Source organism: Brachycentrus maculatus, unplaced genomic scaffold, assembly GCF_059751285.1.
Source record: "Brachycentrus maculatus isolate JH-2025_06_01 unplaced genomic scaffold, ASM5975128v1 h1tg000078l, whole genome shotgun sequence".
NCBI lineage: Eukaryota > Metazoa > Arthropoda > Insecta > Trichoptera > Brachycentridae > Brachycentrus > Brachycentrus maculatus.
The window spans coordinates 959233-1025000 of NW_028280832.1; the positions used below are offsets into that span (position 1 = coordinate 959233).

Below are 65768 nucleotides of genomic sequence, written 5' to 3' on the forward strand. Positions count from 1 at the left end.
ATCTTGTGTAACGCAAAGAAATCAAAACACGCAAGCAGTGCTCGGGTTAGCGCGATACGACACATGCGTCATCCGCGAACACTGCTCGGTGACAAGCATTAAAAGGATAAAGGTTACCTTCTTCTTCGTGTGCCTTTTTAGGTCTCTCCAACGTTGGCGATCGCTATGGCAAAGGCTTCGCGGTCCAGCGCCATCCGGAACAACTCTTTTCTTTCCATTTTAAAGGTTATAGAAAGATTCAATTAAGTTACCTTGTGTCTGAAACCATGTCCGGGTAGCTGTGACAATTTGTTGGCCATCGCGCTGACTGTAAGGATGAGAGTCTCAGTCAGTTTTGCGGGAAGGTTTGTGTTCTCCGAAAGCTTTAAAATGTCGTAAATGACTTCCTCCTGAAAAAAATCAAACATGAACCATTTAGGTAAAACAATTAGTCATATCGCTCACTCCTTTCAAGACCGTCATAAATCAAAAATCGTCAATTTTCAGGTGTGCATGTTTTCGGAATGCCCAGAAAATATACTGTATCCCAGCATAAGCGGCATATTTTTAACTTAATATTTACCCGCTACAGGGCAGAAAGTGTTGTTTTTGCATTTTGAAGAAAAGGTATTGTTTAATTATTTTTTTAAATATAATTAATATTTTTCAAATGGAGAAAAAACCTTCAGGTTTCACCTAAAAAGATCTGTTGCACAGTTGAAATTTCAATAAATGGCTTGATATTTATTTTTAATACATTGTATTATATTTTTAAATTTTAAAAACGTTCTCCTGAAAAATCGAGTTTTTTATTTATGATGTTCTTGAAAGGAGTGAGCGATATATGTAAACAATTGAGTCCTGATTCCAACCCGAATGCATAGAATCGGCAAAAATCGGCTCAAAGAATCGCGGAACAAAAGTGAAACTGGGCAGGTCATGTGGCACCTATGTCTGAGGATAGATGGACGAAAAAAATGCTAGACTGGAGGCCTAGAAGCATGGGTAGGCCCCAAACAAGATGGTCCGGTGATATTAGGAATGTGGCGGGCCTGCACTGGAAGAGAATCGCCTCCAACAGAGAACTGTGGAAGTCCAAGAGGGAGGCCTTTATCAATACTAGACACAATAAGAAGGCTGAAGTAAGTAAGTAATGTATGGAAGTGAAGCATGGAGTTGGCAAAAGAAGGATGAAAGTAGATTGAATGCAGCGGCAAAATGATGTATGATAGATGTTCGAATGGTGATATAAGGAAAGAATGCAAGACAGGATGAGGATTTTCTTTCATATTAATTATATTAACAGTGTGTTGAGATGGTTTGGGCATGAAGATTGTTTGAGAAGAAAGATTGGTGTGGTATTCTATTCTTTCTGCCTAAACCTTGCGGGGTGAGGTATGAGGTGAGTGAAGTTGGAAATGCAGAAGAAGACCGAGGAAAACTTGAAAGTGATCAGTTCGGGAATTGGAATAACCGTTGGATATATATGAGGAGATGCAGGAATGTGGAAGAGGTGAAGATTATGTGAAAAAAAAAATACACAGATCCGTGCTGTGCTCTATTCTCTCTGCCTACCCCTGCGAGGAAGCGGCTAGATGGTTAGTTAGTTTGTTAGATTTAAAATATTAGTTTTCCTTTTTTTAACGAAAAAAAAAACAATACATAGCATGTCTTATTTAAGGTTGGATATGTACAAATTTCATAATAATAATAATAAAACCCTTATCCGCACCCCAATGGTGCATAGGGCACTGCGTAATACAAACGCAGTGTTATCTTGATCGTTTACACATGAAGGAAAGGTGATCAGCCCTCCGCATTAGGTACCAGTCCAGGGTAATATTGAAAAAAATAGTACAGTGAAAAAATCACTTATATTTATTTTACCCCCCCCTGGGAATCGAACTCGGGACCTCCAGAACGGTAGCCGAGAGTGCTGACCATTACACTACAGAGATGGACAAATTTAAGATAGGTATACCTGTGGATTAGATCCTATAGATAACGCCCAGAGGTAACGCTCAGTATTGTCCACATCATATTCACTGTCGAAATGGAAGAACTTCTTGGCTGCTTGGTGGGCAGCTACAGTCTGCGTGAAGCCAACCAGGTCGCACAGTGGCTGCCTGGAATATGTCATTACAACAAAAAATACAAAATCAAAGGTAAATATAAAAATAATAAATGTAAGTCCATACTACTACAGTGGAACACCTAAAAATCCTGGGAAATCCTAACAAATTTTAAAAACTAATATTTGTAGGAAAATATATTTTTTTAAATGCAATGACTGAAGAACAACATTTATTATAATATAAAATAAGTATATATAACCTAATTTCGTTTAATTTTGTCTGCCTCCGTGGTGTAATGGTTAGCGTATTTAGTTACCGTGTTGGAGGTCCCGGGTTCGATTCCCAGGGGGGTTGAAAATAAATGTTAGTGATTTTATACTCTAATGTTTGTTTAATATTACCCTGGACTGGTCCCTGAAGCGCAGGAGGGATCACCTTGCCTTCGTGTAAGTAACAATCAAGATAACACTATGTCAAAAAGATGCAGTGCCCTATGCACCATTGGGTGCCGATAAGGATTAGAAGAAGAAAAAATTTTGTTTAAAAATTAATGAAAAGTATAAAGTACTGTACCTGTATTGCTACTCGAGTACTGTAATATTAGATTGAAATGTAAAAAGTTGAATATTAGGTGGCATAGGGCGGCACATACAACTGCTGTAGTGTAAAGTACTATGAATATATATATACTTTATTATAAATTTCTCAGCTAATCCAAACTTTTCCAAATCCGGCCACAGACTCAATTAGTTCGGATTTTCGGGGTTCCATTGTAATATTTATTCATTTATTTATTTATTAAACGGCTGAAGCCTTTAAGATAATACAAATATATATTACAGTAACTAATATAAAAATAAAAAATACACTAATGAATACACTAATAGAGAAACAAAAAGTCTTATAACAAAAATAGGCTTATAACATAAAATCATAATAAAATAGCAAGTAGTAAGCACTTGTAAATACACATCTCCTTCAAACACTATCGGCGAGCAGCAAGAGAGAGTGAAACATAACGTTTAAATTTATCCATTATAACATGGAGAAGAAATGCTGAGAAAGTACAGATTTCAAGGTGGATAACAATATTTTAAATAAATCTATACTTTCAAAAGCATTGGCTAACATGTGAAGCCGCGGAATCGGAGAGAACATGGCATAGTTTCCATTATGTACAAATACTGCAAATACAGATTTTTGCCTAGTACCTCTTTGACGCACGCTAAGCTTTATTTGATTTAGGAGATCAGGGCTGTCCAAAAAATTGTTAAGAATTTTATATAAGCAGTTTTATTGCAGAACATAAACCTTCCTCTAACCCTTAACCCCACCCGATGGTGCATAGGGCACCATTGGTTAGTTTTTAGTCAAATTGTAGGGAAAAAAATACTTACAATATTTCTTTGTTTTTTATCCCCTTCAAAGCATTATAGATCTCATCAGTTCTTGCTTGCCTGGCAACATTCAGCATTTTTATGAAGATTGTGGCCGACTTTATGGTCCCTAGAGAGGGAGACTTCAAGACGTCTCTGTTATCCTTTATTAGCTTACTCAACTAAAACACAGATACAATATTTTGAGTGTTCACAAATCTGGATTACCTCCAATTAGGAGTTATTTTATATTATTTTTTGACATCTCAACATAGGTGAAGATGAATATGAAAGTCTGGTTCTGGCCTGGCAAGAATACAACAGATATTATCAGGAAATAAAATAAGATTAAAAGTGCTAATATAAACTACAAATATTTGATTATAACAGAAAATTAAAAAACAAAAAGATGGAAATGAAAAAAGTTTGCAAATACTTACTTTATCGCTCACTTTTTTTAACAACATCATATTTCAAAAATCGTCAATTTTCAGTTATGCGTGTTTTTGGAATGCCCAAAAAATGTATTATATCCCAGCAAAAACGGCATATTTTTAACTTAATATTTACCCGCTACAGGGCAGAAATGTTGTTTTTGCATTTTAAAGAAAAGGTATTGTTTAGTTATTTTTTTAAATATACTAAATATTTATCAAATGGAGAAAAAAACCTTCAGGTTTTACCTAAAAAGATCTGTTGCAGAGTAAAAAGTTCAATAAGTGGCTTGATATTTATTTTTAATACATTGAAAGTTCTTGAAAGGAGTGAGCGATGTGTGTAAAGTGATCACTTCAACCAGCCTATGACAGTCGTAAGCCCCGTAAATGCCCAGACTTCCATATCCATATTATTTTCCATCTATGTTGAGATGTCAATAAATATAACTGATTTTTCACTACAGTTTTTATCATATAATTCACATATTACTTTATGTATGAGTTCGCAGCGGCATCTATGCTCGATTTGAACCAAAAACATGCAACTGTAGAGAGTAACCATGATTTTTCTAATTTTTTTAGTATAGATCTTATATTTAGTGTAGATCAGATTTAGATCTGTTAGAAATAATGAATTATTACCGTGGGGCAGTCATCTTGACACTGTGGATTTTCTCTGACAGTTTGTAATCCTTGCTCCTTTAAATTTTCTCCCTTTTCCACTAACTCTGCTATCACCGCCTTCACTGTTTCCCCTTTCATAGTCAAAGCTTCCCCTTGTTTACTATCATAAATTACGACCTTCTGGATGACATTAGCCATGTTTCCAGCTTCCTGCTTCGCAACTAACTTCATGGTGTGTGTTTCGCTGGACAGAATGGTCTCCAGAATCGTGTTGTCATTATTCATGGAGTATTTTGTTATCCTGGAGCTCTGAGTTGACACGGATAATATTCTTTCCGGGTGGTTGTTCTTGGGGTTTGAAGGGATAACACAATCGCTCTGCAAAAAGAAAAAGTAAAATGAATTTAATTTAAATTTTGTTGGTCAGATTGAAAGGAATTCGGTTTATTAATTTACGAATCGAAGAAATAGCGGCATAAAAGACATACTTCTTTTTCATCCTAATTTATTTATTTATAAGTCTATTTAATTACCTCCAGAAATGTTTGTTCTGAAATAAATAGGATATAAAATGCACAAAAAAATCTTGAATCTTGAATTATGAAGAGAAAAAGTGTTTAAAAAATGTTTTTTACTGATACATTGTGGCATATTTTATAAACTTACTAACTAACCATCAGACCGCTTCTCCGCAGAGGTAGGCAGAGAGAATAGAACGGCACAGTACTCTGTCTTTGCAAACATTCTTTGCCTCTTCCACATTCATGCATCCCCTCATACATAATAAATAATAATAAAAACCCTTTCCGCACCCCAATGGTGCATAGGGCACTGCGTCATATAAACGCAGTGTTATCTTCATCGTTTACACATGAAGGAAAGGTGATCAACCCTCCGCTTCAGGTGTCCAGGGTAATATTGAATAAATATTACAGTGAAAAAATCACTCATATTTATTTTACCCCCCCCTGGGAATCGAACCCGGGTCCTCCAGAACGGTAGCCGAGCATGCTGACCATTACACTACGGAGGCGGACATACATAGCCGCCGATTATTTCGACTCCTCACCCAACCAAATAACTAAGTTTTCCTCAATCTTCATCAAATTCTTTTGAATCCCGGTCCTCTGATATGCGATGATTTTATCCCCTTAGCTAAAATAGTAATTTGCCTAAACCGTGAAATCAATGAAAGCCAATTTTAATATTATGATTTAAAAATTTTATAACACCTCTAGCGTCAATTAGGGAAACTAACCACCCTTTGTATGTCCAGAGACACAGAATAAGATGAAAAGCTTTCACAATTGACTGAATAACACATTTTACAGTGTCATCATTGATTCTTTTATATGGTGTTTTAATCATATCTAATTGATTCAACTCTAACAAGCGAAGAAATTATTTTCGGTATATTTTTTTTTCACATAGATGCCAAAGCTACCAGAGTGTAAAACTCCTTTGGTTTTTTTCTCATTTGTTAAAAAGCAATATTTTGAGGAGATTTTAGTCAAGATGAGGTGTGCGGTGTGTGGAGAGCAAAAGCTGTCAAAAATGTATCTTCTCTTCAATACAGTTAAAATAAAACTGCCATTGTTGAAAAAAACCGAGTCACAAAATTGTTTAATGTATAAGGTTATAAGTTTAATGTTTGAAAATGTAAGAGATGCCTGAGTATATGAAGAATGAAAAGAGTCTGAAAGAAATTAAAAATAAAAGTTTTGTTTACTGTAAGTAGATGTAAATATTGTATATATATGATGTAAAATTAAGTGTAAATAATAGTTTATATTAGTGTAATATAAGCTAACTAAAGAAATAAATAAAATTTAAAAAAAAAATTAAAAAAATTTTTGAATATATGTATGTCTCATTGTCAATATTTTTATATATGTCGCCCACTCCTTTCAACAACGTCATAAATCAAAAAACTTGATTTTTCAGGAGATCGTTTTCAAAGTTTAAAAATATAATAAAACGTATTAAAAATAAACATCAAGCCACTTATTGAACTTTTTACTGTGAACACATCTTTTTAGGTAAAACCTGAATGTTTTTTCTACATCTGAAAAATATTAAGTGTATTTAAACAAAAAATTAAACAATACATTTTCTTCAAAATGCAAAAACAACACTTTCTGCCCTGTAGCGGGTAAATATTAAGTTTAAAATATGCCGCTTTCGCTGGGATATAGTACATTTTCAGGGCATTCCGAAGACATGCACAACTGAAAATTGACGATTTTTGATATATGACGTTGTTGAAAGGAGTGAACGATATATCATATTTCTCTCTCTTTTGTATATCACTCCTAACATAAGGCTTAAAACGAGTGACTCATTCTATCTATAATTATTGTAATAACTTTATATTTATTGTAACAAGGATAAATATATTCTAGGGTTGATATACTCGGTCGTTATCACTGTTAATTGATTGTTTTCTAATTATTTTATTGACCTTTGAGTTCTTATCTAATCAGTCATTGGTTCTTCTCTTTCTATTTGTAATAGTTACATTAGAGAAAAAGGGATAAGAATAAATAGAGAGATAACAATATATACCTAAGGTCAAAACTGGCCACAGCAAGCAATTTTTCTATGGAACAGTTTTTAAAATGCGAGAAACTGGCTAGAACACCCCTGAGGGGTGGAAGAAGCCATAAAATAATAACATAATAAATAAACACACAAAAAATTACCACTTTTTATACCTTTGACTTAGTGAATGTGGTCGGCGAAGTAGAGGTGTATTGAACATTGCAATAACCGGACACATCAGTTTCATTTTTTTCTAAATCCAACACCTGAAACTGTAAAAAAAATACAAAAATAATTAGCGAAGAAAATATCCTTTTTCCGTTTGTTAAATAAAATACAGCCAAAGATAAAGTTTTGTGAAAGTAAAAAGCAAAATACTAATATAAATTCCATATAAAAATCATAGTTTACCTCTTATTACTTGTTTAAAGTAGCGGTAGTTATCTGATTTATAAAGATAAATTAATAACAATTAAATTTTTCTATCGATCTTGCATATAAAAAATATCCATATAGTTACCTGACTACTTTATTTTCTTTTGGGCCAGGGTATATATTTAATTTATAACTGAACTGGTTAGGTACTAGATTTATTTTATTAAAAGTACCTACCTGAAACAAGCTGACTATTCCTTTTTTGAAATTTACAAAGCTCAGAGATTCCTTCTGATTGAAGTAAACTTTTTCAATTTCCCCCCTTTTCCACAGGGCATAAAATGGTGTGTTATCGATTGTATCCAAATTGGAAGCATGCTCCACAAATCCTTCTGGTGATGGAGCTTTCCTGGACATTATGTGCAGTTTTGGTGAAACAAGCTGGAATCAAAGGAAACATTTGAGGAAATTATTCAAATATACGTTAACAGTTATATTTTGTCATTGGAAATCGGCAATATTACCGTAATCTGTTTTACAATGTCAATATCAAATCCAAAGTCCGTTTACAAAATAAAATATACAAGAATTGGTCACTAGAGACGAGATTCTTAATGGAATTATAGTTATTAAATGTCATTATGAATTTTTAATAAGTAAAAACTTGTTTACAGATGTGCAAAGACTTTGAAATATTAATATTACCCGCGAACTGGAATCTTATACGATCATAGTGTGTTTGAACCCGGCACCAAATGTAAACAAACTGACTAACCTTGAACTTGAGTAGTTTTTCTCCATTCTTGCCTTCCCAGATAGCCCCGATGTGAATATCACCACTCAAGAGGTATCCGACAGTCTTGTTAGAGTAGCTAACGTCGTTCAACAAAACTTTACTTTCCAGAGCGTACACTTTGGACTTCTCTCCCAACTTGAATCCTGTATGACCCTGACCTTGACCCCCGAGAGCTGCGGATGAAAGTAGAACGAATCCATGACTGCAGATCCCCGTTAAAATGTAGAGAAACACCACAAGATCACGAGCGGAAAACTTCTGAGAAGTTGCCATTTCATCGCAAGACCCTCTCCGTCTGACAGTGACCACAGAATAACGATATTAAAATCGTCGGAGCAGAGCGGTCATCGCTCGGTTTTCGCCTTTTGGCTTTCTGACACTCGGGTCATATACGAAAACGAAACACAAATGCAAAAATCACAACATCACAAAACACACAATCACCAAGCCGTGATTTCGCGATCGAATCACGAATCCTCATTGGCTGTCGCATATTGAATGACAGGTTTCCCGCGCGTGTGAATATGTTTACATGCTTCTGTAAAAAACGTCCAGTAAGACACCTCATCGAAAAATTGTACTTTACTTAAAAGTACTTACTTGGGCGTATACATTTTTATCTTTCTTTTGATATGTTGTATCATATTATCTACCAAATAGTGTAGTTAAAGTAAACCTACAGCCATGGAAGTATCCAGTAGGACACCGCATAAAAAAGTTTGCCAATCTTCAAAGTATTGTAATCATTTTATATATATTTGTATCTACATTTTGATGTATGTCTATTATATTACCTATCAAGAAAGTAATTATTAGTTCTGAGCGGATGAAGTTAGCGCTCGGCGCGGTTATAAAGTTTAAATAACTGTTTCGCTCTCGTTTTATTCGAATTAAGTCGTACAAGAAAATTCAATCTCGCTTAATACAGGTAATGATCGAGATGAGTTAGAAATGGATGCGTAATCACTGGAACAGTCGCCGTTATTTTTCTATCGGATTCGCGGCTCAGCTATAGTTTCACTTTTAAATTTCGTTAAAATTCAATACACAGAAGTACATTGTGCATTTTATAACTGACAGTAGAGTAAAAGGGTTATTTAAAAAAAGATTTCAAAACCAATAATGGATCTTTGTCAGACGGGAGGAATATCTAATTTAACATACTCAACCTATAAAGGATTGTATTAGACTCGTTTTGTGTTTATAACATCCGATATAATCAATATTTTCATTCATCATTTTCTTGTGGAAAATTCGCCTTCGTAAATACGTTGTTTTCGTAAGTTGGTAATGAATGACGTCACAGAAAAGATGGATTTATTTTAATATTGGTAACATTGCTAAATTATCGGCGGCTCTATTTGTTGAGGTCTATAGTCCCCCCTCCTACCCCCCCCCCTACCCTCATATTTGTATAACACAAATGGTAAACAAACACAAAAAAACACAAAAATTGTAAACAAAATGGTTCACAACGGCGTGCTAGTACCGACACTAATGTATGGAAGCGAAACATGGAACTGGCAAAGGAAGGATGAAAGCAGAGTGAACGCTGTTGAAATGCGCTCCCTCAGACGAATGTGTGGAAAATCATTGTATGACAGAATTAAAAACGACGATATAAGAAAGGAATGTAAGGCTGAACGAGGAATAATTGAAAAGATTAGGAAGAGTTCTTTGCGGTGGTATGGACATGTGGAGCGAATGGATAACGAGAGAATGACTAAGAAAATATATGTGGCGAATGTGAGAGGGAAAACAGAACGTGGACGACCGAAAAAGACTTGGTACGATCAGATCAATCAGAACCTAAAATCTGGCGGTGTCAAAAGTCTGCGTAATCGGAGGGCATGTATGACTAGATGTATGGATGTGAAGGAGGCGAGGAGTGTATGTCAGGACAGAAGAGTGTGGCGTTCCATCCATCGAAACGGCGTGATGGTAGTAGTAGTAGTAAACAAACAATCTACACTACTACTATTACAGTTCTATACACCATAGACAATAAATTATATGAGGTCATTAAACGTTCGATGACGGAAGTTTGATGATGTATGTGAACGCACGTTTTTTTCAAATATCTAAAGTTTAAACCTTAATATCTCCCTTAGTTCTCTACAGATTTCAATACGAATATTATCGACAGTCTTGTGATTTTTCATTTTAATTTATTAGCCAATAAACCAACATCGTGACAAAAATCTATTATTGCCCGATATGAACATTTAACAAAATACTTAAACTACCTTTTTCCTTTGCCTTCCTTATTATCATCCATTTGTAATTTGTTTTTTTAATGTCAATTTAATCCACCTTCTGATTGCAGATAACTATATATGGTATCAAACGTTTTGACCAATATCACTAGTCTGTTTTTAGTTGGTTGGAAGATATTGCTTTTTATCAATAAGCCTGCCGATGTACTTATTTATTTTGTGTACATAAAATTTAAATAAACAAATAAAATACGAACGCCTATAACATAATTTTATTAAATATTTCTCCTCAGGGGGTTCGTACATCTTCGCAGTACCTTTCACAAGCTTGTACGAGTAAGGGTATACAATCTCGAGTGCCCTCGTCCTTACTGTCTTCTCCTTTTATTTCAATTACATCGGTAATGTCCTTCACCTTAAGCTCGTTCACTTACGTCGACTTGAGCTCATATACTTATTATACTTAGATATTATTGATAGGTACCTTCATACGTACCTACTTACTAATATCTACTGTCTTTTTTTTTTGCAAAAAAAATCTCTTCTTTTTTCATTCCCTTATATCAGTATGTCCTTCACATTAACCTCGTTCACTTACAACATTATTCTAATACTCATATATATCTAATGTAAATAGATCTCTCAGACCTAAACATATTCTTTTTAAAAGGTACACATACTTATATACTTATATACTAGGCAGCCCGCCTTAACTCAAATTACGGCTGTTTGGCGTAACACGGCTCAAAGCATTCTTATAACTGGCCTCTATCGTATAAAATCACAGATTTTGCTCTATCTCTTTCCTTTACCGAGATACTCATTATCCAAATAGTCGCAAAATTTTATTAATTTTATATATGTATTGGGCAAAGAGTATCATTTTAAGCCCGTTTATTTCAAAACTACTGTTTTTAACTTGCAAAAATTTGCCTTTGCACATCAGTATATTTTAAATACCTATCTAGGTATTAATCTTAATACTAGGTATTAATATCTTAATATATTAATATCTATTAAGTAGGTACCTAGTACCTACATACGTAGGTACCTACTTACTAAATATCTGCTTTAAAATTTAAATTCAAAAGTCGAATAAGAATCCTGTTTGAAGACAGTTTTAAACCGTCCAATCAAAAGGTAAAGTGTGAATCCTACTCCGAAAAGGAATTCCGTGTCTGGGGTCCCGTTATTTTTCGTGGGAGTTATTGTATTGTGAGAGGTACCTACATACCTAACTTATCACATATCGCTCACTCCTTTTAACAACGTCATAAATAAAAAAACATGAGATCGTTTTTAAAGTTTAAAAATATAATGAAATGTATTTTTAAAAAAATATCAAGCCACTTATTGCACTTTTTACTGTGAACAGATCTTTTTAGGTAAAACCTGAATGCTTTTTCTCCATTTGAAAAATATTTAGAAAAAAAATTATGCAATACGTTTTCTTCAAAATGCAAAAACAACACTTTCTGCCCTGTAGCGGGTAAATATTTAGTTAAAAATATGCCGCTTTTGCTGGGATATAGTACATTTTCTGGGCATTCCGCGCAACTGAAAATCGACGATTATTGATATTTGACGTTGTTGAAAGGAGTGAGCGATATGTACGTGAGGTAGACCATAGTACCGAATAATATCGTACACATTACACGAATGACATTATTATTATCGACTGTCTTTATACATTAATGAAAAACGAAGAACCTAACGTACTGTCAGCGCTAATATTTGATTTGATATTACAAAAAAAATAATGCCTTTTGGCGCGGAAAGAATAATAAGGAAAATCTCTTCATTAAATAAATTATTTCATCGCAAAATAGCGGTATATTTCGGAGGTTTATTAAAAAAAATTCATTAAAATACAATTAATTAAGGATCTATGTAATATGAAACTCCTAGGCACGACGATTTGATTTGACCTCGATTTTTGGGGGGTTAAAATTTAAAAAAGGGATTTTTCGCTTCAAAATTTATTGAATATCACCCTGGATTAGTACCCGAAGCGGGGGCTGATCACCTTTCCTTCATGCGTTAACCATCAAGATAACACTACGTTTATATGACGCAGTGCCCTATGCACCATTGGGTGCGGATAAGGGTGTTTAATTATCTTGATTACGGTTTAGGCGCCAATTTAGGGCAGCTATAATCAGTGGTGGGCTGCAGGGGGCTCGGAGGGGCTAGCGCGAGCCCCTCCGTACTTCTCTCTTCTTAGTGTATGCTCCAGATAGGACACTCGCGTGTAACGATATATGTCTAAAACGTGACGCGACCTTGAAATTAGAACTCTCAATTCTCGTACAATAATCGTTTATCGAATAGCCGCCGAAGAGGTTTCACTTCAATAAATAAACAAACAAATAAATACATATATTGTTTTGCAGTGTGTTATAACTTTGATTTGATTAGATACTAGGACACAAAATGCCGAACCCTCTTCTAGCGGAACGGAAGATCTGTCGACGACAGTCAACAGTCCGCCTTCTCCTGAGGAGTTTTACGTGGTTTCCTCCCAGCAATGAGCAAATGCTGACAAGTTCCTGATTGGACCACACTAGATTATCCCTCCTGGTCCCAACACAGATTTAAATCAAACATGTTTATTTAGTTAGAAGACACAAAAATCCACTTAATGATCTATAAACCTTGTACATAATAAGCAAAGTAAATAATAAATGCAATTCCCATGTAAAAAAATAATGAAAACTATTTATTTTCTATGAGGCTCGTATGCACTGTTATTGGCTCTAAATAGCAGTATGCATGTTATTTGTAATTAAATAAAATAGAGGTTAATTGTTTGATAAAATAATAGATGAGTACCCATAAACACAGAAAAAAAATCACCACACACAAAAGACAAGGTTTTATTCACGAAGCATACATAATAATATATAATGGTTACATGGTTACAATTTTAAAAGCAGGTCCAAATCATTGTTCACAAATCTGGGTTCGTCCACTCAGGAGTTATTTTTATATTGATATCTCAACAAAGATGAAGAAGAATATAAAAGTTTGGGTATTTTGACAGGGTTTACGAAATATCATATGCTGGTTTAAATGATCACTTTATACATGTGTAATAATCATCATCTACCCATGATTGACAACCACACTATTTGAATTTCGGAAGTTGTATTTGTGTCGCCTAGTTTCAAAATCCGCCAGATCCAATTTTATAAGATATTAAAATAAATGCTATTTCGGAATGCCAATTGTGGGTTTTATTTAAATACTTGAAAACCCTGCTATAAAATACTTAAAAACAGCATTGAATTTCAAATTCCGAAATATTCATGAAACTTGCCCTCTGACCCAAATCAGCCAATCAGAGAGCGCGGATAGGTAAAAAATTAAGAAGACGTCATTATCGGTTTGTGCCTCGTGTTTTTTTTTTTAAAGAAAAAAATTCCAATAAATTGGGAAAATGCTTTATTTCACAATATTTTATCTAATGATAGACAAATCATTGAAACATAAATGTTACACGGAGAATTTTGCATTTTTTGTAAAATCGACTTACATGGATCTGGCGGATTTTGAAAGTAGGCGACACATTTATCCTTTAAATGACGCCTTCTTTCATATGCGAGTTCTTGGCATCATCTATGGTTGAGATGAGTAAGGTGTTTTTTTTTTTAATTAAGCAGAGACCTTCTAAATACTCAGACTTTCATATTCCTTTTTATCCACGTTGAGATATGAATATCAAGAGGCAAGTAGTTAGTTGGTTGATTGGTTATTTTGGTGTAGAACTCTGGGATTGTGATGTATGTATGTATATGATTACGTCTTTCTTACCGGGAGCTATGACACCCATATGACCTACAAGAAACCAAAAGTGCATTACCGTTATGAAATACCATTATCGAGATTACAAAAAACGCATAAGGATCGTCACAGACTCGACACAACATAATATAATATTAGGTGTATGCATATAAAACCGCAGTTTGCCGATAGATGGCACTAGCTTTTGTATGGGCACGTATAGACTTGAAGTTGGCAATGCATTGTTTATTGCTCTTTTATATATCTTTTATTTATTGTTTCGGCATTCACTTTGTAGTAAGACATGATGAAATTTAAAAGAAAAATCTTTTTTTACCACTTGAGTTATATTTATTTTATTTTAACAACTAGTTAACACCTTCAGGTCTACATATAAACTTAATGTTTACAATTAGACCTGAAGATGGAAGGAATAGCTTCTGAAACTAGTCGTTAAAATTAAATAAATACAACTCGAGTGGTAAAAAAGGCGTTTTTTTAAATTTCTCTTAAATATCAGCTGTCAAACGCATATATATAATTTCAAGTTTGGCGCCAAAAAAGAGTATTCGCGGGAAATTTTACTTTTCGCTTTTTCCTACCCTACCCCGCGTATTCACCAGACATAGCCTTTTCTGATTACCTACCACTTTTTCCTGATCGACTAATCGACTAATTTTTAAGCGAATAATTGAACGATAAAAATGTCTATGTATAACACAATTTTGTCAGATTTATACAGCGTACTCGTTAAAATACATTTAATTTTTTTTGTTGATTAACGAAAAACATTTTCGCTAGAATTCACTAGCATATGTAAAAAAATATATAAAAAATACTATTATACCATTAATTATACAAAACATTAAACCTTGAGTGTAAGTCCCTCTCCAAGCACAAGAGCTCAGTCTCCTTTTCGGAGAGGCACAGCGAATCGAAAACTATAAGTATGCCATATGTATAAATGTTTAGAAATTGTATTATGTTGTACTTAAAAATGTAACTATATTAAATAAATAAATAAAAATAAATTAATCAATATGTTTTTGCTGTAAAAAAAATGCAAAGCACTAACTTGTTCTTTCTACCTAACGACAATCTGATCTCGAGAGGCGCAATTCATGAGTGCTAAAATATTTTAATATCTTTTATATTCAAACAATTTTTTAAAATACATGAATACACATTAATGTATATTTTAATAAAATTACATAAATAAAAATATAAAAACCCTTATCCGCACCCCAATGGTGCATAGGGCACTGCTTCATATAAACGCAGTGTTATCTTGATCGTTTACATATGAAGGAAAGGTGATCAGCCCTCCGCTTCAGGTACCAGTCCAGGGTAATATAGAATAAATATTATAGTGCAAAAATCACTTATATTTATTTGACCCCCCCTGGGAATCGAACCCGGGACCTCCAGAATGGTAGCCGAGCGTGCTGACCATTACACTACGGAGGCGGACATAAAATTTCTTAATTAAATTCACCCAGCATTCGATAATCAATTTATAAATAATGCATATTTTTCACATCACACGCTAATTCTTGCTAGTACCCGTGAACTCCTCTTAATGCAACACGGACTGTCGGAACAGCACTTTGGATCCTTCAAAGAAATTCAAAATAGGATAGTCCAAGGGATTTCCTCAAAAAACCAGGATTTCTTTCAACACGTATCCTATGTTTTGCCAAAAAATGGATGAAAGCAGTAATTAGCGACGGAAATAATTTCGATTATTTCCGTTTGATATTGAAAAAAGTGGTTAAATTCACCAAAAAAGGCGGTTTCGTATGCATACATCTAATATCCGCTCATTTGGTGCAAAAATGACGTTTAAATATGTCAAAATGTGCGTAAGTACTATTTACATTGGAAGAAACATGGACAGAATTGATTTTGTGGTGAAACGCTGCGACATGGCGCGAGTGTCATTGTAGAATTGAGTAAAAAGGCGCCATTTCTGTTGCTACAACGTCTGAATGGCATCTCCTGTAATATTCCTAAAAGTGTAATTACGCCATTGTTGTACCAAATAAGCGATATGTATATCGACACATGAATGCAGAACTATCATCACAAAACCCATGCAAGTCAATTTCGTTATATTAGTACAATATTATAAAATCCAATAACGCATTCGAAAATGTTACATAAAATCCTGGTAAAGATGTATTTTTTAACCCTCTCTCGTACATTTAAAAAATAAGTTTAATAAATCTCTAGTGTGCAATTTATATTGTTAATTAATTAGTACGCAGTTTTTTAGGTATTATTTTTTAAGCAATTTCAGAAAGGCCTCATATGAGGTTTATTTGTATTTGAGGGAGCATAATATGGAATTATAACATTTTTATGACAACGTTCACAAATTATATGCAAGATAGATAAAATAAAATTTATTTATTTATTCCAATATGACAAAATAATGCAATGAATATGAATAATGTCGACCTTAAAACTGACTAATATTTATTTGATATTATCCTAGACTGGTAACTGACACGCAGAACTGATCACCTTTCCTTCGTGTAATTGACGATCATGATAATAAATCGATACGATGCAGTGCCCTATGCACCATTCCATTAAAAGAAGAAGAGATTAGAGAAACATATAACACAAAAATAATTAAATTTATGGTGTCCTTCATAATGTATGATTCAATTATCATTAAACACCGCGTCCATTCGATGCAGTGCCCTGTGCACCATTAGGGTGCGGACAGGGGTCAAAGAAGATAACAGGTCAGACTCTGTAGACGGGCAATAACAGTGAACAAAGTACCTATTTACTGCGCGAACTGAGTATATGCTGAGAAAAGAAAACAAATTATCTCAAAATGTCAGAGGCTAACACAGATTATATTATATTGTATATCAAACTTTGCATTTTCTAACTTGACAACACGACGAATGGTTCATTGAATCTACTATGTATAGCTTTAAACGTAGATAGATAATTAATAAAACAATTCAACTTTACAGTGATGGCCCGGCTAACGAATCTAAATCGTTGCACGAAGCGATTCGTTAACCGAATTTAAAAGCTTTGTCGCTGGTGATCTTTTTTTTGTTTACTTAGCAAAAGTTTACTTGCATTGGGCCTCGCTTTAGACAAAGTGTCGGGTTGTGGTCCCGTAGTTAGTGTCGCGGACTCTTGAGTCAGAGTTTCTTGAGTCACTCTGCCACTATTTTTAATAATGAGTCGCTTAGGCTAACAGAAATAGTATGAAAGTTAAGTATTTTGGTAAATCATAAAAACGCAAATATTTCTTTTTCTATTATTTTTTGACATCTCATCAAAGATGAAGAAGAATATGGAAGTCTGGGTATTTACGGGGCTGACGACCGTCATAGGCTGGTTTAAGTGATCACTTTACACACGTGTAACATTCACCAATTCTACCCATTATTGACAACCACACTACTCAAATTCTTGGAAGTTCTTTATTCTTCTCTTGAAGTATTTGGACACACTCAAAATGTTGTACATTTCTTTTTCTTTTACAAAAAAAAAACATAAAACATGATTTATAAACTACATTTTATAACTTTATATATTTCATAAACTTAAGATTTTATAAACATATAACATGATTTATTTGTCTTATTTATTGTTTCGGCATTCACTTTGTTGTAAGACATGATGAAATTTAAATTAAAACAACTGTTTTTTTTTACAAACCAATAGTTTATATTTAGACCCGATCATGGAAGCATGTGCAGCTTTCGAAACTAGTCGTTAAAATAAAAATAAATATAATTCAAGTGATAAAAAACAAGTGTTTTAATTAAAATTTATTTGTCTAATCCACTTCGTTAGCCGAGTAAATACAACGATTTTTTTGCAAAATCATTCGTTAGCCGGAGGATTATGAATTTTGCCACAAGTTGAAATTAAAATATGAATAGATTTCGAAATAAAAATATAAATTTACCGTAGGTAATTTATTATTGTTAAACTACGTACATTTTAAAATATCTTACAATATATCATTGATTGTTTTATGTATATCTAAGAGTGCATAGGGCATTGAATTATTTAGTGTAAATTTGATATAGGTGATCAGTAGAGCGCATAATATGGTAGCTTATAATAACAATACTATATGCAAACATACGTTAAAAATAATGAAAATTTTTTAAATTCTTTGATTTTGTGGATATCTTATATATAATAGATAATTTATAACCTTTCAATTTACACTAAAAAATTAACACTATACTAAATTAGCGTTAATTTGATAAAGGTGATCAGTAGAGGGCATCATATCGCTCACTCCTTTCAAGAACGTCATAAATCAAATACTTGATTTTTCAGGAGAACGTTTTTAAAGTTCAAACATAAAATACAATGTATTAAAAATAAATATCAAGCCACTTATTTAACTTTTTACTATGCAACAGATCTTTTTAGGTAAAACCTGAATATTTTTTCTCCATTTGAAAAATATTTAGTATATTTAAAAAAAATAAATAAACAATACCTTTTCTTCAAAATGCAAAAATAACACTTTCTGCCCTGTAGCGGGTAAATATTAAGTTAAAAATATGCCGGTTTTGCTGGGATATAGTACATTTTCTGGGCATTACGAAAACATGCACATCTCAAAATTGACGATTTTTGATTTATGACGTTCTTGAAAGGAGTGAGCGATATGGCAGTACAATAATAAAACTATATGCAAACATACGTAAAAATAATGAGCATTTTTAATAAATGTTGATTTAGTTAAAATCTTATACATAATAGATGATTTCTAACCTTTTAACTTACACTACAAACTAGCACTATACTAAATTAGCGTTAATTTGATAAAGGTGATCACTAAAGCGCATCATATGCCAGTTTATAATAAAAATACTATAAACACATGTTACAAATATATATATCTTTTACATAGTAGATAATTTCTAACATTTTAGTTTACACTACAAAACTAGTACTATACTTAACAAAAGGAATAAAAAAACTATTAATGATGACAAACAAAAATATTAACAAGAAAATTGTATTAAACTTACCGAAAAAACATGAAATACACACGAACACCAGGCAAAAATTCAAATATTCCGCCATTTTCAAAAATATCAAACGTCAAATGTTCGTTATTTCTCTCTAAATTTGTGAACACGCGATGTTCACTGCATTCCAAAACGCGCGTGATGACCCGCTCTGTTGGGTGTTGGAGCCGGACTGGTCGCAGCGCGGTGTCTGGAGTCGCAGTGAAATATTTCAACGTCGGAAATATTGTAAGCCGGGACCAAGCGAGGAGCAGTAAAAATGATAATTGACCGGCGACTGTGGAAGGAGTCCTTTACCATTCATCGAATTAAATACGAGTACCTAACCTACCTACCTTCATTGTGAGAGTCAGGGGCGCGGAACCCAGAATGTGTTTAAAAATTTAAAACTAAAACCAACGCTTTATAACTCGTTTTGTGCTTGTATTATTCAATCACGTTTTTTAAAAAAAATCTCTATTCTAAACCTTGAGGTAAATAAAAAATCCAAGCCTCTAGGGTTTAACACATGAAAAAAATAAGAAAACACTTACTAATCATCCGCCTCAGTGGTGTAATGGTTAGCGTGTTTAGCTACAGTGCTGGAGGTCCCGGGTTCGATTCCAAGGGGGGTGAAAATTTATATTAGTGATTTTACGCTCTAATATTTATTCAATATACCGTGGACTGATCCCTGAAGCGTAAGAGTGCTCACCTTGCCTTTATATTAGTAACGATCAAGATAGCACTGCGTCAATACGATGTAGTGCCATATGCACCATCGGGTGCGGATAAGAGTTAGGAGAAGAAGAAGATTATTGAATCACGTATATGATTTATTTTTATTTTTCTTTATTCCAAATTTTGATGTAAATGAAGAGTGTAAGCCTCTAAGATTTAACACAATGAAAAAATAATGAGAAAACACTTCCTAACTAAGCATCAATCCGCTTCCTCGCAGGGCTAGGCAGAGAGAATAGAACACCATACCACTCTGTCTTTTAGCAATCTTTATAGATCTTGAGTAATCATTTAAATCAATCAATACAGAAATATTTATAGATATTAAGTATAAAAAAGACCCATAAGCGAAAGCTTAACTGATAGTTCACAACAGTGTTTTCGAAGTATTAAAGTATTTTTTGTGGATAATAATAAAAAAAAAAAATATTTCTCTTTTAAGAAAAAAAGGTTCATAACCCCTGTTATCAAATGAAATACGTACTTTCTTGCGTGTGTGGGGTGACGTGGAGCAGTCATACAATGCAAGACTCTGATATGTTAATGTAGATTCATAATTTATGTACACATAATTCAATGGTCAGCAAATCAGTTAGTCAAAGCTCAGAGATAACGAAATAGAGCTACAAAACACATCACTTGCAATTAAATAAGTTAATTACGCAAGTATCTACCTACAAAGTATCATCAGTGTAAAAATGTGGCGATAATATATTGAGATTTTCAAAAAAGAAGATAATCAATTCTGATCAGGAAATAACATTTTGCTCATTCCTTTCAACAACGTCATATATCAACAATTTTAAGTTGTGCAAGTTTTTGGAATGCCCAGAAAATGTACTATATCCCAGCAAAAGCGGCATATTTTTAACTTAATATTTACCCGCTACAGGGCAGAAAGTGTTTAAAATTCCAAAGTAGAGTTTTAAATGGTATTACACAAAGTTAACGATAAATGATAAGGGGTGTCATATTACCATACCACAAAGTTGATAATGCTTTTAAAATACAAAATAGATTTTTATACGAGTTTATAAAAATTACTTTGCCCTTTAGAAGAAAACATACAAAACAGAGACGAACAACAAGGATTCAGAAGGAACCGCTCTACCATTGATGCAATATTTGTAACGAGACAATTAAAGGAAAAGTCTATAGAATACAACAAACCGGCTTACATGTGTTTTGTTGACCTAACTAAAGCTTTTGATAGAGTTCTCCTGGAAGACGTTTTAGACATTCTGAAAGAGAATAATACACCGAATCCAATAATTAAAGCAATTAGGAACCTAAATACTGAGAATGAAATGCGCATAAGAGTAGGAAATCCCAGCCGCAGTCCGCATCAGGCAAGGAGACAGTCTTAGCCCTTTCCTATTCAATATTATCATGGATAGGATAATTGAAGATGTCAAAGAACTGGGGCTGGGCTACACCATAGGGGATAAAAATATTGACATGGTATGCTATGCAGATGACGCTGTTCTTATTGCCAATTCCGAAGACGATCTCCAGAGGCTGCTTTATAGATTCCACCTTTCATCTAAATAATATAACACGAAAATCTCCATTAACAAAACAAAGAGCATGGTCACTTCGAGACACCCAATACGATGCAAACTTGCAATCAATAATGAAAGCATAGAGCAAGTTATGCAATTCAAGTATTTGGGTGTCGAAGTGTCCAGCAGCAATAACCTCTACAATGAAGTAAGAGAGCAAGCAAATAAGGCCTCTGCTGTAGCTGGATGCTTAAAAAATTTTGTATGGAGAAACAAATACATGCTGAAAGAGAGTAAGGTGAGGATCTATAAAACCTGCGTAAGACCGATCCTGACATACGGCACGGAAACAAGAGCCGACACCGCGAGAACAAAAAGCCTTCTTAGGACATCGGAAATGAAGACTCTACGACCCATTGCAGGCCTAACACTTCGCGATAGAGTAAGAAACTCAGATATAAGAAAAATCTGCGATGTTGAAGATGTTGTGCGATGGGGAAGAGAAAGAAGACGTTTCTGGAGAGATCATGTGAGAAGACCGAGTTCGGATCGAGTGGTGAGGGTGGCAGCGGACAGCAACTTAAGCGGGATCAGGCCCCCAGGAAGACCACCTAAACGATGGAAGGATAGCTCGTCTTCCACCTCCCAGGACAGGACCTAGTCCTAAAAGAAGAAGAAGAAGAAAAAGAAGACTTTGCCCTTTCGGTAGTGTTAATAAACATCATATACCTACCATAAAATAAAATCGAATAAAACAAACAACTTTTGATAGATTCGTAAATTTATTTTTTAACGAAAGAAAACATAGTCTTTTAAAAATATTTCAGTAAAAATAATAATCTAAATAAAACAAGTGAGCATTTCAATCAACTTAAACATAACTAATGTAATTGGTATATATTTTAATCTAAAAAAATTAAAGAAAAAAATAATTATACAAGACTTAACAGACCAAAATAATAACATAATACAATATTGAATTATTTTAATTAAAATATAAAACATGGTTATATTCTTAACACATTTCGGATGGGTATTTTTTAAGCCTGCAGACCGCTGGCGACGGGATTTGATAATCATGTACATATAGTTAAGACCTTAACAAAGATATTGGTATTATTTTTTGACATCTCATCAAAGATGAAGAAGAATATGGAAGTCTGGGCATTTACGGGGCTGACGACCGTCATCGGCTGGTTTGAGTGATCACTTTACACACGTGTAACATTCACCAATTCTACCCATTATTGACAACCACACTACTCAAATTCTCGGAAGTTCTATATATATGTATATGAACCAATTCAGAAACCTTGTTCTTAAATCACTAGAACTTCACTAGAGACATCTGTTGGTGAGATGTAAAGAAGCTTTTTATTAAGCAGAAACTCTTATATTAGTATGTGAGGTCCGAATCACTTAAACCAGCCGATGACGGTCGTCAGCCCCGTAAATGCCCAGACTTCCATATTCTTCTTCATCTTTGATGAGATGTCAAAAAATAATATGAAAATAACTCCTGTAATTGGAGATAATCCAGATTTTGTGAACAAGTATTTGGACACACTCAAAATGTTGTAAGATATTGGTATATAATATTCATATAAAAACATTGGATAATTTCTTATTTCTGACCTTGAAATGAGGCCGGCGCAGAAGGTAAAAATACCCTTCCCGCTCTTAAGCACCAATCGACCGAACGGGTGGAAATACCTTTCCCGTCCGAAGTGTGTTAATACTATATTTTACAGACTATAAGATGCACCGTAATTTTTAAGCAATATATTTTTTTTACTAAAATGTGCCACAGAATTTTGGGACTAGTGGAATCCTTGTCATAAAACATTGATTACACAATGGATCATTATCAGACGGGAGGAATGTCTAATTTAACATACTCAACCTATAAAAGATTGTATTAGACTCGTTTTGTGTTTATAACAGCCGATATAATCAATATTTTCACTAATCATTTTCTTGTGGAAAATTCGCCTTCGTAAATACGTTGTTTTCGTAAGTTGGTAATGAATGACGTCACAGAAACGATGGACTTATTTTAATATTGGTAACATTGCTAAATTATTGGCGGCTCTATTTGTTGATGTCTATGGACAACCCTCCCACCCCCCCCTCCCCTCATATTTGTATAGCACAAATGGTAGTGCAGTGGTAAACAAACAATCCTCACTACTACTATTACAGCGTTAGACAATAAATCATATGACGTCATAAAACGTACGATGACGGAAATTTGATAAGGTATGCGAATGCACGTTTTTCGTTTTAATCTGATATCGAAAGTTTAAACCTTAATATCTCCCTTAGTTCTATACAGATTTACTAGCCATAAACCAACATCGTGACAAAAATCTATTGCAGTGTGTTTTTGTACTACAAAAGCACATGTGGTGTTATGTGGACTACATTTTATACTGTACAATTCCCATCACTATAATGTTGCCAGATAGGGTTAGGTTTCCCGGGGTATCTAATATATGATAATTTTTAAGACTTGCGAGAATTTTGAATCAAACTTTGGACATTAATTTCGAGTATAAGACGCACCTGAGTTATGGCAGCAATTTTTAAAGAAAAAAGTGAGTCTTGTAGTCTGTACAATATGGTAAATCATAATTACTAACATAATGTAGCAAAAATATATCTATCTGCTCTCTTAATTGAAATATTTGAGTATTTTTATGACAATAAAAGAAATGATACGAGAGGGATTATAAAAGTAATACAGTAAAACCTCGATATAACGGACTAATCGGTGGGAGAGGTGTCCGTTTCTACCGATTGTCTTCGGACACTTTTCGTGAAGTGACGTTGATGTTTAATTTCAATGCGCTTGCTTTCGGTAATACTGCTTTGAAAAAGGAATCAAGTTTTGTTTGCACTTTAAAGGTTTATCATTAAATTATTTTTTTTTTGGTTTTTTATGTGGGAGGTTATGCATCACTCTCCATATTCAACAGACCTTGCTTCGTCTGATTATCTATTTCGATATTTGGAGCACTTCTTGCAAGATGAATAATTTAAAACTATGGTTGATGTTAAAAATGTGGAAAACTAAAAATTTTTAATTGAAAACCACTAGATTATTATAAAATTTATTGAAAATTTAGAAAATAGATGAGATGTTAAAAAAATATGATAACAAATACATTTTGTAATTTTAGCAATTACTTTTTTTTAATAAATTTTAATGCAACACATCCATACAATAATGGTTGATTCACTATTAATATATTCTCCATTCATATTTATATATTCTCTATTTCAATTAACCTTGTGATGAAAAATATATTGAATAAAAAATATTTGATAAAATATCTTCCGTAGTATTAATTTAATATCACAATATTAGGCACAAACTTATCTAATAGTTTACATAACTCCGTAACAAATAAAATAAGTCTTTGCGTAAAATTGAAAATCAAACAAAATGCGCTTACAATTTGCAATCGTACAAAGTCGAAAATGAGGTATTTGCCTTATTTGAAATCATTAATAAAATTAATGATAAGGGGAGTGTAAGCAAAATTAATACTCGCAGTTACGTAGTTACTATGCCGCTAAGAGAATTTATTAGATAAGTAAAATTACCATTTAACCCGTTCATGGGAGAGTTTCTGCGGACAAAACTATACCTGTGGGAAAACTCTTTACTTCTTAAATGTATTGTGATGTGTTTCCATGCATTCCGCATCATTTTCAAACACAGTACTCACTTAATTTCTCTGCGTGTGGCTCCGACTTCTTCACCCATATGGGTTATGTCTTATGGGATTAGAGTCTTGGCTCCAGTTTTGTTAGTCAGTCGCCTCATGGATATCCCGAAGGTCACCACCGAAACCTTTGAGCCGGGACTAATGCGCAAAGCCAACTAGCCGTAACTCAAGTTGCGGCTTTTTGGCATAACACGGCTCAAAGTATTCTTATAACTAGCCTCTATCATATACAATCACAGATTTTGCACTATCTCTTTCCTTTACCGAGATATTCATTATCCAAATAGCCGCAAAATTTTATTAATTTGATACATGCGTTGGCAAAAAGAATCATTAAACTGTTTATCTCAAAAATACTGTTTTTAACTTGTGGCTATTTGCCTTTGCACATTAGGGCAGCCCTGCACCATGTGCCTTATGGTCTGCTCAGCTCCACACTCACAATCAGGGTTGTTCCTTTTCCCCCATCTCCGGGGTAAGAAGTTCAACAACCCTGCTCCGTTCTTACTCTATTCTGCTGAACACGTGCCCTTCGGGGCAAGTCAAAACCCGGTACTCGAAATGTAGGGTCCACGATTAATTGTTTTCAAACACCGTAAAAATTATGAAAATGATACAAAATGCATGGAAACGTTTCTATGTTTCAAAGGATTTTTACGAAGTAAAATTTAAAATAAAAATAGAAGGAAGGCACGAGAAGAGTCTGTGACCCATAACTGTCAAGGAAACTGTTATAAATGTCGATACCATGTAACATCTTCTTGGGAAACCCTGTATATTATTAACCCATCCGCATATCAGTTTTTTTTTTCAAAATATGTATACAAATACACTAATTGAATGTATCTCCGCAAGTAAAAAAGTTGCCCCATCGGAGCAATAACTTTTAAATAAAAATATGGTACATATAACTCAATAAAACATTATACCTGGGAAGTTAAGCTTTGATTTCCAAATGATTTTAGTTGATGTTTCAATTAAAAGAATAATTCTATCCTTACAGGGACATTTTTGATAAAGTGTAGTCAATAAATTTGTAAAAAAAAATTATACGAAATAATGCATTACAAAAAGCTTTCTTTACTGATTTGTAGGTATCACACTAAAATATCTTTATAATATGAACTACCACGGACGGAGACGTGGTTTCAACCGCGGCTGATATGCGAATGTTAAATATTCTTAGCCGCCAAAATATGGCCGCTGGTATGCTGATGGGTTATCTACATACCAACAATGCGTATATGCATTCTAATGTAATTTTCACATATGCGAGAGTTTTTAGGGTTATATACATATTTTAAAATTAAGTACTAGAGAACTATATAAAGCCAACATATTTTTGCTTAAAATTTATAAACTATTAAAAATAACAACAGTGTTATTTTAAAATTATTTTCACATACGTGCTGATTTCAAAGCCAGCATCATAAACAGTCATAAAAAATAATCTAAAGAAAATACTAGTCAACGTAAGTGTAACCCAGAATGAGAAGAAAAAAAAAAACAGTTTAATACAATATTAAAATAAGATAACTATTTTTAAAATGTAATTAATACAATAACTCTATAACAAAAATATAAAGTTAGGAATGTGAGCGTACATACTATAATGCCTAATTTGTACTTTCAACAATGTGTTATGGCTAGTAGTAAAGGAAGGTATACAAACATTCTTTCTTTTCCATTTAACCGGACTGAGCTTCATAAACATAATAAAATACATATATATATATATATATATATATATATATATATATATATATATATATATATATATAAAATAATAATAAAACCCTTATCCGCACCCCAATGGTGCATAGGGCACTGTGTCATATAAACGCAGTGTTATCTTGATCGTTTACACATGAAGGAAAGGTGATCGGCCCTCCGCTTCAGGTACCAGTCCATGGTAATATTGAATAAATATTACAGTGAAAAAATCACTTGTATTTATTTTACCCCCCTTGGGAATCGAACCCGGGACCTCCAGAACGGTAGCCGAGCGTGCTGACCATTACACTACGGAGGCGGACATATATATATATATATATATATATATACATATATATATATATATATATATATATATATATATATATATATATATATATATATAAAACTAACTAACTAACCAACCATCATGCCGTTTCCCCGCAGGGGTAGGCAGAGAGAATAGAACGCCACACCACTTTGTCTTTGCAAACATTCTTCGCCTCTTCCACATTCATGCATCTCCTCATACATACCCGCTGATTATTTCGACTACTTTCAAGTATTTGGCATACCCAATCGAGCTACGTATATATATATATATATATATATATATATATATATATATATATATATATATATATATATATCCATTAGCGATTCTCATGTAAACTTTGGGAAGCGGATCGGACTTGGGAGGATGCATGGGAGCTGGCCGCTGACAGAAGAGTCTGAGGCAGTTTGTGGACTCCATATACTCCACATAGGGAGCGGATATGTTTAAACAGATTACTACTTCTAAGGTTTGGCAACCATCGTCAAGTTAGAGGTTCAATGTTGCAATATATATGTATATTTACATATAATTTTATTATAACAAATAAAATGATAATATGTCAAGCTTAAAAAAATACATATAAACATATCGCTCACTCTCCTTTCAAGAATATGATAAATCAAAAATCCTCAATTTTCAGCTGTGCATGTTTTCGGAATGCCCAAAAAATGTACTATATCCCAGCAAAAGTGGCATATTTTTAATTTAATATTTTCCCGCTACAGGGCAGAAAGTGTGACTTTTGCATTTTGAAGAAAAGGTATTGTTTAATTATTTTTTTTAAATATCCTAAATATTTTTCAAATGGAGAAAAATTTTATTTTGTGGATTTATGACGTTCTTGAAAGGAGTGAGCGATATATATTACACGTTTTAATAACTCACCAAACACATGTCACAAATCATAGAGAAAATATCACCAGGGTTAAAACCTCATTTTTCTAAGGATTGATAATAAATTGCGAAAAAATGTTAAGTGAGGCTTTTGCAAATTTATTGAAAGATGGAATCGTTCAAATCTAACCGTAGCAAAATGATGATTTAAGGGTGGAGACTGACCGGAGCCATTTCGTTTTAATGTAACACGTTACGATGCAAGCATTTGTATAGTCAGTACAGCGAGCCGAGCGCTCCATCCATAGTTTCGGATGCTCGCTGTAAGCGATGTTACGACGTTACGTTACGACAAAATGCTCCGGTGAGGCTCCGCCTTAACAACGCCTGATTGAATGTTTTCCTTGATTTGAGTCGTGGATTTTTATTGATTTTTATTTTCATTCATATGGAACAAACCTGATTTGGAACACTTAGAATCCTGATACAAAATTTTGTTTTTTTATATGTCTTATATAACAATAAAATCAACCCCTGTCATTCGATCCAGAAAGATATTATATTATTATTATTTATCATATAAAACCCTTATCCGCACCCAAATGGTGCATAGGGCACTGTGTCATATAAACGCAGTGTTATCTTGATCGTTTATACATGAAGGAAAGGTGATCAGCCCTCCGCTTCAGGTACCAGTCCATGGTAATTTTGTATAAATATTGCAGTGAAAAAATCACTAATATTTATTTTACCCCCCTTGGGAATCGAACCCGGGACCTCCAGAACGGTAGCCGAGCGTGCTGACCATTAATTACACTACGGAGGCGGACATAATTTATCATATAATTTATATTCTTTTTTACTTATGTTACAAGCAATCATATAATTTTATTGAATGGATAACCATGATTCTTTTATGGGGAATATTTCAAATTGAAAATATGTGTAGTGCCATTCACCAAATTGATAATATAAACATATTCAGCGTAGAAACATGGTGAAATTATATAACATGATCAGATTGTCTGTTATTTTATCTGTGATGACCAAACCATGCTATTGTTTGGTTTAGAAGTCGTGGCGATTTTAAGAAAGTTATATATATTGCGCTAATCGCTAAAAAACGCCCGCTTCTGGCTTAAGTCTATTGTTTTTAGACCCCCAATTACAATGTGTTGACACACTATCTGCGGGCAGATTCGCGCTCATAATAGAGATAAACAACTCTGAAAAGAAGTGATAACATTTAACCATACTGTATACATCGATATGAGATCAAAAGATGCCGAAAAAGTCATGCGTAAAAATAACTTACACGCAATTTACAATGAGTCAAGTTAAAAGGTAAAATTACCGAAGGGTAACACCACCAGTCGAGTGAAACGGTAAAATAACCCTTCCCGCAGATAGTGTATTAATATGGTGTACAAAATACATATCACCGGTGTACGCGGAAGTTTTTAGCACCGTAAGGGCGTTTGTTCACTACACGGAATTTTGCCGTCCGGCACTTCGATTAGCATATAAAACGGATGATTGGCTTGTGCTTTTGACTTTTTTTCTTCGGATTGGTGTGCTCGATCGGTGCGTGATCACGGTGCGCGTAAATTCGATCACGCTAAACTGTCGTAATCGCTTTTATTTTTCGAAACCGGACTGCCGGACGGTAAATTCCGGGCAGTGCACAAGCTGCTTTAGTGTTTTAATATGTACTGTTATGATATCAAAGCGTCATGATGTTTATCCATTTATTGATAGTTTAAAAGAATGCAGTTTTAATATTTAATGACTCTATGGAAGTATTTTCTATAACATACATATCGTGGGTGTACTGGCAAAAAACCTTATCTCGAAAATATGCAATTTGGACTTAATGATGCAGAATACTGTAAAAATAATAATGTTTTCAACGTTCTATAAATTGGAAAAATATACTTAAAATGTTTTGAAATGTCATAAATATGACGTTTTAAAAGTAAATTCTACTATGAATCTAATAGCGGGTTCAGACTAAACGCTTATAACAGGGATTATTCAAACAGGTTGTAGTCGCTTATATTTTTTAAAACCGGACTGCCGGACGGTAGAATTCCGTGTAGTGCACAAGCCGTCTAAGGGAAGGGTTAGAATGAGCAATAGAAAGGTCAGGCTTGGTTCACAGGAAGAAGAGCTTGTCCCCGAGGGAGGGGTCGTGCTGCTTGCCCACGACCTGCCCCATGAGGTAGGCGAGCTTGTGCGCGTACTGGCACGGCGCGGGCACGCGGACCGTGCCCGGCCAGTTGTAGTACAGGTGGCACATCTTGTACGTGAAGCGCTGCACGTGGTCGGGCTGGATGCCGTTGGTGTCGTACAGCACTATGTAGTGCGTGGGCGTCACCGTGCCCTGACGCACCTTCTGCGACACCAGGAAGAAGTCGTAGCTGGAACGAATAACGGCACCATTATTAGGGATAGATTTTTCTTACATGTAGAGTAAAATTGCTAAAGATTTTATTGCAATGTTGGCAATATTTTATTTCTTCTTCTTCAAACCAATATCGGCACCCGATGGTGCATAGAGCAATGCATCATATAAGCGCAGTGTTATCTTGATCGTATCTTGATTTTTTCTCTAAAATTCTTCCGCAATTTTGGCATAATATGTGAAAAAGCAGTAAAACGGATAAAAAAAACTCAATGTACGTAAGTATAACTATATACTGTTGGTAACCTGGACTGGCACCTGAAGCGGAGGGCTGATCACCTTTCCTTCATCTGTTAACGTTCAAGATAACAGTGCGTTTATATGATGCAGTGCCCTATGTACCATTGGGATGCGGATTAGGGTTTGAATAAGGGTTTCCCCAGTATGCAGATTTTGTATGGAGGATAACGAAACGCCAATCCACATTCTCTACAATTGTGACGCACTCGCTCACAAACGAAGTCACATCCTTGGAGAATATCTACTGGACTCCGAGAAGGTGAAGCTCCAACCACCAAGACAGGTCGTGAGATACATGACTCATGTAGGTCTTGGCAGTGAGCTGTAATGCAGAGGGAGGTCACAATAGACCTAATATGGCCACAGTGACATAAGGGATGGAAAAAAATTAAAAAGGGTTTGAATGAGTGAATGAAATGAATAAATAACACGAGTCGAGGATGAGGAGAGTTGGAGGAGAGCTACTCACAGCGCCCTCCTGGTGACGGTCTGGTCCACCACGGTCCCGGGGTCGGGGTTGTCGAGCTGGTTGCCGGCGACGGAGAAGATCCTCGTGTTGATCCGCTTCTGCACCACGATGAAGGTCATGGGCGGGTGGTAGGTGGGGTCCACCAACGCGAAGCAGGTCTCCAGCTGCGGGACCTCGTACTCCTTGACGAGCGGCAGCTGCCCGTCCCCGACGCCGTCCCTGCACCGAGGACAGTGCGGATGTTCGGTACATGTTATTTGTTGTATCGGCATTCACTTTGCGGTAAGACATGATTGACCCTTACAACATTTTGAGTGTGTCCAAATACTTATCAAATACAAATCTGGATTATCTCCAATTATAGGAGTTATTTAATATAAGAGTTTCTGCTCAATAATAAAGCTTCTTCGTCTCACCAATAGATGTCACTAGTGAAAATTCTATTGATTCTTGTGCAATGTTTCAATTTGTACAATGTTTTGTTTGTATTTGGACACACTCATAAAATGTTGTAAATAAGTTATCTGGTCAAATTATAAGCTTAAATAATAAAAATGAAAATAATATTTTCTGGCGTTTCTCATGTGTGTGATTATAATCCAGGATTCAGATCTCATACTAATAAAAGAGTTTCGGCTCAATATAAAGCTTATTTTCATCTCACCAATAGATGTCTCTAGTGAAGTTCTAGTGATTCAAGAATAATGTTTTAAAATTGGTTCATATATATATAGAACTTCCAAGAATTTGAGTACTGTGGCTGTCAATAATGGGTAGAATTGGCGAATGTTACACGTGTGTAAAGTGATCACTTAAACCAGCCTATGACGGTCGTCAGCCCGTCTTCATCTTTGATGAGATGTCAAAAAAGATTATTTGATTTTAACATTCAATATATAATATATATTCAAACACGTAGATGAGAGTATCTCTAGTTTCAGAAACTAGTAATTTAAAATAAAAATAAAATACTCAACTGGTAAAAAACACAGTGTTTTATTTATAATTTGTTCAAAACATAATGTGCTTTTGCAAAATTAAAAAAAAAAAAACATTAAGCCCAACTTTTTTTTCAAAATAAATATATGTTTTTGAAAAGAAAAGAGTTTTTGAAAGGTAAAAAATTAATAAAAAAATAAAAAAATTCTAGATGCAAGTATTTGTAGCTTCCGAAACTAGTTGTTACAATATAATAATATAATAAATAATAAAACCCTTATCCGCACCCCAATGGTGCATAGGGCACTGTGTCTTAAAAACGCAGTGTTATCATGATCGTTTTACACATGAAGGAAAGGTGATCAGCCCTCCGCTTCAGGTACCAGTCCATGGTAATATTGAATAAATATTACAGGGAAAAAATCACTTATATTTATTTTTACCCCCCTTGGGAATCGAACCCGGGACCTCCAGAACGGTAGCCGAGCGTGCTGACCATTACACTACGGAGGCGGACAATATAATAAAGTGGTAAAAAAACAAATGTTTTGTTTATAATTGAATATTACATAAATAAAAACAATTATTTTAAAATCCCAATTCATACAATAACTGACGCCAATGATTAAAAAATGATGTAATGAGGATACAATACATGGGATAAGCATAGATGCAGAGAATGCTTGCAGTTGATATCTCAAGGCGCAGACAGATCCCAGGATATATGGAGAGACGGAGGAAAAAGGAGTAGATAAACATACCTGTAGATGAAGATTCTGCCGGGGAAGATCCCGTTGACGTTGTAATAGTGCTTGATCGCCTTCACAAAGCTGACCTTGAGCCCGTCGATCAGCTCCTGCCCTTTACTCTGTATGATGACGTGGCTGGTCCAGCGCGTCATCGTGTTATTGAATGAAGCAACAAAGCCTGCGAGAACAAGCAGAACATTAATTAATTTCGGATGGATATTTTTTACGCCTGCGGACCGCTCTAATGTGTAAAGGGCAACTATCCGTAACTCAAGTTGCGACTGTCTGGCGTAACACGGCTCAAAGCGTTCTTCATCTAATAATAATAATAATAATAAAACCCTTGTCGGCACCCAAATGGTGCATAGGGCACTGCGTCATATAAATGCAGAGTTATCTTGATCGTTTACACATGAAGAGAAAGGTGATCAGCCCTCCGCTTCAGGTACCAGTCCAGGGTAATATTGAATAAATATTACAGTGAAAAAAGCACTTATATTTATTTGACCCCCCCCCCTGGGAATCGAACCCGTGACCTCCAGAACGGTAGCCGAGCGTGCTGACCATTACACTACGGAGGGGGACGAGGGTTCTTCATCTACAATCACAAATTTTGTTCCATCTTTTTCCTTTAACGAGGTATTCACTATCTAAATAGCCGCAAAATTGTATTAATTTGATACATTTTTTGACAAAAAGCATCATTTCAAGATGACTATAAACTCATTTATCTCAAAACTACTGTTTTTAACTTGCGGCTATTTGCCTTTGCACATTATTAGCGCTGGCGACGGGATTCGATAATTATAAACACATAGTTAAGACCTTAATAAAGAGATTGGTATATAATATTTATATAAAAATATCGGATAATTCCTTCTTTTCTGGCTTAGAAATGAGGCCGGCGCAGAAGGCAAAAATACCCTTCCTGTCCTTAGTGTGTTGACATATTTCAGGTGATATGTCATATGTAATTATACATACTACGGATGAATACAAAAATTCTGAGCCCGTATCGATTATACTTTATACTGATACTATTATTAAAGTCAAAATGTAGTAAATACATATCACCGGGAAGGAAAGGTTAAGTGCCACGCAGCATTTTTAACCGGTTAACTGCCAAAAGCGTCTTATGACGCATAATTTTCTGAGAACGGAGCGCCGCTCATACAAAAATTACGTCTTAAGACGCGCCGTTTTAAATGGGCTTTTAGTATAGAAAATCAATTATTTAAAATGTACAAATATATTGAACGCATAGTGACATCTATTGAGAATATCTTTGCATACTTAGAATTGAAACAGAATTTGTTTTTACAACTTTAAACGTAAATTAAAGAGAGCTTTGTCATCGGAACAACTAATGCGCTCAGGGTTGTCCAATAATCTCCGAGTTGCCGTCACTGCCGAATCTGATGACGTCGATTCTGATGATTTTGATTTTTTTTAAATCTAAGTGTGTGTGTGTGTGTGTATACTTTTAATACTAAACTAACATAAACAATTAATTTTGACATATAATTTTGTTTTCATATTTTCTATGACAAATTTTGTGACAACCCTGCACCATGAACAATTAATTTTATGATTATGGATAAATGACTAAACGACTGGCGCGCTCTTCATTTATTTGGCAAGTTTTATAAATAAACGTTAATACACTTTAAATAACAATATGTTTAGAACGTTTTATTTTTGTGGTAAAATTGTCGGCGTGCTGGGTGCCGCCATACATGTACTTAACGGCAGTTAACCGTTTAAGGGGTTAAAGTTTCACATCACAAATAAAAATGGTGGTAAAATGTTACCTGCAAAGGACGGCCTTCCGGCTCCGTGGTAAATGTCGATGCCGACTACCATGGCGTTCTTGTAGGGTATATTGACTGCCCACAGCGTCCCGCCAAGTTTGCAATTCATCTGCAGAGCCACCTTCTGCGCAACAGCGCGGAGCTTCATCTTGTTCATCAGAGTATGCGAGTTTATCACCTAGAAATAAATTAATCATATTAAATGGAAAACATTTGTTGCACGTGAACTCCCTGTGCTCACATATCGCTCACACCTTTCAACAACGTCATATACCAAAATTCGTCAATATTCAGTAGTGCATGTTTTCAGAATGCCCAGAAAATGTACTATATCCCAGCAAAAGATGCATATTTTAAACTTAATATTTACCCGCTACAGGGCAGAAAGTGTTGTTTTCGCATTTCAAAAAAAAGTTCAGGTTTTACCTGGGACGGGATGGGGTTCTCCAGGCAGCAGGTCTTCTTGATGGCCGAGTAGCGGTCGTCGCGCGCGGTTGGGCAGATGCACATCACCATCTGTAGCCTCGGGTTGATGACCTCCTTGAGCGCCAAGCTGTACGTCTCGGGTTTGTCGTTCTGCAGGCACACCACCTTCGGGCTGGAGATGCGCATGCCCATGGGCGGCCCACAACGCAGAACAGTGTCCACGAAGGACTGCAACACCGACACACATCCTCGTTATATCTGCATTCTGACATCTCAACATAGGTGAAGAATAATATGGAATTTCATTACTATATTCGGCAGTCACTTTGTGGTAAAATCTATCCATGTTTAATTTAGGTTTTACTCGATAAATACCATTATTTCCTAAAATCAATTGTGACATGTGTTTCGATGCGTTGCGCATTATTTTCATAAGGTGTTTGAATTTTGTCTTGCATTGTATATCTCTTTCTTAGTCTTTTGGGTTATTAGATACAAATGATGAAAATAGACAATATACATGTCGATGTCAGTCATGGCGTGTTAAATATCACTCGGCTTAGGACTCACCGGGTTCGGAAATACGCAGAGATACGAAGTATCACAGATATTCCGATATGCTGGTATACCGATGGGTTAATCATGATGCGAAAGATAGAAGGACTTTGAGAATCTAAGAGAGAGCAGACATCATGGCTGCGCAACATTGCCGGGATAAGAGGTAGAGAAAGTCCAAAAGAAGTATCTGAGGTATCTCTACATGAGAGATTACGGCTATTATCCTCGGCTCTACCTGACCGAGTTTATCCATGCTTGGCTACAATAGTATTTGAGACTAGAAGAAATGTGTATTTAATTACGCATTTTTATTGATTGTTGCGCGGTGTGATCGATAATCCTGAAATTATCCGGAACATTGGTCCGTATGTTCCCGATAGTTACCTAAGACAGCGTCGACGTAGATTGTTTCACATTCCTATACACAGGACCAACCTGCCGATGGTTATGCCTGCAGGAAGAGCTACCGCTATGTTGAACAATATCTCATTGGATATTGATCTGTTCCATGTGTCTGAAGCAGTTTTCCGAAGCGGGATTCTTCTACACCTTTAGCAATAGTATTCTTGCTTATTTTCTATTTTTGTTAATGTATACGATTTAAATTTAAGTTTGTAATGTGTATATTAACTATAAATAAATTAAATTGAATTGAATTGAAATTGAATTGAATTGAATCCTAGTATGGTGATATCGGTGATATCGGTAATAGCGATACATGGTGATATCGGTAATAGCGATATCGCTAAGTAGCAGTCTAACACACCACTATTAGTCAATGTTTTGTCCTTAGAATGAATGAGGCCGACTCACATCCGTGCAGATCTTGTCCTTCTTGACGTGCAGCACGGCCCAGTTGTCCAGGTCCACGGCGAGGATGCTCCGGTTGGAGCAGACGTCGCGTCCCCAGTCGGCTTGGGGCGTCCCGGCTACCTTGCGCCCGTCCGCGAAGATGATCTGCTCCGGCTGGAGCACGCGGGCGTTGAGCTTGACGGTGTCGGGGCAGAGGCTCAGGCCCCAGTTGGCCAGCATCTGCCTAGCGGCCGGGCAGTTGTTCACGTTGTTCACAAACTAAAAACCAACGATTACGTTGTAGGTGCATTTTCCGTGAAAGGGTGGATTTCCGGGAGTATGGACGTAAATGTACGTCGATTTTTATCAAATAATTGACCAGGAAATGGAGTTCAAGTATCCGGGAGTTGACATTAGTAGCACTAGCAACTTCTATGATGAGACTCTAAGGCAGATCTTTAAAGCGGCTGTAATATCGGGATGACTAATAGAAAAAATCTTGAAGAATATTGAATATCGAAAGCAAAGTAAAAATATTTAAGACGTGTGAGACTGATGGTCACATACGGGATAGAGACCAGAGCAGAAACAATATTACCAAGATATTAGATCATTACGAAAACGTTAAATCAAAACATAAACATTAAAGTAAAATCTGGTGGGTAAAACAGAAAAATAATCTGAGGTGTGATTTTAATGTTTAAATACAACTACAGATAGCAGTAAAAGTGCCATTTTAGAAATAAATATCACCGGGCTTTAATTATAAGTGCGCCCACACTCCGTTGAGGAAAGTTTTGTTTGGATGACCATGTATGGTCACACTCCCAGACAGGTTTAAATTTTCGCTAAAAGTTTGCTGATTGTACGTGATGTCTGTGAATATGGTTATCCGGTATTATAACATGGTCAATACCTTTTTGATGGCATAGAATCTCTGGTTGGGAGTGATTCTTGTGTACATGGCCACTTCCTTCATCAGGCTAAAGTTGTTTCTCATATCGTCCGATAGTCCTGTGAGGTTGCACAATTCCGGGATCAGGGCTATCAACAAGACCCGGGGTTGATCCCTCAGGTTGTCTCGGGAGGTTTTCCTTCAAACAAAAAAAAAGAATAGTAAGAAAGCCAAAGCATTTGACTGAATTCTTCTTCTTCTTCTTCTTTTTGTAGATCCTAGGGATCTGTTTGTACCTCCGCCTGTCACTCTTGGGATGTTGACTCCCAGCTGCCTTTCCATCTTTTCGGAGGTCTGCGTCCTTCAGGATTACCTTGAAGGGTGATACGTGGAAGTCTGTCTTCTGACAACATGTTCATTCCAATATCGCCTTCGTTGTCGTCTCCACCTCACGATATTCTCCGTCTTACACATGCTCCGGATGTCGGTGTTTCTTACTCGGTCTCGCAATGTGCTTCCGGTTGTGGATCGGAGAATCTTCAACTCGGAGGTTGGAAGTCGAGATTTTGTTCTGATTTGACTGAATGATAATTAAAAAAAAATTATAGGTATTTTAGTTTAAAAGGGATTACAGTTTTTGAGGGGTTGATGGTCCCAAGAGTGAACAATAAATATAGAACACTTCAATACATAGTTCTGACCATTTTTAATTAATTGCCGGCGGAGGCAAACTAAATATGGACCAAAGGCAAAATAAAGGAATGGATAAATGATCAAGAGTTAATATTGTAAACATTGTAATAAAGTTTCTATTTTTGATTTTTCTTTCTTTTCTGTGTGTATATCATGTTAAAATATATATTTTTTAAATATGCAAGACCCAAGACATCGTAAGGTGGGGAAGACAACGAAGAAGACAATGGTATACCATTCAGATTCCCCCACATTGCACTGCACGGCCAACCCCAAGGTACTCTCAGGCAGACCACTAAAGAGATGGATTGACAGCTGGGAATCAACATTGCAGGAGGTTATAATCCCTCTTAAAAACAGGCCACAAGGCCTACACCAACAAAAAATATTTTTTGGATCATCCTTTGGTAACGTTTTTTCTCTATATGGTAAAGTTTATTCATCCTGATGTAGCATTGAAGGTAGAGGGTTGCAGGAGGATAATCCCTCTTTAAAACAGGTCAAAAGGAGTGCACTAAGCAGAAGAAGAAGTTTAAAATACCTGTGGATCAACAGCGGCTGGTTTGGATCGGTGATTTCGATCCCATAGTTGTTCTTGTAGTAATCCATGTAGGTGATTTCTCCCGACTTTGAAGAGAAGCTGGACATAGGTGACTGCGTAAAATCCACATCATCGACACTGAAGCAAAGTGAGATATACATCAAAGAGTTATTCGAAACATTGCAGGGAATAATCCTTCTCTGCTGGTGCCCTGTCAGGTAAACCAACGTTGGTGATCACTCCAGCTCAAAGGTTTCGAGGTTGAGAGACGCCCGTACGCAGCGGTATTTCACCGTTTTTAAAATGATTACTTTTATCATGTATTTAGTTAAGAAACGATTTATTTTCCTAAACAAAAACGTTCAATGGGATTCATTGTGCCTTTTGGTACTCTATAATACACTTGTGTCACATTATTCTTGAAATATATCGTAATATAAACAAATAAGATCGTAACATAAATAAATCAAAGCACGCATCGTGTGTCACTCTTACCCACTGGCGATGCGTAGCGTCGAGAGTGAGACAGATATAGGGCATGATAATGGCGCGGACTAATTACCGACCGCAAGAAAAATCAGGGATCTGTTCTTTTATTTATCCTTGTGATGTTACAAATTATTAGTCAGATATTTCAACAGATGTCATAAGGCCAAGGATTGACGTATTATTTTATCCAAAGTTCCACACCATGAAAAAATCCCTCCAAGTTGAACTGAGGTTCGAAACTTGGAGCAATGTAAAATCACAAACGGTTATGTCAGCCGCGTATGGGGCATGTTTTATTAAAACACATACGGTTATGCGAGCCGCGTGGATCCGGTTAATATTTATTAGTAAACAATTTCCACTATTGAAGGTGCAGCATCGTTGGGAAAAGAACAGGACAAAATAATGAACTTTAACTCCGACAAAGTTCAACCATTGATAAGATTTTTCCATGAAGGGCTAAAGCAAGATGAAGGTGTCCACACTTTGGTGAGTACTCACATGTAGCACGTGTTGTTGTAGGTGGTCATGACGGCCTGCCCGATGAGCGTCCTCCTGAGGTCGATCTCCAGGCTGCTGGGATGCAGGGAGTGCATGTCCCGGAGGAGCTGCAGGACGCTCTCCCTGCGCAGCACCCGGTGCGACGCGTCGATGCACAGCATCACGCCGCCCTCATACTCGTCCACAGCTGTTACATAACTGAAAAATTAGCCATAAACAATCCCGAGAGTCAACAACGTTTTGAGTGTGGCCAAATACTTATTCACAAATCTGGACTATCTCATTTCATATCTCTCTTACATTTGTAAACTCCCTACTGTATTTTGAGGAATATAAGTCTTATTTATAATTCGACAATGAGGGAATCATGCCCTATTATCGCGGCGATGCCATTCAACTGGGCAGACAAAGCGAACCAATTACTATAAACTCCAGAGATAGGCCCGGGTTGTAATATCCACCAGAGGAGATAGACCTCACAAGGCAAGTCTTAAAATTGTAAACCAAATTAAATATTTGATTGCTCATTACCAACGAATCATTTTCAGACGGGACGAATATCTGATTTAACATACTCAACCTATAAAGGATTGCATTAGACTCATTTTGTGTTCACAGCAGCCGATATAATTAATATTTTCATTCATCGTTTTCTTTTGGAAAATTTGCCTTGGAAAAAACGTTATTTTCGTAAGTTGGCGATGAATGACGTCACAGAAACGATCGAGTTATTTTAATGTTGGTGTCATCGCTAAATTATTGGCGGCTGTATTTGTTGATGTCTATGGTCCACCCTCCCACTCCCCCCTCCCCTCATATTTGTATAACACAAATGGTAGTGTAGTGGCAAACAAACAATCCACACTACTACTTTTACAGCTCTATAAACCATAGACAATAAACCATATGACGCCATTAAATGTTAGATGATGGAAATTTGATGACGTATGCGAATGCACGTTTTTCATTTTATTCGAATATCTAAAGTTTAAACCTTCATATCTGGCTTAGTTCTCTACAGAATTCAATAAGAATGTCATCGATAGTCTTGGGATTTTTCATAGTAATTTATAAGTCAATAACCACACATCGTGATATTTATCCATTATCGGAGTTATTTTTCAAATATTTTTATTTATTTATTTATTTTTAATAAAAAAAGAGAAATATTAGTGTTTTTATTATTTACACAAATATTTCAATTTCATACTATTTCTGTGAGCCTGAGCGGCTCATTATTAGTAATAGGTATCAAATTGTGGTAGAGTGGGTTCGAACCGAGAACTCTGACTTGACAGTCCGCGACACTAACCACGGGAACACAACCCGACATTCAACATAGATGAAGAAGAATACGGAAGTCTGGGCATTTACGGAGCTTACTATATATTAATAAATAAGTTGAGTTACATACCCCGGCCATATTTCCAGCTTGTACTGCGGTATTTTTGTTGGGTTTGTCGGATCATAATAGTTCCGCTTGAAGTCCACCATTTTTAGTTCGGCCATTATTCTTTTGAAAAGAATATTATACAACTGTTTCATTTCTCGAAATTTTCTGGCTTTCACGAAAGTCACCTAAAATTAAAGAAATACTCTGTAATAACCATGGACAAGAAATGTATGATCGAGTTTACCTTTTTAGTCATTGTTACTAACCCATCCGCATATCAGTATAACATGTATATAAAGACACTAATTGAATGTATCCCTGCAAGTAAGAAAGTTGCCCCGCCCGGAGGGGAGGTGATATGGGTTGTCAAACAAGGGGGCGCTCTAATATTTTGCACCTGATAAAACGAGACCAAACATAGAAATAATCTTTAATGCAGAAAAAGGTACCATCGAATGTTTAGTGCGCGGTCCAACAGCCGATCAATAACACCGCGCGCGTGGCTGCGGAGTCAACGGCGTTTAAATTCAACCCAGTTATAAAAATAAACTATCTCATAAAATTAAAACTTTTACTGTTTTACCAAGAAATATGGTACATGTAACTATTATGCACGTATTTTATCGTGTATCTAGATCAGAAATGTGATAAATTAACATGAAAACTTGAAAAAATAACTCAATAAAACATTACTCCTGGGATGTTAAGTTTTGATTTCTCACTGACTATAGTTGATATTTCAATCAAAAGGATAATTCTATCCTTACAGGGACATCTTTGGTCAAGTGTCGTCAATAAATTTGTAATAAAATTATAAGAAATAATGCATTACAAATAGCGTTCTTTACTGATTTGTAGATATCACACGAAAATAACTTTATAATATGAACTACCACGAATGGGGGCGTGGCTTAAACAGCGGCTGATTTGCAAATGTAAAAATATACCTACCGCCAACGGTTGGCGGCTGATAGGCCGATGGGTTAACCCTCCCTTCCCGGTGTTGTGTACCTTGTACACGTTGCTTCTAATAACCATCAATATCTCTACAAATATAATAAATACAAGGCTAAGATTTTATGTATTCCTCTATAACATATTTACGCATTGATTTAAAAAATAATATTAATAATAATCAGAATTCATCAGGTACATCGGAGGTATTTTGTGAATATCGGAAACAAATTCGCGTGTAGAGTGTGCGGGAACTGCGGCACTATATTTGCATCTCACTCTTGCATACTTGGACTGTGCAAGCACGAGGAGCTCAAAGCTCAATGTTCTCTGGCTGACTAGCAGCACGCAGCATTTGCTTTTGGGCTCCCGACCAGAGTGGACCCTATGCTTGTTCTCTAAGCGTTGCCAGATGGTTTTTTAATGTTTTCAGCAAATAAATCTAAATTATTATAATTTATGACTTTTGTATTTTTCCATTTTAAAATCGTTAATTTTTTATTGTGTAGTGACTTCCCAACACCAGAACGGAAGCCGAGCGTGCTGACCATTACACTGCCAAATTAGTTTTGTAAAACATCTAATTTTGTTTGTGAAGCGTTCAATTTGAATTGAAAAACCTGTAGGAAATACTGTTTAAAAAAAATTGCATGAAAAATGCACAAACTTATGAAGTTATTGTGTCTTGTAACATTTAAACAGTTATGCGAATTGGCATCAGACAGGCGCCGTGGTGTAGTAAGGTAGACGCTCAACTGTGAAACTGGCGTCGCGGGTTCGATTCCCACCAATTGCAAAATTAATTCGAGAAAAATTTATTTTCAATTGGTCAGGGTGTTTGTGATGTATTTTTCACATTTACTTTTCCTATCCTTACTATCCTACCTGCAGACAAGCCTCTTAAAGTAGGGGCTCTGCGGGTAATTCCTTTTAAAAAAATTGAGAGACAAGTATCGATAAAAATAATTGCTTACCGTTACGGAGACCGATTCGCCCGTGGTAGGATGTGGCGAGATAAGTGTAGTTTCGTCATTATCAAGTTTCCTCGGTAAGAACAGATTATATCCATCGTAGGTATGGGGTCCCAGAAATTCTCTATGAGCTGAACAAAAATGACAATAATAAGCATTATTTTAATAAACTCACGGAAAAATATATATATCACTAACCCGGCGCCATTGAGGCTGGATACTTGATACCTGACACTTTTAAAAAATTTGACAATTCGCTCACTCCTTTCAACAACGTCAAATATCAAAAACCGTCAATTTTCAGTTGTGCATGTTTTCGAAATGCCCAGAAAATGTACTACATCCCAGCAAAAGCGGCATATTTTTAACTTATTATTTACCCGCTACAGGGCGGAAAGTGTTGTTTTTGCATAGAAAAGGTATTGTTTAATTATTTTTTTAAATACACTAAGTATTTTTCAAATGGAGAAAAAAAATTCAGGTTTTACATAAGAAGATCTGTTGCACAGTAAAAAGTTCAATAAGTGGCTTGATATTTATTTTTAATACATTTCATTATATTTTTAAACTCAAGTTTTTTGATATATGATGTTGTTGAAAGGAGCGAGCGAATTGTAAAACAACACAGAGCTGCTATGGTTTGATGCTCACAGAAACTGGAGTCATTGACGTCTATGACGGCGTAAACTGCTCAAATCACTGTCGCTGTGTCTTTTGTGGGAGTTGCACGCGCGTGTAAAGAGCAGTTCACGGAAGATGTTCATTTCGTCAATACATTCTAAATAAACCTGCCAAGTACGGCATAAACATATAAACGGTATTTTAAACTTAACACGTTGACTGCCACGGCAATTTTCAGAATTCCGGTCTAAACAGCAAATTTCATTTAATAATTATTTATTATTAAAAACTCTAATTATCGTATAAAATTATATTTTCTGGTCATTTATTAATGAATTTTCTGTTCATATAAACCAGAATTGATTTTTGTTCTCTTTCCAGAAGCCATCTATCGATATTAGCACTGATATATTAGGAATTTTATCGTAGATTAACAAATATAGCAAGTAAACACAGGACAAGATAACGCCCAGTCGGTGTCCTAGCAAAGAATTTAATCTAAAAAATATCTCATAGTTGGCAGTCAACATCTTAACTAATGACAATTTTTTTCCATTATTTTATTTTCTTTATTATATTTCAACTTTAACCGGTTCAGTGCCAAGAGCGCTTTACGCGCCCTCCAATTCCGTGCTCGCCAGGTTGGCCATACAAAATGAGCGTTGTCGTTTGAGCTTGTCGCAAGCCAATATCGAATCCAATTGCAATATTTTTTAATTAGAATATATAGAAACATATATTAGAAAGATCAAGAAATACTAAAGTATTAGGATTTACCGATATTATCAAAGTTACAGTCATCTTTCTAAAAGCATTCATATTTTTGTTGAAAAAATCACGGCCTACTGGGTATGGCCATGTTAATAGCTTCTGGCATTGTAAGGGTTAAACTTTAAAATTTTGATAAAATCCTGTGAAAATCTTAAAAATTTGGTATTTGACATAATGGGAATACCGTAAGAAGTACAGTTTAAGGGAAAGGGGTGTAAGAGTTGTTCCGGAAGGTGCAGGACTGAGGATGCCGGAGTGATCGCCAACAATATGGGGTCCTGACAGGGCACAAGCAGAGGAAGAAACACAGTTTAGAGCATGGGTGGCCAACATTTTCAGTAGCCGGGCCAGAATTTAGAAATTAGATTTCTTACCGGGCCGTAAAACAACATTTCTTTTAATATTCAAAGGAAACATGATACTCGATTTTTCAAATTATCTTCAATTTGTTTTCTTATGTCGTCCACACCCCAAGCATTCCTTAACCATTTCACAATCTGAATATCGCTTAGATTTTTTGCTAGTATCATGGCTACTGTCTTTTACATAGCATTTTTACTTTGAGTCTATCTAGCAGTCAGTTATAGCAGCTTGTATTGTTATTAATGTGTAGTTAAAAGTCGATCACAAAATGTTGTGATTGTTTGTTAACACGAATATACTATAGAAGAAATTGTCACGATAATGAGATACTTCCATATATGGGATATGATACGAACTACGCACGATGGTATGTTATTTTGATAGTTTTATGTGCACTTAAGAAAAAATGTGTGAAATGCTCCGCGGGTCGCGGGTTGGCCACCCTTGGTTTGGAGCGTACCTTTCAATAATTTTATCCTGAAGTGCTTGGCATCTTGGAGCGGGTGGTATTTGACATTGTATTCGTAGGCGCCACTCCCGGGCTCAATCTGCAGCTTGATGTAGTTAGTGGTGGCGGAGACACCCTGTCCGCTCGTTCCGTGCTGCTTGACAATTGCGGTCGATTCGGACTGCAACAAAATTATGGTCATTTTAATTCAAGTTTTTTATTTTACTTATTTTTTATTTTATTTTTTGATTTGGCGTTTAATTTGTAGAACTCCATTTTAATTTATGTATTAATTTTAAATCAAGCACAGATTTTTTGAGTCTGCTAAGTTGTATTTTATTAACAAAAACACATAAAAAAATTATTGTGACAATTGTTTCGCCTTGTTAGGGCATTCAAACGAATGTCATTCGTTTGATAATGCCCTAACAAGGCGAAACAATTGTCACAATGTAATTTTTTATGTGTTTTTGTTAATAAAATACAACTAAGTATGTAGACTCAAAAAATCTGTGTTTGATTTAAAATTAATACATTCATGTTTTACTTAGTAAATACCACTATTTCTTAAAATCTACTGTGACACATGTTTCGTTGCATTCTGCATTATTTGCAAACATTGTATGAAATATACGGTGTTTGAAAATTATGCGCAAAGCATCGAAACACGTGTCACAGCGGATTTTAAGAAATAGTGGTATTAACTAAGCACAACCTAAATTAAAAATGGATGGATTTTACCACAAAGTGACTGCCGAATCAATTATTTTCAACGATTATCAACAATTATCAACGATTTTCACTGTGATATTTATTTAATATCACCCTGGACTGGTACAAAAAGCGCAGGGCTGATCACCTTGCCTTCATGCAATTAACGATCAAAATAACACTGCGTCGCTACGATGCAGTGCCCTATGCACCGTTGGGTGCTGATAAGGGTTAGAAGAAGAAAATTCAGTGGTGGGTTCATAGTGCGCAATTTACGGGTAATATTTGTTCCCACCATTTTCACAGTGAAGAAGTGCCAGAGCAAAGAATTGCGGCGTTGAGAACAGTGATCCTCAACTTTTTATCACAGCGGACGCAATATTATGAAATATTATTTCCGTATTAACTTACTGAAACTGAAGTGCATTCTCCTGATTCAAGTGAGATGGACTTCAGTGATGATATGGCTGAAGAAACGCTCCCAGTCTCGGGTTCGGGAGTACTGCTGGAATTTCGGCTGAAAAATCAATTGGGGCTGTTTTAGTATGTATACAGTGAAAGCTCTATCCGTCGTTTTTAAAGGGGTTTATTGAAATAAACTATGAATGCGGGATTAAGAAGTCAATACACAAGTCCGCCTCCGTAGTGTAATGGCCAGCACGCTCGGCTACCGTTCTGGAGGTCCCGGGTTCGATTCCCAATGGGGGGTAAAATAAATATAAGTGATTTTTTCACTGTTATATTTATTCAATATTACCATGGACTGGTACCTGAAGCGGAGGGCTGATCACCTTTCCTTCATGTGTAAACGATCAAGATAACACTGCGTTAATATGACACAGTGCCCTATGCACCATTGGGGTGCGGATAAGGGTTTTATTATTTATTTATTATACACAAGGAGATACGATCGAGTAAAGATATTGTCCTCCCAATCTGCATACCCGTCGGTAGGTTACAATTCTAAGAACACATGTTTTAGATGTAAATAAATGCATTTATTAAAAAAAAATACAAAGCTGAACAGAAATCTAATGTTTAAACCTTCATATCTCCCTTACTTCTCTACAGCTTTTAATAAGAATGTTACCGATAGTCTTGTGGTTTTTCATATTAATTTATTAGTAACAATAACACATCATGAGAATGATCCATTGGTGAATGTTATATGTGTGTAAAGTGATAGGATTTTTATACTTTTTAAATAAATTTTTATGATTTAGTTTTTTTGTTTTAATGGCAATCTTATTTTATCCTTGTCTCTAGTCAAACGAGTGTACCTCTGCACTGATTCCGGTCTCATGAGCATCATCACAGCCCCGCGGCCCCTGGAGACGTGGCGCTCGGGAGGCTGCGACCCTACCACGGTGGAGCTCGGAGACGTCTGGTGGTCCGACAAGGAGGTCGGCGACGGTGTGGACACGGGTGAAGGGCTGGAGTACACGCCCGAAGTGGATGACGTTGATCCTGAGAATAATCAAACAAAGTTATAAACAACAGACATGAATGATGCAAGAAGAATGCGCTTATTGACCGGTTAACTGCCAAAAGCGTCTTAGGCCGCTTAATTTTCTGTGATGGAGCGCCGCTCATACAAAAACTACGTCTTAAGACGCGCCGTTTTAAATGGGCTTTTACTAAAAAATTAATAATTTAAAATGTACAAATATATTGAACGCATAGTGACATCTATTGAGAATATCTTTGCATACTTAGAATTAAAACAGAATTCGTTTTTACCACTTAAAACGTAAATTAAAGAGAGCTTTGTTGTCGGAACAACTAGTGGCGATCAGGGTTGTCCAATAATCCCCGAGTTGCCGTAACTGCTGAATCTGATGACAGTGATTTTAGTGTCGATTCTGATGATTTTTAATTTTTTAAAATCATAGTGTGTGTGTATATACTTTTAATATTAAACTAACAAAAACAATTACTTTTGACATATAACTTAGTTTTCATATTTTCTATGACAAATTTTGTGACAACCCTGCACCATGAACAATTAATTTTGTGATTATGGATAAATGACTGCACAACTGGCGCGCTCTTCATTTATTTGGTAAGTTTTATAAATAAACGTTATTACACTTTCAATAATGATATGTTTAGAAGGTTTTATTTTTGTCGTAAGATTCGTGACGTGCTGGGTACCGCCACACATGTACCTACCGGCAGTTAAAAGGTTAACACATTCTTATTCTTCTGTTTGTGTCATGTCAGGTCCCTCTGACGTCGACTATCACTTGAGAGTAATTGTCCTTGACTTGGGCAGCTCTAAACACCGCCTAGACGGTCCTGATCCCCGAACATATTTTACATACTGTTGGTAGAGAACGGGAGACGCTTATAAGCATTCTATATGCTTACTTTTGGTAGAGCGCGAGATGCCATTGTACGGATCGGATTACTTTTAGAGGCTTGTCCGCAAGTAGGATAGTAAGTATAGGGAAGATAAATCGCTCACTCCTTTCAAGAACGTCATAAATCAAAATTTGTCAATTTTCAGTTGTGCATGTTTTCGGAATGGCCAGAAAATGTACTATATCCCAGCAAAAGCGGCATATTTTTAACTTAATATTTACCCGCTACAGGGCAGAAAGTGTTGTGTTTGCATTTTGAAGAAAAGGTATTGTTTAATTATTTTTTTAAAATATACATAATATTTTTCAAATGGAGAAAAAACATTCAGGTTTTACCTAAAAAGATCTGTTACACAGTAAAAAGTTCAAAAAGTGGCTTGATATTTATTTTTAATACATTTCATAATATTTTTAAAACTTTAAAAACGATCTCCTAAAAAATCAAGTTTTTTGATTTATGACGTTCTTGAAAGGAGTGAGCGAAATGTGAAAATGCATTACAAACACACAGACCAATTGAAAATAAATCTTTGTTGAATTTATTTTGCAATTGGTGGCAATCGAACCCGCGATGTCGATTTCGCAGTTGAACATCTACCCAACTACGCCACAGCGCCTGATAATATATACAAATATATCGCTCGCTCTTTTCTAAATAAAAAAACTTGATTTTTCAGGAGATCATTTCTAAAGTTTAAAAATATAATCAAATGTATTAAAAATAAATATGAAGCCACTTATTGAATTTTTTACTGTGCAACAGATCTTTTTAAGTAAAACGTGAATGTTTTTGGTCCATTTGAAAAATACTTAGTATTTAAAAAAATAAAAAAAGCAATGCCTTTTCTTCAAAATGCAAAAACAACACTTTCTGCCTTGTAGCGGGTAAATATTAAGTTAAAAAATATTCCGCTTTTGCTGGGATATAGTACATTTTATACACAACTGAAATTTGTCGATTTTTGATATATGACGTTGTTGAAAGGAGTGAGCGATATGTATACACATACATTATCATCATTATTTTAACGGTTACACAGTTCAGCAAACAAAAATTTTAGAATTCATAGCTGTTAGATTCTGAAGCTCTAGGGTGATAATGAGCATCATTCACACTTCTCAGTAGATGCTTCTACCAAACAGATTGAAATGACGATTGCCGCAATGGAAAAAAACCCTTTCCTGGAAAAGATATTAAAGTTTGTTAGGGAATAACTGGATATTATTACTACCTGATCTAGACTGTTCCAAGCCTAAGCATTGTGAAAGTAACTGCGCTCTGCCTCTCCCGTTTATAGGATATGTAGATACGCCCGGACTGGGTCCCTAGAAAAATTATTATTACAATTATTAAACATATGGTGGTGTTCATGTCAAAAATTGTGTATTTTTTATGGCAATTTGTTTATTACAATTGTAGGCATAAATGTATTCGAGAAGAACAAAGAGATGCAGTTCATTAAGTTTTAAATGTTTACAATATTGTCCCCACCACATGCAACTCCCTTAAAAACGTATATAAGGGGTGGAGGATCAATATTTTCGTGCTCAGATTAGATTAATATTCAAAGTGAGTATGTGGAAGATGCGAAGATCTTTTTTTCTTTCTCCAGAAGCGGTATGAGGCTTAATTTTTTAGTTCAGTTAGTTGGATCAAATTATATGGTCTTACCAATTTTTGACATCTCAACATAGATGAAGAAGAACATGGAAGTCTGGGCATTTATACGGCTCACGACCGTCATAGGCTTGGTTAAGTGATCACATTACACACGTGCAACATTCACCAATTCTACCCATGATTGACAACCACACCACTCGATTTTCCGAACCCTAACCCATGTAAATGCCCAGACATCCATAATCTTCTTCATCCATGTTGAGATGATACAGATTGGTGAAAGTATTTGGACACACTCAAAATGTTGGTCTTACCAATGTGGGAATCCTCTGGGCATTCATTGAACTTGCATTACTGGATTCCTGTTGCGCCAACAGAAGCATGGCACGACCTCTTCCTAACGGGACTTGTCTGTCCGCCATCTTGAATCTGCAAAAAAAATGTAAAATGTGTACAGATTAAACAGCCACGGCGACATTACAAATCCCTGTTTTACACTTTGAGATGCTAAACTAGGATGAAAATGAACCACTTAGTCACCAACCCCGTTAAAACACACTTCTTCAAACCTTTACCGCAACCCCAATGGTGCATAAGGCACTGCATCATATAAATGCGGTATTATCTTGATCGTTAACACATGAAGGAAAGGTGATCAGCCCTCCGCTTCAGTTACCAATCCAGGGTAATATTGAATAAATATTAGAGTGAAAAAATCACTTATATTTATTTGTTTGACCCCCCCCCCTCTGGGAATCGAACCCGGGACCTCCAGAACGATAGCCGAGCGTGCTGACCATTACACTACGGAGGCGGGTAAAACACACTTAGGTCGCGAAAGTTATTTCTACCCGTCGATTGATGCTTAAGGACGGGAAGGGTATTTTTACCTTCTGCGCCGGCCTCATTTCAAAGTCAGAAAAGAAGGATTTTTTTAATGTTTTTATATGAATATGTCTGCCTCCGTAGTGTAATGGTCAACACGCCCGGCTACTGTACTGGAGGTCCTGGATTCGATACCCAGAAGGGGGTCAAATAAATATCAGTGATATTTTCACTGTAATATTTATTCAATATTACCACCCTGGACTGGTACCTGAAGTGGAGGGCTGATCACCTTACCTTCATGTGATAACGCTTTTATATGATGCAGTGCCCTATGGACCACTGGGTGAGTATAAGGGTTAGAAGAAGTGTAAAATTACTGTTCATAAATGGGTAGTGAAAGTGGGTAGATTTGAAATAGAATGCATAATGATGCGAACATGGCCGAATGTGACCATGTCGTATTTAATTGCATGTTCTGAACAATTTTATTTTATTATTATTATTATTTTTTTTTTTGTTAACAACAGCAACATATCGCTCACTCCTTTCAAGAACGTCATAAATCAAAAATCGTCAATTTCCAGTTGTGCATATTTTCGGAATGCCCAGAAAATGTTCTATATCCCAGCAAAAGCGGCATATTTTTAACTTAATATTTACCCGCTACAGGGCAGAAAGTGTTGTTTTTGTATTTTGAAGAAAAGGTATTGTTTAAGTATTTTTTGAAATATACTAAATATTTTTCAAATGGAGAAAAAACATTCAGGTTTCACCTAAAAAGATCTGTTGCACAGTAAATAGTTCAATAAGTGGCTTGATATTCATTTTTAACGCATTGTATTATATTGCTAAACTTTTAAAACGTTCTACTGAAAAATCAAGTTTTTTGATTTATGACGTTCTTGAAAGGAGTGAGCGATATTTAAAAAAAAACTATTAAAAGATATACATTAAACAAGCCAATTATAGTTAACCACAGAAACATAAAGATTATTACATATTTAGTGTAGATCTAGCAAATGAATGAATATGTGTGTGTGTGTGATGTTGATTCTAGTAGGGACATACATACAATGCTGAGAAGCGTAGTTTTTAAAGATCCTGAGAGGACAATATTCTCACCATTCGACTTTTCAACACAGATTTTCCACAATTGAAAATGTCAACTTGGCTAAAACATGAGTTGTACTCACTAGCCATTTGAAACATAGGTGAGCTCCACGCATAGTTAGTTCGAAGGACAGGTACTCTGAATAAAGATTGTGACGCATGACGGGTACGGTAGCCGGGTACATTATACGCTATTTCGGAATAGTTAAGTTTAGTTTTATAAATAAGTTTTTTTTTTTACAACATTTTGAGTGTGTCCAAATACTTGTTCACAAAATCTGGATTATCTCCAATTACAGGAGTTATTTTCATATTATTTTTTGACATCTCATCAAAGATGAAGGAGGATATGGAAGTCTGGGCATTTACGGGGCTTACGACCGTCATAGGCTGGTTTAAGTGATCACTTTACACACGTGTAACATGGTGAATGTTACACGTGTGTAAAGTGATCACTTAAACCAGCCTATGACGGTTATAAATAAGTGTTGTAAAATGTGTTCTTTTATCTGACTGGAATGTATTCCAATTCCAATTTTTTAAATAAAATAAGTCACAATTTCTTTTAAGAAGTAAATCGCAGAAACACGTTAAATTTCAGTAGCGAGTATTTTTGCCTACAGTTTTTCAAGAGTTTAATGAAATTATAGTATCACACTTTCCTTATAATTTTTCGTTCACTTCATGATTGCCGGCTATGGAATAATCATTCCATCACCAGGTCAAATGTAGACTAAAGTGAAATTGTTATAGTCTGGTATTTATATAAAAAAATGATTGTAATATACGAAATAAATTATGGTATCTTTAAACATTATGTCCGCCTCCGTAGTGTAATGGTCAGCACGCTCGGCTACCGTTCTGGAGGTCCCGGGTTCGATTCCCAAGGGGGGTAAAATAAATATAAGTGATTTTTTCACTGTAATATTTATTCTATATTACCATGGACTGGTACCTGAAGCGGAGGGCTGATCACCTTTCCTTCATGTGTAAAACGATCAAGATAACACTGCGTTTATGACACAGTGCCCTATGCACCATTGGGGTGCGGATAAGGGTTTTATTATTATCTTTAAACATTAGGAGTAAAACCAATCACAAGTAGGAATAAGCTATAAAACTTATAAAGTTGAAGGCAAAGTAGGTGCGGTGTTGCATAAGCCGTAGTTAGATTTCAGTCACATAGACATTAGGTGTTTCCAAAACAAAAACACATCTCAGTCAACTTGTCAACAACACGCGTTCGTAATATTTCTATGCGTGTAATATAACCTTAAATGTCAAATTGTGTAGTTTTGTAGCTAACTAAACGCATTCAACACTATATGTTTTTAATTTAAAAAGAAAATTAACAATTAATAGCGATGTCGTGTGTAGATCTATTTCACAATAACAAACATACAAGATACAACTCGTTACAGTCTAAAGACGATGTTAATATTCTTTTCTAGTGGACATGAATTAGATTGTTTGATATATGAACTTACATGTGGAATGATCAAATGCGATCAATTTGATTTCAAATAATACTGTTGAAATCACCGTTTGCTTTGAAATTGTCGAATAATAAAGTTTTCTAAATGCAAACAACACGAATTTCAAGATAACAATAGACAATACGCAACGGCCACAGATGGTTGTATTTTCCTAGAAAAGAATGTCATAAACAAAGTTGTATTTTTGTTGTGCTGCGAATGAAATTTTTATCGGGGTTTGTTGTTCTAAAATTCCAACTCAAAAGGGGCTTGGCAAATGTATAATGATATGTGTATATAACGCAGATGTATTATTATTTAGTAAATAAAATAAAAATATTTCATAATATCCATTGCTGTAATCGAGTGGTTTCGTTGGCAGAAATGTTTTGAAATGATTTTTTTTAAATGCCACACTTTATTATAGTTCTTATTTGAAAGAAAATAATTCCATTATAAAGCTAATGGTTTCATGAATTGTAGATTGTACTTTTATATAAGTGCAGTGAAAAAATATTAAAACTTAAAATCACCGTCGAATTACCATATACGGGTAATAGGGGGGCATTTCGGGTCAAGGAATTTCAGGAACCTCGAAAGTAGGTAGAAAGCTTGAGTTAATCATGGGGTTCGGATGTTGAAAGCTTCATATTAGAGGTTGAAGGGTTGTATCTAGAATGTAACTTCGTTTTATTCACCATTTTGCTGAAAGAATTCTCACCTATGGTCAGAGACGGAAAGCTTTGTACTTCATAAAGTTCTTAAAAGATGGCAGTTTCATTTGTCAGCTCCAACAGAGATACGAATACCTTACACCAGTGTTCCGCAAACTTTTTCTATTCAAGGTACACCTACCAAATTAAATAATTTCAGAGGTGTATATTTACCATATTATGGTAACATATTTAACATATTAACATATTAACTGAGCACAGGCAATCTAAATTTGGAACAATTGTGATATTTCCACAAAACTAGACTTATTTCCGCGGCACACTAACTAATCACCACGGTATACCAGTGTGCCACGGCACACACTTTGCGGAACAATGCTTTACACAATGCATGACAGCCAATACCAGGTCAAAAGCCCTGTGAATGCCTAAAATTCCATATTACTTTTGAGTCCAAGAGGCTTCCTCTCTTTTGTGTTAATCACCACAAGGGGTGAATCTAGAGTTGAAGCACTTTAAAATAAAAATAAAATATTCATGTTATGAAGCACTAAATTATTGTTGACCGCAAGTATGAGACTTTCGGTATAAATTTATATTTGATAAAAAAAATATATACCGTAGATATTTGAAATCGGATACTAATTTACTAATTAGATGTGCTCATTTTTCTTTAACCTTTGAGGTTTCTGTTGATGTTTTTACATACAAAAAATGTATTCTTTTTAAATGTTGCACGCCGCGAATGCACAAATAAAGCGTTGTCATTCTCAAAAGTCTGTCGACGACTTGACAACTGGAACAGATTGGCGAATGATCCTTTTCATGTCTGTTCCGTCGGTAATGAACCATTACAATGCCGCTTTGTGTATTGTTAAGATAGGAAATGGCGGGAAAACCTATATACTCGACTGACTTAATCGTTATTTACATAGATAAAAAACGCATAGAAAAAATATATTGGTAAAATGAATTAGAAATCGTTGATAAATGAACATCAATTTTGATTTTTAATGATTTTGATTTTCAATGCTAACTTTAACCTTTACAGAATACTGTAAATTTTATCGTTTTTATCATTCATCGTAAACATTGTTATATCATGTTTATTTCTTAACTACTAATAAAAAATAGGTACCTTTCAATATAATTACAAAGCATAACATAATCATTAAGTTTTAATGCAGTTTTATGAATATTACGCCTCACGTCTCAATTTAATCGTCGTGCTTCTTAATGAAAAATAATAGTATGTAGGTACTCAGTAGGTACCTTTTACCAAATATACACTATGTGTTTCATACTGAGAGACGCCTGAAAACATGATTTTTCATTATTTTATGAAGCTTACATTTTGACCAGTTATTAGGTATATTCACAACATTTGCGAAGGATCATATGGTTGAAAATAAGGGATCCTGCTAAATTAAGTAAAATAACTTCCATTTTCTTCTTTATCTATGTTAAGATTGAATATAAATACCTTCTAAGTGGAGACGTGGAGAAGTCCAGATTTGTGAACAAGGACTTGGACACATTCAAAATGTTGTCAATAAAAATAGATAAAATGCTCTTGTAATAAAAACAGATTGAAAAAAGATAAAATAAAATTCAAATGAGGCCATAAGTATTTTTTTAAAATATTTTTTATTTGACCACAGACAATAAAAAGAAGGAATCACCTCCCGTCATCAGCTCAACAAGCTGCTCTCTGGCGTGACCACCGCTCAGGGAGGCGTCCTGCCCAACATCTTGACCATTCTCTAGCCCAAGAAGACCGAGAAGAAGGCGTTATAATACCTCTCAGATCATGGTCTATCACTTTTTCTTCCCATGAAAGAACACTTTCCATTCCTCGCCATAACACGTCATTCTTCAGTACCTAATTCCTTCTTTGTCTAAGCGGCCAGACTATGGAATGAATTACCTTTCCTTGTAAAAAATACACCTTCTCTGATAACTTTTAAGAAACGTCTGAGACATTACTTTCTATTATTAGAATCCTAACTGTCCATCAAACCTCCTCCCTCAGTTTTTCCTTCTACCTCCTTCCCTAAACTCTTTTTTTCTTTTGCCTTCCTTATTATCATCAATTTGTAATTTATGTTTTTTTAATGTTCAAGTACCATCGACCCTCTGATTGCAAACAGCTATATATGGTATACAACGTTTTGACCAATATAACTAGTCTGTTTTTGGTTAGTTATAAGATATTGCTTTTTAGCAATAAGCCAGTATTTATTTATTTTCATGAAGTTTAAATTTATTAAAAACAATACGTCAAATCCTCTTTTTTTCCCAGACTCCGCTAACATGACGTTTTGATACAGTAAAAATCGTTAAAATTCGTTTTTTAATTTATAAAAAAAATCGTTTAAGCCAACTTATCAACCTCAATTATTTAAGGACGAATCGTCGCAAAACCCAACCTATGATTTCCAAAATTCAACAAGGTTCGCGTGTATGGTTAATACTAATAAGTAGGTGCCGAATACAGCTTAAAAATTAGCATACCAGACGAAACTAAATTCGCTAGTTTCGATGTTGTTAGACCTAAGTCGGCCTACGTCCAAATTCAATGTAATTAAGGATCAAGACAGTGATTTGGGATTCTGCGTGAGACGCCTTTTATCAGAATACTTATCTCATTAAAAATAAATATAAAAAAAAAACAAACTACGGTTTTAATTTTTTGAAACTAAATAAAATAAATAATTGGTATGGAATAAAAAAACATGAAGTTGGCAAAATTATGTATGATAGATATTCGAATTGTGAAGTAAGGAAAGAATGCAAGGCTGAAGTACTTTCATCCTTCTTTTGCCAACTCAGTGCTTCATTTCGATATATTGTATAATTGGCACGTTCTTTCATATCGCTCACTCCTTTATAAATAAAAAAAACATGATTTTTCGGGAGAACGCTTTAAAGTTTAAAAATATAATACGAATAATTAAAATTAAATATCAAGCCACTTATTGAACTTTTTACTGTGCAACAGATCTTTTTAGGTAAAACCTGAAGGTTTTTTCTCCATTTGAAAAATAACTAGTTTATTTCAAAAAAATAATTAAACAATACCTTTTCTTCAAAATGCGGAAACAACACTTTCTGCCCTGTAGCGGGTAAATATTTAGTTAAAAATATGCCGCTTTTGCTGGGATATAGTACATTTTCTGGGCATTCCCAAGACACGCACAACTGAAAATTTGTAGATTTTTGATTTATGACGTTCTTGAAAGGAGTGAGCGATATGTGTTCATGCTATATGCTATATTTTAAAATTTTATCATTTAATATGGGTACATTAAAAAAAATGTTTTTAATTAATTTTCTAAACATTTATAATTTTACAATCTTAAATCAATAACGCAGTTCTCTCCAATAAAGAGACTTGTGCTTGGAGAGGGACTTACACTTATTTTTTTTTTTTAATGTTTGTTGGTAATATAATTTGCATATAATTTATTGATTGATAATTTATATGTTGGTATCACTCAATTTTGGGGGCTTTACCAAAAAAAAATGCATACTCGTATGACACATGCTGATGGAATTCTTGTACCAAAAAAGTATATTTAAGTATTTAGTACAGTATCGAACAGATTAATTGAAATAAAACTTTTTGTTGTTGTATTTTCGTAAAAAGTTTTGTAAAATCTTTTGTTTATTACTTTTATCACAAATTATTATTTAATATGATCTGGTTTGGGCTCAATCAAAGAATTTACTCTTCTTGGCATCTATTACATACGATGCCATTTTTTCGTCTCGAAACCATACCTGAATTATGGACAAAATGAGCTTTTCCACCGTAGTGCGAATCAATTTTGGTATGCCGATTCTTACAGGCAAATAGATTTTCAATTAGGTTTATGTCTGGCAAAATTCTTGACTAGTTCAACACAGTATATTGTTTTTGTGTGAAAATTTTCATAATTTTTTTGGGTTTGTGGCATGGGTTAAATCCTGCTGAAATATTCCATTACCATTTGACCTTCGTTTTTATATCTCTGGTTGTATCTTTTCCAGTAGAATTGGGTGATATTTCTCTCTATTCATCATCTCAGTCACTGAAAGAAGCAGCCCTGGTCCATAATACGAGGAACACCCCCAAAACATTTTTTTAGAGGGTGTTGAAAATACGAAAAAAAAGTTTTGTTTCAATTAATCTGTTCGATACTGCACTTATTTCTAAAATCAGCTGCTAATTATATTTCTTAATTATTATAAAAATATTACAATATCTCTTTTTTTATTGATGTTTTTGAACATAAATTCGCTAAATAATATGAAAAGTGCGTGGTAAAGTTAATGATCCATTGGAAGCAAAAATGTTTCATGCCATTGCTAAAATGTTTGCCCACATTGACAAAGTAAGCTAATTTATTAATATGGCTCCTACTCATCTAGGAATAAACAATGATTTATATTTTTAAGAACCTTTTAACCGATATTATAAAACACATAACTGAAACGTTGACGAGTAATTAATGAGCTGAAGACTAATAAGCCAAAAACGTACTAGAAGAAGAAAAAAAACATCTCAACAAATATGAAGATAATATGTGAATTCATTGATTGATTCAGCAGTCACTTTGTGATAAAATTTTTAATTTAAGTTTTACTCAGTAAATACCACTATTTCTTAAAATTTACTGTTACACGTGTTTCAATGCATTCTGCCTTCAAAGCTGGACTTCCGGATTCGCATTCTCATCAGAAATGTGATTGAAATGTTCGATTTATTCGACTCGAAATATTGAGTTTGGTCGATAACTTATGTTAATTATTTGATTTCATTCATTGATTCGGAAGTCACTTTGTGGTAAAATCTATCCATTTTTAATTAATGTTTTACTACTACTACTACTACTACTACTACCATCACGCCGTTTCCCCGCAGGGGTAGGCAGAGAGGATGGAACGCCACACTCTTCTGTCCTAACATACACTCCTCGCCTCCTTCACATCCATACATCTAGTCATACATGCCCTCCGATTACGCAGACTTTTGACACCGCCAGATTATAGGTTCTGATTGATCTGATCGTGCCAAGTCTTTTTCGGTCGTCCACGTTCTGTTTTCCCTCTCACATTCGCCACATATATTTTCTTAGTCATTCTCTCGCTATCCATTCGCTCCACATGTCCATACCACCGCAAAGAGCTTAATGTTTTATTTAGTTAACAATATGACAATGACTAAAGCCTCCTTAGTATTGTCTATGTTCCCACTGATAAAAAATAAAAATAAAATCAATAAATAAAAATAAGAAACATCTCCAACCCCCTCTTCAACCTTCAACGTCCCAAGGACCCAACTCTTGAATTTAGAATTAGCTTCACATAGTGTTTGAAAATGATGCGGAATGCATCGAAACACGTGTCACAGTAGATTTTAAGAAATAGTGATATTTATTAAGTAAAACTTAAATTTAAAAAAAATATATGGTCTAGGTAACTTAGTTTGAATACCGAATATCGAATAGGTACTGTAAATACGGTATCTGGTATTAGGTATTCATGCTAAGTTATCCTCGGTCTTTCTTTGCTCATATTTCCAACAATACTCGTCGCATAAATTTGTTTTACATTTCTTTCCTCACTCATAATATATGTTCCACATATCCAAACCATCTCAATACATTTTATAAAAAATTTGGTTGATTATGCTTATTTCAGCCTTGCATTTTTTCCTTATTTTATCATTCGAACATGTATCGTATATCGTTTGTCACACATTTAGCTGACCACTTTCAGTATATGAAATACTTGATCATGCCAAGTTTTCTTCAGTCTTTTTCTGCTTGTGTTTATTACCAATCACATTCGCCTCATAAATTCGTTTTACTATTCTTTATTCACTCATTCGATTCACATGCCCAAACCATCTCAACACACCTTTCTCAATTTAATTGATAATGCTCATCTCAGCCTTGCATTCTTTTCTTATATCACCATTTGAACACCTATCATACAACGTTTAGCCATAAATGGAAGTGTGAAAGTAATGTATGGTAGTGAAGCATGAAGTTGGCAAAAGAAAGATTAACGTAGACTGAATGCATGAATGTCCTCTCTGACGAGTGTGCGACAAAAGTAATAATTACAAATAAATAATTAACTACTTATTAAACCACATTTTAATTTAGCTACGAACAATTGCACTACATATTGCAGATTTAAAAAAATATATTTATAAAATGAATATATATAAATAAATAATAAAACCCTTATCCGCACCCCAATGGTGCATAGGGCACTGCGTCATATAAACGCAGTGTTATCTTGATCGTTTACACATGAAGGAAAGGTGATCAGCCCTCCGCTTCAGGTACCAGTCCAGGGTAATATTGAATAAATATGGCAGTGAAAAAATCACTCATATTTATTTTACCCCCCCCTGGGAATCGAACCCGGGACATATATATAAATAAATAATTATAAGCATTCATTTGTAAACGTACCTATAAACATATTTTTTTGCATAGACACATCAAGTCCCTTATGTGCCTTGTGGGTGGAGTTATTTTAACAAACGTTTATTAAAATGATTTTTTATCTATTTTAACACAACATACAAAAAAAAATTAAATTATCACGCTATTAACTCTTAATCATTTAACCATTTTTTTTATTTTGCCTTTGGTCCATACTTTTTTTTGTCCCTTACCTTAATTAAAAATGCTTGGAACTAAGTATTGAAGTGTTCTTCCTCCATATTTATTGTTTGTAGTCTCTTGGGACCATCAAGCCTTCGTTGTTAGTGAAGCTGGTGTCATAGTTGTGCAATAGAGGATTTTCATACTTTATACTAGTTTAAAGTTAATTTATTTTGCGAAAGAGCACAAACAGATTTTAAAAGAAATATAAATGACAAGATAATGTTTGTTGAGATTGCCAAAGTGGTCTTGCGTTTATTTTGACCATTGACGCCGTGTCTTTTAAATTTATTGAGGTTTCTGAGCCACAAGAAATAATTTTTTTCTCTTGGGCATTTTATTATTTTAACTTTAATTTTATTTCATTTTACAGAATAGTTACATTAACTGTAGGAATGGTGAAATAATGAAGGAATGCAAAGCTGAGATAAGCATTATCGAAAAAAAGATCAGGTATTTTCATGCCAGTTACAAAATAAAAGTTGTAAACTGTCGGCCAGTGTAATTTGAAGTACCTACCTACCGGATTAATCAGGTACCTACGCCAGCCATATTAATTTTCTGCATAGACAAAAAAGAATCGCAGAAGGGTGACGTTCCGAAATTCTAAATTCCCAATTTGAATTTCGCGGCAATAAAGTGTCGCGGTCGTCTCAATTATCCGCCGTCTAGCGGCGGGAGCGTGGGGGGGTGGCGGGGCGGAGAGGCGCAGGGGGGGAGCGGGTGCAGCGGGCGCGCGGGCGGAGGGAGGGGGGGGGGCGGCGGGGAGGGGGCAGACTCGCGCGGCTCGTGGGAACTGCACAGAAGTCGGCCCGTGCCGGCTGGGCAGGGCCTTTATGAGCGGAAAATTCTAGAAGAAAAATAACTTGTCTATGTTCCATAGAAAAAAAATCTTGACTTTCTCCCTAAGATATATGCTCCTAACACAAATTCTAATATAACATATTGAATTAGTTAGACGAAATAAAAATCCACAACATGATCTATAAACCTTGTACATAATAAGTAAGGTAAACAATAAATGCAATTCCCATCTAAAAAAAACATATATGTGGAGGTACTGACCAAAATATTACATTTCCATTACAAATGATTTTAAGTAATCGGGAATTCTAGCTAGAAAGGAATGTAAGGCTGAACAAGGAATTATTGAAAAGATTAGAATTTGAAGTGGTATGGACATGTGGAGCGAATGGATAACGAGAGAATGACTGAGAAAATATAAGTAGCGAATGTGAGCGGGAAAACAGATCGAGGACAGCCAAAAAAGACTAGGAACGATCAGAACCTAAAATCTGGTGGTGTCAAAAGTCTGCGTAATCGGAGGGCATGTATGACTAGATCTGAAGAAGACAGAAGAGTGTAGCGTTCCATCTTTTCTGCCTACCCCTTCGTGGAAACGGGGTGATGGTAGTAGTAGTAGTAGTTGGAATTCTAGCTTGTAAATTGTTACGTTTTGGTGCTATTTAACGATTTCATATTGTTTTTAAACAGGATTTGTCACGTTTGGTCGCAACTTTAATTAATATTTCGATAAAATACAGTAAACATAACAGATTTGCTTTTAAAGGTTTTTCAACGCAATATTGGAAATGTAACTTTATGGTGAGGACCTCCACATATGTGAATGTGATGACACGTTATCACAGGATGTTTCTCACTTGGTGTGGATATGTCTAATTTTTGAAAGGGGGATAATTAAATTGGAAAGAGAATGTGCAAACGAAAGTATTCACAAAAGTGTTGACAAAAATTGACGAGCCAATGAGACATAAGGATCTATCGGATTTGGTGGTGTCTTATTTGGAAAATGTGACAAGATGAATAAAACAAATAAATAGCTAAGTGACGGATCTTGATTGATGATACACTGAGTATGCTATAAATCGTTGTATATAATAGGCAAGGATTATTTAGAGTATGGGGAAAATGTAAGAGGAAAACTTGGAACCATTTCGACTGTATTTCGTCTACTTTCATCTTTCTTTTGCCAACTTCAAGCTTCATATCCAGACATTATGGGCTACGGGCATTATCGAGCTATGGTATTATTTTTATAATGAGGCAATCAACTACTTGGCTTCTATTTTTTGCTTTTGTAAAGTTCAGTGGTAGATTAGTAATCTGTGCATGTATGTATATGTATGTAAATCGTGTATGTATATATTTTGCTTATGTATTATCTCTGACCAAATGAGTCTTTTTGCTACCGCTCTGTCAGTGGGGTTAATGAGTTAGGTAATTTGAAAGCTGCATTAAACGCTCCTAATTGCTGTTTAGGCGGTACCATTGTTGGTCGACCACAGCGCGATGCGGAATGTACGCGAGACACGCGAAAAGCTGCTTATGTCCGCGCACGTCAGTAATAAAGTGAACGATTATTATAGCGAGTGTGTGCGCGCGCATACGTTCCTACATTACCATCCGAGCTGTGAGAGAGCTCCATTATCCGCTGAAACCCTCTTGGTTTTCTCTTTTCAACCCACGAAAATGTTCCGCGTTCGCCATTTTCCTTCCTCCTCACTCCGGTTGAAATTCGAACGCCCACTGTTAAAGAAAGAAGCCGATCGCCGTTACGTCTGCTCTTGAAATTCGTCTTTGACAAAATGCTTCCCGCGCATTCTGAGAGACTTTCTTTTTTCCCTCCTTTTTCTCGTGTCGACTCCATTATCTATGATTTATTTCCATAGATCAGAGCGTAAAACGGAATATTCAGCTCTCCATTATGCGTTAAAAGTCGCCTGGATGACTATATTTGGCAGTGATCATTAACCGAACACGCTAGGTATAATTTTATTTAGATGTGCCATTATTAACATTCAGAAAAGACATTAATTAATTTATTGCCACTTTATGGAGGTATGTTTGGTAACTGAGGCCAATTAATACTTGCAAAGAGATAAAAAAATACATGATATTGTAGCTAACGATCGATGTCCCAAATAACAATTGGTTTCTTCTATGGAAAAATAAGTTTAAAAACCTCCATTTAATTTATGAATGTCAAATAATATTATGAAAAATAATTTCTATAATTGGAGATAATCCAGACTTGTGAATAATCATTTGGACACACTCAAAATGTTGTGAAAATAACATCAACAGGGTACTCGGGAGGAATATCTAATTTGACATACTCAACATATAAAGGATTGTGTGAGACTCGTTGTGTGTTTATAACACCCGATATAATCAATATTTTCATTCATCATTGCAAAATTCGCCTTCGTAAAAACGTTGTTTTCGTAAGTTGGTAACGAATGACGTCACAGTAACGAATCCACACTACTACTATTACAGTTCTATAAAGCAGATACATAAAGGGATACGCCCCGTAACACACCCGATGACGTAAAATTTGATGACGTATAGCTGTGTCCGTTTTTCGTTTTATTCAAATATCTAATGTTTAAACCTTCATATCTCCCTTACTTCTCTACAGATTTCAATAAGAATGTTAATAGTCTTGTGATTTTTCATATTAATTTATAAGCCAATAATAACACATGAGAATGATCCATTGTTAGTTTTTATTGCAAGGATTGTAATTCGATTTGGTTGTACTAAAATTTCGCGGTTAATGTTTCATTATTCTTTTCATAGCGTACGATTTTAAGATGCATAGGTGTGACATGCAAAACGCCGTTAACCCTCCCTTCCCGGTGTTGTGTACCTTGTACACATTGCTTCTAATAACCATCAATATCTCTATAAATATAATAAATACAAGGCTAAGATTTTTGGTATTCCTCCACAACATATTAACGCATTGATTTAAAAATTAATATTAATAATTATCAGAATTTATCGGGTACATCGGAGGTATTTTGTGAATATCGGAAACAAATTCGCGTATAAACAGCGCGCGAAGAGTGTGCGGGAACTGCGACATTCGCATATCACTCTTGCATACTTGCACTGTGAGGAGCTCAAAGCTCAATGTTCTCTGGCTAGCGGAAGTAGCTCTTGGGCTTCCGAAAAGAGGGGAGCTATGCTTGTTCCGTGAGCGTTGCTAGATGATTTTTAATTGTTTTCAGCAAATAAATCTAAATTATTATAATTTTTTACTTCATTTATAATTAATTAAGGGGATTAGCTATGAATGTCCGTATTTTTCGGGTTAAAAATCACTATTTTTTTTATTGTGTAGTGACTACCCAACACCGGGACGCGCGTTTTTATTTTAGCATCGGAAGGGAAAGGTTAAAGACGCTTATTGCATTTCCGAACGAGTCGCGGTTATGTCCCCGAATCTAATTACGATTATTACCGTCGACAAGATGGCTGCCACCAAAGTGAGATTTCACAAAGAGCAGGCCCAGAAACAATGGAGGGAAATAATAAAATCCCTCAAAAGGACCGCCGCGACCGCCGAAGCTCCGTCGAGAAGTTTTCTCCGCATAGGGCCGGCCCCGATCGAAAGAATTATGGATTCAAACAGAAATTAATAAGTACCTACGCGGTTTAAAGAATTTGGTGCAAATGTGATAACATTGAACGAACGAGATCAAACAGCTTAGTTTTAATTTTTTTATTTTCTTTATTTATTCAACCATTTGCTCTCGAGATTTTTTTTGTATGACATACCAGTAATTCGAGTGCATTTTTTTTTGCAAATTTGCAAAAATAGTTGATTTTAGAACAAAAAACCTGGAAATGGGTATCATGAAAATTGACAATAAAACCAATCGATAAGTTTTCTTGAATGTTTTTCCCGATGATGACAAGGATTTTGTCGAAACCGGTTGGATAAAGTGTACCAATAAAAAGTGGTAAAAACAAACTTGTTTTATTTTATGAAGTTCAATCGATAAGTGTTTAAAATGGTTTATTTAAGAAAAATAAAGACTATTGGTTACTATTTAATAATTTTATAGTGTTTTAATGTACGGTATCTAACAAAACAATCAAATGCATCCTAGGCTGCCCAGGACAAGTGTTCAAAACTCTCATGCCTTTTTCCAATTATTAATAGTTTATATGGCTTTGTCCTCCCGCCTCCGTAGTGTATTGGTCAGCAAGCTTGGCTACCGTTCTGGAGGTCCCGGGTTCGATTCCCAAGGGGGGTAAAATAAATATGTGATTTTTTCACTGCCATATTTATTCAATATTACCCTGGACTGGTATCTAAAGCGGAGGGCTGATCACCTTTCCTTCA

General features: G+C 35.2%; 2 protein-coding genes across 3 annotated transcripts in view; both read right to left on the reverse strand.

Moving 5' to 3' along the window:
- LOC148311065 (microsomal triacylglycerol transfer protein-like) overlaps nucleotides 1-19555 on the reverse strand; it is a 30928-nt gene extending 11373 nt beyond the window's left edge. The window contains exons 1-8 of one of the 2 annotated variants that reach the window (XM_088257339.1): nucleotides 19236-19555; nucleotides 8183-8376; nucleotides 7645-7848; nucleotides 7206-7304; nucleotides 4510-4869; nucleotides 3452-3612; nucleotides 1961-2105; nucleotides 252-389 (exon numbers count right to left, since the gene is read on the reverse strand). In XM_088257339.1, the coding sequence (XP_088113465.1) occupies nucleotides 252-389; nucleotides 1961-2105; nucleotides 3452-3612; nucleotides 4510-4869; nucleotides 7206-7304; nucleotides 7645-7848; nucleotides 8183-8376; nucleotides 19236-19290 (1356 nt within the window). In that variant the 5' untranslated portion in view covers nucleotides 19291-19555. Of the gene's footprint in view, nucleotides 1-251; nucleotides 390-1960; nucleotides 2106-3451; nucleotides 3613-4509; nucleotides 4870-7205; nucleotides 7305-7644; nucleotides 7849-8182; nucleotides 8614-19235 lie in introns of those variants that run through there. The other variant, XM_088257338.1, reaches the window with a different exon arrangement.
- Nucleotides 19556-27981: 8426 nt separating this feature from the next.
- LOC148311066 (piwi-like protein Ago3) lies at nucleotides 27982-53411 on the reverse strand. The gene is made up of 17 exons (XM_088257311.1): nucleotides 53284-53411; nucleotides 50173-50287; nucleotides 49470-49563; nucleotides 47155-47341; nucleotides 46286-46391; nucleotides 45176-45344; nucleotides 42964-43091; nucleotides 41057-41220; nucleotides 39643-39840; nucleotides 38653-38790; nucleotides 37440-37617; nucleotides 36545-36802; nucleotides 35174-35401; nucleotides 34748-34925; nucleotides 32949-33114; nucleotides 31249-31467; nucleotides 27982-30495 (listed from the first exon to the last, which is right to left on the reverse strand). The coding sequence occupies exons 2-17, from the start codon at nucleotides 50278-50280 to the stop codon at nucleotides 30231-30233; spliced, it is 2784 nt and encodes a 927-aa protein (XP_088113437.1). The 5' UTR covers nucleotides 50281-50287; nucleotides 53284-53411; the 3' UTR covers nucleotides 27982-30230.
- Nucleotides 53412-65768: the final 12357 nt, after the last annotated feature.

Excerpts from the sequence above, each read along its gene's own strand:
- LOC148311066 (XM_088257311.1), bottom strand. The coding sequence starts at position 50,280 with ATGGCGGACAGACAAGTCCCGTTAGGAAGAGGTCGTGCCATGCTTCTG. Across the intron at positions 47,342-49,469 it reads CTTGGAACAGTCTAGATCAG|GATCAACGTCATCCACTTCG; the intron begins GTAGTAATAATA and ends GATTATTCTCAG. Across the intron at positions 38,791-39,642 it reads TACAACAACACGTGCTACAT|TGTCGATGATGTGGATTTTA; the intron begins GTGAGTACTCAC and ends ACTTTGCTTCAG.